We start from the raw sequence: 72,089 nt of genomic DNA on the forward strand, positions 1-72,089 counted from the left end.
GGTTGTAATCTAGAGGGGCATCAACCAATTCCACATCTAGATTAACAATTTTGCCTTCAACCCTTATAGGTAAATCCTGTATAATGCCAAAAGGATGGAACCCACAGCCATCAAAAGCCTTTAGAATCATCGGGGATTGATTGAGTGTAGGAGAACCAAGCGATCTCCAACACTGAATCGACATAATACATGTAGAAGCTCCCTCACCAATTACACTCCTAAAGCAAGGTCTGTTTTGACTAACACTGGAATCTGGAAAGCCATTTGATGAGGTACGCGAGGTGTACTATTTTCTAAATCAAAAATTATAAGGTTCGAATCCTGAATATGAACAGCTCCTATAGCCGACAATAGCAATTTACGTTGTGTTGGACATGATTGCAGCACCTCCAAAGCCGACATTTCTAAAGGGGAAATAGCTAAGTCTTCAACAATGTTATAATTATGAGTAGCTCTTGCATGCAGATTGAAAGCTGACTTTCGAAGTATACCTTTAGCACGTAGTTTGATTACTAAGTCTAGGTTAGGTTTCTCGATCTGTAGCGGATCAGAACCAGGAGTTGAAGTTGATGGGTTTGAATTAGAAGATTCTGCTTCCTTACCACCAACAGGACTTTTACTTGCATAATCTTGCGATCGTGTCGCAATCCTAACATGGGACATCATCATTATGGGTTCTTCCGAGGCATTTGAGGAAGAACCTATCATCTTACTATCTTGACTAGGAAAAGGATCCTTCAAGATAGTAGATGTTTGAGAACCTTTGACAATTTTCACAACCTTAGCGCGATGAGGGCAGTCTCTTGTAAAATGCTCTTCATCACAAGTGAGACAAGGATAGCAAGGTTTACGTTTCTCGTCAGTAGATTCCATTTTATCTGATTTCTCTTTCGAATTTTGTTTATTTTTCTTCTTCCCCTTCTTTTTACTGCCAGATTTTGATTTGGCTATAGATGATTCTACGACATGAATATCGGCAGGAATTTCAGCGGAAGAGTCTCTTGTCGGGGAATCTGGTCAAGTTATGATAGGAGAAGAATTATTTGAAGATTTCTTCTTACTTTTGGTATTAATTAAACCAATCATACTGTCTACGGCATGAGACCCTCAGGGAGCTACAGTTATTTGATTTTGTTTAGGAAGTTCGGGGATTTTTTCGTATAAAGTACCCGACTGCGTATAAACGAGGTCAAGGTACTGAGCTTGAGAAATTACTTGCTCTTCAGTAACAACTCTCGCCTTAGCTACATCCTCAGTGATTTTACGTAATAACGATTTGACAAACCATTCTTATAAGATTTGATCCAGAATAAAGACTTTCACTAAACGTCGTCGACATTGCCATTCATGAATGTGATCTGAAATATAAGTGGACGTTGATTGTTTTAATGAAGTTAATAATTCTGTGCCATTGTCATATCTGACAGGCAACTGAAAATGAGTTAAGAATGAAGTATCTAGCTGACTAAAGTTATAAAAAGAGGCCCGCGGTAACTCAATGTACCACTTGGCCATAAGACCAATCAAAGTGCGTTGAAAAAGATGTAAACGAACTGAATCATATATAATGGAGTTAGATGCACACCAGAGGTGATAATTCAAAACATGGTTTGACGGATCCTCTCCTGATTTACCTTCAAACTTTGGGATATCACTGCGAAACTTATTCGGCATTGGCGGCCAAAACGGAAGATAATTAATCGGATCGTTCGTAAGGCGCGACAAATCAGGCAAGTCCAAAGTTGCATGAATGGTAACTGACGGTTAGGGTCTCGAAAACCCTAGGTCATGAGACCAGCCCCAGGAGGAGGATATCCAGGATAACTCGGAATTGGAATTGCATTTGGGATATTATATCCTCCTGGAAAATGAGGATTAACTGGACCGTACTGGGGTTGTTGAGGTTGTTGATAAGGATATGCAGGGTACGGTTGATACTGTAAACTGGGTTATGCACAACAGGACCGAATTGGTACTATCCCTAGTACAGTTGAGAAGTAAATTGAGGTTGACTTGTGACAACCGTACTTGGACTAGGTTGTCCTAAAAGCATCTGAACCGAAGTCTGAATTGTAGGTCTAGACTGAGGTAAAGATGCTTGAGGAGTTGATGCAGGAACAGTAGGAACCAGAGCTACCGATACTCCAGAAATAGGCGGGGTAGATTGAACAGATGTTGCAGTAGTTGCAGCAGTCATTTGAGGCAGAGTTCGAGGTGAACTAGGCCCAGACTAACGAGCTACACCAGGTGCAGAAGTTTGAATAGTAAGCTAGACAGGTTGCTGGGTTGAACCAGAAACCAAAGGTTTTCCAGATTGAGATGACAATTGCACATTAGGTTGCAAGATCTGTTGAGATTGAGATGGATCCCACATCATGTTCATTCCGGGGTATAGACCCATAGAAGGTTGAGGGTAGGATTGATAATTCAAAGGTACATTTCCAGCTCCTTGGACAAATGATTGACCTAAAGGTGGTTGGAAACCTTGTTTTGGGTACTGACCTTGAGGTTGATAACCTTGGGGCACATACTGAAACTGGGGTTGACCTTGAGGTATATATTGATACTGGGGTTGACCTTGAGGTACGTACTGAGTCTGGGGTTGACCTTGAGGAATGTACTATCCCGAAGGTATGTACTATCCTTGAGGTTTCCCCCAGGCGGTAACTGGGTACCTTGAGGTTGCCCCCTAGGTGATAATAGAGTACCTTGAGGTTGCCCCCTAGGCAGTAACTGACTACCTTGAGGTTGCAGATTTGGAATTGTACTAGACATCATAAGAATTTCTTCTACACTGACCAATTTAGTTCCGTTATTACCAGTTGATAACTCATGTTCAATGGGTTGAGGAGATGCTCTTGAAAAAGTACCAGTGAGTGACTAATACCTAGAAGGAATAGAAGGACTGCCATACAAAAATGTTTCCAGTGATTTGGAAAACATGGATGACTGTCTCGACATATTCAAAGGAGGATAATAAACTCTAGGTGTTGGATGGAAAGGAACTTGAGGTGGTGAAAAACTGAGACCCAGATTTTCTAAGAAGTTGGTCAATGAAAGGTACCAAGCGTCCCTCCGAGGTGGACTGTAGAAAATTGATTCACACTCCCTAAGTTCTAAACTTGGTTGATTTTCAGGGATAGCTATACCTTCTTCCGGATTAACAAGTTCCTCAATAGCAATGAGTCCTGAAGGAATATTTTGGGTAATGATCCTTCCTACCCTGGGTGAACCAAGACCACTGGAAGTTGGAGAAGCAAATCCTGATGATGGAGTAGCAGAAATTTCAAGCTCAGAAATTTCAGGTTCTTCAGCTAATTAACTAGTAGAAGAAAAACTACCAGTAACTTCAGAAAATGAAATTGGTTCAGAAATATAATCTGTTGCTTGAACTTGATAATCAGGATGAACAACTAAAGAAGATTCTCTTTCTTCCGGTGGCCCAACTCTACTATCACTAGGAGTTACAAGAGCTTGTAGCCCTTCAAGCTAGCTTGGTGAATACTCGGGAGGTTACCCCCGAAGTCTACAGGATTGTCTCAGTAATTCAGCCACGATTAAATATTTTAATTACTTCACACGCAAACAAAGAAAAATCTCAATAAAACCACCTAAAGTCTCTAAAGAACCAAACAATTTGAATCACACGCCTAAAAATCTAGGAGTTCAAACCACACACAAACAGTAATTTTTCGTACCGAAAACACTAGTTGGTGATGAAATCCAACGTCGCCGAATTCAATACAGAAAGGGCGATTGGAACAGTTACCCCGACAACCTGCTTAATGAAACAGACTAGCACAAGTTTCTTCACTAAACCGTCTTGAGTGAAGAGAACCCCCCAGAGAGTCCAAGTGAGTCTTGTCGATGTTTGCTCCAGGTACAGTGGAATCCTCCCTCCACCATCACCTTAGGAAAGAATCCTATAGATTATGGTCACTGTGGTTACCACAGAAACAAATATACCTGGGGGAACAGTCTGTGATCTGATACACACGCAAGGGCAGAGTAACAAAGCTCAATCCCCTTGAAGGCTCCTCAACATAATCCAAGGTTTACCAACAAGTTACCCTAGGCTCCTCAACAATGGTCAATCCGAGGTTTACCGTTTTCAATACGTGTATATCTTCTATCGTTCCCAATGAGGAAGGATTGATTACCCCACTAGTTCAGATATGATCTTGTGCTTCACTCCTTTAAGAGGAGCTTCCCAGAGCATAGATGTAACAATTGGAATTTATCTCTTACCGCAAGATATAGCTACTTGTTTGTTTTAACTATCTTGGAGAGTTAATTACTCCCTACTCCAAGATTCTAGCCTAAACTATGTTGGTGATAAAGAGCCCTAGAAATAAAAATATTGCTAGATAAATTTTACTTTAAGCGTTATTTTTATGGTTGTTTCTTAAGTCAAAAGGTATGGAGATGAAACTTTATGGTGTGAAGACTCGACTCCAAAGCACTAAAAATGCACCTAAGATGATAAACAATCATTTTTCTTCAATGAATTTCTAGCTAAAGAAAGAGTTGAGAATGCAATTGCTTGAAAAGCAAATCTTTCCTTAACAAATAAATGAAAAGAAAAACTTTTTTGTCTTTTTCAATAACTCAAAAACGGGAATACTAATTATGCTCACAAAAAATATCCCTTTCTTTTCAACACTCAAAAACTACAAAAAACAATTTCTTTTCAAAATAGATTTTAAAATTTCTAGAAAACACTCAAAACTATAAAAAACTATGCTTGAGATCTAAAAATTTCTAAAAACCTAGTTGAAGTAAAAGCTTACAAAATTTCTTTTCGAGGATGTTTTACTTAGTTATTCAACAAACTAAGGACTAATTCATTCATAATAACAAATTATTCAAAAAACACCCAGCTATATTTCCTTTTTAAAACAAGTTCTTTCAAAGCTTTCCAAAGAGAAAACGAGATCTATTTCTCACGAAAGGTAGATTTTACAAATCGGTCCGACTCATCAAGAAGACCTAAAAAACTAGGGTAAACTGAGGTTTCTTAGGCTTATAATCTTTGAGTTACTACAAAGACCAAACGAAAATCAAACCAGGCATGCAAAACTTCTAGAAAATTAGCTAAAACCAAAATGTCAATGGAACTTGCTCACAAGAAGTTTTTGACAAGACACATGCAGATCTGGGCAAAGGCTAAAAGACGTAAACAAATCCTAAGCTTAACTAGATGAATAGATTTTAGGTTTTTCAAAAATTTGACAGGGTTCGCAGGCTTCCGGTATAACCAGATGCGGTACCGCTCTGTGTAGTAAAGCAACAGTGCGGGGATGTCCGCACTGTGTTACAAAGAGAACGTGCGGTCCTCTTTCAAAAACGTGAAAAAACAAAAAATAATTCAGAACCTAAAAAACTACCCAATCCCACACACATCAAGCAAAAACCAGAAACAAGGACAAAGTTTCTCAAGTCAAAGTAAAAGTAAAGGCAAAAACCAAAATTCAAGTCCCCAGTGGAGTCGCCATTCATGTTAGCCAAATAAATCGTTCTTTTGGACAAGACCGATCTCCCTAGTATCTACAGATATCTAGTGACAAACAGAACAAGCAAATCTACCTTTCTCTAAATATTGCGATTTATAAATAAAAGCCAAGAGGTGTCTTTAGACCCTACCTTAAGCCCAATGCTAGTTTGTGGCAGCCACGCTTCGACTGTCCAAATGAGTTTCCTTTTAAGAACCTGCAAACACAAACAAGAACACATCAAATAACACCTGCATAGCCAATATAATAAATCATATTCATCATGGTGATCAAGGAATCCATGAAATATACCATAAGGGATAGCTTATTAAGAAAAATAAACTTGATTGTATTAACTTTAAACAAAGAAGAACTTTACAACATTGGTGCCTTGATGTTGTACAAGCTCCTCCCAGAGTCCAAGCAAGAATCTCCTCTACTTTGACAAGCTTCACACTCTTCCCAATGAGATCAAAAGGTATGTAATCTCTCCTCTCAAGCTCAATTAGGAAGTCTAAATTCCAACAGCATTTACCCTAAAAAATATTCAACTTTCAACCTCCTCAGTAACTAGCCCAATGCCTCATTTTATAGTGCAGAGGGAGGAAGTTACCAGTCCACCTATGAAGGGATAGACGCCTCCTTCAAAGGGATAAGCTCCTCACATCAAGGGGTTAGCTCCTTTAGTTATGGGATGCATGAACCACCAAGGAGCGAACTTGCCACCTCAAGATTCCGTCTAGAAGCTTCCAGAAATAACCCAAAGTGAGTTTTTAAGAATTTACTTGCGCCTTTTTTACTTTTACAGGGGTCTGCACCTTTTACACAGAAACAGAGTGGGCATGTCCACAGGGGACATGACTAAGGGGTGTGGGACCGCAGGTAATGCTAAGAGAAAGTGCGGAACTAGAGTTTTAGAGATTTTTAAGGGCTTTCTCTCATTTTTCAAGGCTTGACATGAAGAGTTGAGGTTTAAGACTTGCATAGGAGGAAAGTATGAGTGTTGATAGACTCAAACTGATTGCAGAATGTCATAGTGACAATATTTTGTGCAACAAGGGTAAATGTGAACGTGGCCGAATAAATTTTAAGACACGGGAATAGAACTTGACCTTTTCATCTTTAAAGAGTCGAGAAAAGGACAAAAAGATGACTCTAGTCGCCTTCGAATATTTAATGAGCCTAAAGTGACAAGTGCTTAGATGGACCTTTTCTTTTAGGGAATCCGAAAAGGAATGAAAGTGACTACTCTGGAGAACTAGGAAAAAGGTTTACCAGACAACTCGTAAAACTGCATATACACTTTGGCAGTCAGATGAAAACCAAGGACTTTCTGTACGGTAGTCAATCTTCCCGAATGTTGTGTTTGGTGCATTACAGTTTGTAAGGGGGTAGACACGGCTTCCTAGGGATAAAGGATGATAACCTAGTGGGGTCTCCCAACATATACTCGATGGTACATGGGAGCACAATTCCGTGCTAGACCACTATTGAGTCACAGAAGGAGGAATCACCCAACCTTGAGTGGAAACAGAAGTGACTAGGTTTAACGATGCTGGAGCACGTCTCTAGCCTAGACCTCTAAATAGTGTGCTTTATGTTCCAATGCGTTGTTAGATTTATTCTGTTCATTTTAGAGTTGATCTTGGATTATGTTTCAGTTTTGAGGCGTTACTGTATGTATACAACAACTCCTAGGATGCAATTAGAATGAATGGAAAATCCTTTTTCTTCAATGAACATCTACCTATGGGAGGGTAGAGAGATTATTCACAAACCAAGGAAACCAAGACAACAAAGGAAGTCACTCAATGCATAGAGACATCAATTCCTAAAGTGCGCAGATACTACTAATGAGAGACTTAAACATTCACTTTCCAATATGGAAACTTGAAATGCAAATTCACTTTCACTTTCATACACTAAATGAATGCAATCCTTTTGATTTTGATGTCTTTAAATCTAGAAGAAACACATAAGCAACAAGCAAGTGTGGAAAAACCTGGTTGACCCAAAAAATTGTGATCTATGTTCGGTAGTGAAAAGAAATCGAATCAATGCCAGAGATTGGTTCAATTAGAGTCACTAAACAATCAACCAACAACAAAAAAAGGGGAAAGCTCAATCAAACCAACCACAAGCTGCAAACGAACCTTGGGCAAACAAGAAACCAAGCCAATAGATTCAAGGAACTTGAAATAATGAACTAGGTCACATAAGCAAAAAAGCAAGATTCATTCAAAAAAGCTCACAAGAGAGTGCCTTAACCATAAACAGTGAGAAACAAGCTACTAAGCAGGTGAGAAAAGCAAGGGACCAATGGGACTAACGGACTCAAGAGGAAAAATTGAGAAAATCAATTCTATAGCAATCAGCGTGGGTAATACACAAGCAACAAGTGCTAATAAAGCACTAGCCGCAATGACAGAGCGATGTCAGCACGAAAGTACACAACTTTTCTGTAATGGTTGGATTTTCAGAACCGTCGTGACTGTGAGGCATAATTATGTGATGCACAAGATATTAAAAAAGGGTGAGCGCGATGAAAGCATGACTGTTAAATTTAAATCCGTGATGACTTTCAAAACAATGACAGGCAAACCAAAACTCCAAAATCAAAAGTATTGAACCCTTCAATCAAATAGAGGTACTTTCCAGATCAAGCCAGGAAACTCAAAAGACTGATAACTAACCCCCAAACTTCAAAAGAGACCAAATCAAAAACCAAGACAAGAGTAAACAAGAAAATAACAATGGCCAAATCTCCCCAGCGGAGTCACCAATTTGTGATGCAGGAAAGTGTTCCCTCTGTGGATAGAGGCAACCCCTCTAGCCCTAGAGTGGGTCTAGTCACAAACAAGGATAGATCAACAATAGCTTTGTTTAAACAATCATAGTTGGAGGCCTACCTCAACCAGTGGTCGATGGAGTTCCGTTGCGCTGCTCCATCTTCTGCTTCCTTCTCCTAATGAGTGATCAACCTGAAATAATGCAAAGGCAATACAACAAAGCACATAACCGAAAACAACAATGATCTGTTTACTCACAAAGTCAAGAAGTCATGAGCTATCAAGTAAATTACATACAAGACATAGGAAAACATCATTTATTGTATTAATAATGAAATAAGAGTAAGATTACAACCAAAGTGTTGACGTCACAAGCCTTCTTAGATGGATCTAGCTAGCATGTTCCTCAAACATTCACTCTTTGAAGATGGATCTCCCAACATGCAAGATCTCTCTCACTCATAAGTTTTACACAAGATTAAGGGCACTTTACAACCTTCCACAATATATCAACAATCCCACACTTGTCACGCTCACATCAGCTATCTAGCAAACTCACAAACACTAATAGCACTGCTCAACTAGCCAACTATCAAAAACTATCCAAAACTAGCAATGCATAGCAGTGGTGAGAGTTTAAATAGGATAAGGAGTCTCCATGAAAGGTGGAAGAATTATCTTATCTCCAAGGAAGGTAGCACAAATGATGGAATAGCCACGCCAGAGAAAGCAGGGCGATACAAACTATGCCAACAACCAGGTCTAGAGTCGTCTGGAAGGCTAACTGTTGGAACAAACTCGCCCAATCTAGACCATCGTGGGGACATAACTGAGCTATAGCACTTACATCACTAGTTAGTAACATAGCTAGTTAGATCATCGCTAAAGATTATAAGTAACCTTGTGCTGGAACATGAAATCAGACCATCGTGGGAATCAGATGCACTTCCGCATTGGCAGCGCATTTGGACTATTCACGAGTGCCCTTCAGCGCATATATTTAGTCCACAAACATGATCAGGCAAATAACTTAGGAAAAATGGGTCTTTTGGCAACACAAGAGAGCATGTGTTCAATTTGAGCATGTTTGACTTTGACACATGACACAGTAGAAGGACTGGAGTGAAGACAATGACAAATTATTATGTAACATTTTATAATGAGGATCCTAGGTTTTTTGAAATGGAAGGTGACCTATAATAAGATACAATACAATACATTGTCTTCACAATATTTTCATGATCTAGCTGAGGCGACATTCCCATGCTCAAATTTATAAATTCATATTCATGTAAATAAGATAGACAATCTTCTGTGTGGCAGACTGATGATTCTGGTAGAGCCATCATCCTTTAGTTTGGATGATTATTTGTGCAGCTGTGATGTACATTTGATGTCTTCATTTTTCTAAATATATCACAGCCCGGATGGATGAAACTAGATATAGGGTCTTCAAACTCGTTCAATCTTCGCCCGAAGTACAAGTCAATCCATGTGGAAAGATGTTCTGATGTCGAACATGGAAAGACATCGCCTGATTACCATCCAATGATGTAAGCTGTTAACAGGTGCGAGAGGAATCACCGATAATGATGATGACCCTCAAGGTACTACAATACAATTCACATGGTGTGAATACATGAGTTGATGTTGAACACCACATAAAATCTTTCGGTCGAAGCCCATTGATGTAAACCTATCGCCTGAAGTGAGAAACTTGCCATTGAGGCATGCAAGCTTCAAAGTACTGAAAGGGTTGTTCCTAATTCAACTTCTTGGATAATGAGCTGATGTTAACAAGAAGTGACCCATCCTAGGAGGACCTTAATAAATCCCACATCTATGACACGGAACAAAGAAAATGATTTTGTGGAGGTGAAAACGATCTGATGATACAAGGTTCAGGGTGGCAGTCATCAAAAATGGAGAGTGAAGGTATTGTAGCAGATAAGATGTTAGCTAGGTTAGTGAATTCTCTGAGTGACTTCTCTTGAACATACCAGTGACACTAAAATGGATTGGTAGCGTTAACCCCAAGGTGGATGGTACAGTGGACCAATGGTGATATGACCGGTGAACGAAATAACCCAACCCGACTCAATCATGGTGACGGAGTGAAAGTGTCATGTTCAAGAGCGACCTACTACCAATGAAGCTATTCAAGTTTTCTTCCCTTTTTCCCCAGTCATTGCTGACCAGTACCTCTTTATTTCTTTCATGCTTGAGGAGGATAACATATGCTTGTTCTATAATTTTCCCTTTGGGCAAACCCGTCACTATGTTTTAACGAGCCTAGTGACAGTGAAACTCGCTCTTATCTACATGGACAAGTTTTTCGCTATTGTTTTAACGAGTTTAACGACAAAGATAACTTGGTCCTTTTCAAATTTTAGAGAGTCTAAAAAGGGACAGAACGGCAACTCCAGTGGTCCTTTTTCATAATGTAATCCCTTAAGTCCGAAAAGGTGTAAAATAATAGGAAACGGATGACTTTTCGATAGTTTTAACGAGCTGAACAAGACAAGTGTTTGATCTTTTTGTGTAATAATCCCTCAAGTCCAAAAAGATTAAAATCTAAAGGAGGTATGGCACTTTTGATCGTTTTAACGAGCTGGAGAGGCTAATTGCTCGGCAACCTTTTCATATTTTATGAGTCAGATGAAAAGAGCTTAAAGGAGACTTTTTTTTTTAGTAACGAATGATGTTCTTGGATAGCAACTGGTTCCAGGTAAGGTTTGGAACTTTTCAATCACAGCAGTGTAAAGAAGGTGGCCAATAGAATCATTCGTCGCAGTTATTCCTCAAAAGGGTAAACAATCAAATGGAGGCATATGATTGGCTAAAAAAGAGTGGAGGTGATGGTAAGAACACGATCAAGGTTCAAAAGCTGATAATTAAGCGATTGCAATGTTTATTTACCAAAGGTGGGGTTCATTTTTTAATGAGTTTAAACTCTATGGGAACACTTGCTCATTTTTAGCTTTATTTTTTAGTGAGTTTGAGCTTTGCGTAAAACTTCTCATGGCGAGGTTTATTTTTTAATGAGCTTGAACTTTGCGTAAAACTATTTGTGCCAGTCGTATAATAAGGATGTCTCATCAGTAGGTTCATGTTTTAGGGAGCTTGCCCCATACGCAACTTTGCTCCTAGATCCTTTCGCTATGCAAGCTAGGAATGAGCAACCTACACGTTTAAAGGGTTAAGAGTTTAGAAACTATGAAAATAAATGGTCACTTTTCACTTGCATGCCAAAAGGTTTACATGCCCCCAGACATAAAGTAGAGTTTCCAGGTCACCATAAGGAAGTTCTTGCATTAGCAAGGTTGTTCCATCCACGTCACAGAAAAAACACTTCCTTGGTGATGTCCATCGAAATGGAAAAAGGTGATTGTTGTCAGTGCCAATCACATAACCTTTGACGGGGGAATCCTTTTCCAATCTGATCCATTTTCCTAGATGGATAGGATTGTCAAACTAGTCATATTCCCATGTGGAAACCTACTTTATATCCGAGGTTTTTCTGCCAAAGCAGACCAGGGTGCATGCCTCCTAGGTTTCAGTCAAAATCACCGAATCACTCGCGATCATCAGGTGGACAGAATAGAGATTGATTAGACATTCCTTGTGCAAAAAGACCAGTTAGGGATGGAATTTGACTAATAGTTGTGTTTTAACTAGGGAATGAAAGCTGGTCTACAAGCTGGACCACTTTGCCTTCTTGTGGAAAATACATCACTCAAAAGAGTGAGGAAACAATAGCTCCCATGCTATAAATGTCATCATGCCCAAGAAGCATATTGTAATCTAGAGGTCCTTGGACTACCATCACGTTTAGATGAATGGTTTTCCTTCTCAAAGTTAGAGTTAAATTTGGAAGGATCCCTAACAGTCGATTGGTTCCTTTGTTGAAGCCTGTCAGATTTCGAATCTCAGGCAGAAGCGATGGCAAACCAACTGCTTTCCAAGCAGTTGAGGAAAGGATACTCACAGAAGCCCCTTCATCTATAATAGTACCAACCATGATCATTGTATAAGCTTGTACTATGATTCAGAATGGTACATTAGATGGTAGGCAGGGTCTGCCTAGTAGACTCTAATTGAAGGAAATGACTAGGTTGTTTAGAGGTGGGACCGAATAACAGTTGGATAAATCTTTGACGAACTTCCTTCCTTCGGTAAAAGAATGGGTAGATTGCCCCCATGTTCATCGGAGATTGTGTTTACGAAGAGAATTTGAACGGTGTCGTTCTCATTCTCCTTAGTGACAGTATCATCTGGATGTGGACCTTCTAAAGACAAGATCAGGTCGACTGCTATCTCGACCTGTTGACTTTGGTCCGGTGTGGACTCAAAGGGTTTATCTTCAATGATAGGTGCTTCAACTAAGAACAAAAGTGTGTCAGTCAAATTTTCAACTAGAGATGGACTCGGCAACAGTTTTTTGTATTCAGGAGGAAGTCACTGCGGTGAAGTAGGACGATTATCCAAGACTCTCTTAGCTTCATCTAGGAAGGGACAATGGTGGAGGGCATGGTTGCCTTCACACAATCTACAAGGAAATTTGGATCTTCCTTTTTGTCCATTGACATCGTTTTCACTAGTTAATGGTGTGCTCTCAATATGATCGTCAGCGGTTGAAGACACTGGATTGTGCAAGCGGGGAGACCAGTCCCTCAAGATCCATGGGATGCAAGGAAAATCTCGATGATAGTGGTCTCCCTTACAAATGACACATGGCGATTTAGGTTTGGAAGGTGTAGTGTGTGGATTTTCGCCAGATGATGCATGGTTGCCCTCTTTTATTGTTGGATTCTTCTTCTTTCTCCTTCCCTTTCTTCTTCTTCTCAGTTACTTGGTCTTTAGCATTACTAGATTCACCAAGTGAAGAGGAAGAAGGATAGGGAGAAATAAATGAAGTAGAAGGTTGGGGAGAAACTTCATCTGGTTGTTGATTGGATTACTGAGGAATTGCAGTGTTTTGAACAACAGAGGCCAAGAAAAGCCATACTGGTAGGCCAATTGTGAGTCTTGGAAGAGACAAAGTAGCCATATGTGGAGCAACAACATCCCGCCAAGAGGAGAAGGGACCAGGATTCCCCCCAAGGGGAAATCCTTGATCGATGGACTCCATTTTCTCAACCTAAAACCAATGACGTAACAATGATGTTATTCTGATTAAAATAAATTTTATGATGCTTTGACACAACTTTCTTTTTTAATTTTTAAGAGTTGAGAAAAAGCTAAATATGACTCTAGTCGCCTTCAATTTTTAATGAGCCTGATGTGACAAGTGCTTAGATGGACCTTTACTTTTAAGGAGTCTGAAAAGGAACAAAAGTGACTACTCTGGAAATCTAGACAAAGGGATTACCAAACCAATCACAAAACTACAAAATACTCTTTATGGTACGGAAGTCAATCTTCCCAAATGTTGTGTTCAGTGCATTGTGATCGATAGGGCAGCAGACATGGCTTCTTAAGGATAAAGGATGTAGCCTATTGTTGTCTCCCAATATATACTCAATGGTACATGGGAGCACAAGTCCGTACTAGCGCTTGTCATCTCAAAGAGGAGGAATTTCCCAACCTACGATGAAAGCGATAGTTACCAAGCTTTACGACGCCGAAATACATCTCTAGCTTAGACTTCTAAATGTTGTGCATTAGGTTCCAAAGTGTTTTTATGTTCATTGAAGTTTATTTTACAGTTGATATTTCTTAAGAAGTTTTCCTTTAAGGTTCACCGCACGATGTAGATATATAATTCCTAAATATGAAATCTAAGATGATAAATAGTCGTTTAATTTCTTTTTACAATGAAAATCCTAGCTACTAAGGAAAGAGAGATGAAATTCTTTCAACATAGAGCAGAGAGCACACACTAGATGCACTTTTCCTAAATCAACTTCAGCATGCAGTCTTAATGCAAATGTGCATGCATGTATTGTTTTTCAGTTTCCTTAATGTGAGAATGACAAAAAGAAAACTAAGTATAGATCTGAATTATTTTCTTTCAAAATGACAGTACTAACAATTTTTCTCTTCAAAAAATGAAAGTAGGGTCAAGTTGAGACTTTGCGATTTTGAATTTAAAACTACTTTCGACACTTTAAATATTAATGATTCAAATCAAATACAATGGAAAAAGTGTAATCAACTATCTAAAAGAGGAATTCTTTATGACACTCTTTTTCTTGACTGAAAATGGCACTTGCGACACTTCCAAATCAAAGGACGACGGTTCGATTAAGCTACTATTTGCAAAGGAGAACTGCAAATGATGAAAAATACATAAAAAAAAAACATTAACAATTCCTTCTAATGGAGGCTGAATAATGCAAAGGAAGATGGTTTCAACAGAGATATACTGATCATAGACAGCAGAACCACTCAATAAAGCTGAAGACAATGAAGAAAACACCAAAAATTGGAGGCAGAAACAGTCTCATTCAATCATCGCACCTGTAACATAGGGAAACAGGGATGCATCTCACCTGAAACACACAGGAGAAGTGATGCATCTAGGTTTCCAAGAGGAGAAAATGCGATGGACCAGGGACGAGACTGAGCTTGGTTTTCACTCACAGTTTGCAGCTAAGTTCAGGGATTTAGGGTGAGCTAATGATTGTCAGTAAACACAAAGTAGAGGGAATGATCTAATGAGGTTATTTGAGCTACCACCAGGGCACGTAGGATGTTTGCAAGCTAGATGTTCGGTTCATAAACCAACCCAAAGATTGACTAAAGCAGGATTGATCTACTTTGCAGTTGCATAGCAAAAGCAGTTCGAAGGCTAGCTGGCTTAACTTCAGGCTTCGTTTGTGGTTTATAAAGAAAACAACAGTAACAAAAAAAACAAAATATTCGCTCCCCAGTGGAGTTGCCATTTTTTTATCGGGAAAATGAGTGTCCATTTAGAGCTGCTATTCCCACTAATAAGGGTAGCTATCTTAGAAACAAACAAACTAAAGTCACTTGTGTTTTCCTTTATGAAAGATAGATGAGATACAAGCAAAGATTACCAACCTTAGTCTTTCGCTAGTCTCCTTGATTGTTTCCTCTCTCCCTTGATAGAGCTTTCCCCACTCATTTCTCACTTGTCCCGCTTCAAAGAACACCTGTAGATTCAAGGCAGAAAAATACCATCAAAGCATAGAGATCTATAACCATAAACAATGTAGAATCAGATGTACATTAACCATATAAATGCATATACAAATACAAGATTCAGAGATATAAAAGCATATGGAGGAAAGCTCAAATAGCTTTATTGATAGAAGTAGTAGAAGAGAGGATTACAACTAGGCTATCTGATCCAGCATCATCCTCCCAGCATGGAAGCCCTCTTCACCTCATACAAAGCAAGATCACCCAACAATGTCTTCAAAGAGAAACCAACAGCACTTGCAAATTACAAAATTTCAGCCTCTGGATCTCTAGGATGAGGGATCCATATATAGATGTTTACAAGATAGTGAGTTAGCTTCTTGGATTTTTATTAGTGTCATTTTACTGATAGTTCTTGGTTCCACTTGGATATTTCAGATCTCTTACTCATCCCTAGGCAAATTTAGAGAGGCAAGTGTCAAATGAGCATTTTCTAGAAGATTCTCTGGGTTTCCACCTAGAAAACTGCTTTTGCCATTTGTCTACTCTTGCTTATCGTACCATACATAAGGGCTTTCCAGTATGCATCTGACCCCCTGTGTGTAATAGGTGAGATGCATCACACCCTATGCATGGAGCAGTCTGTATGATCTAGTTTTGACCAGTTCTGAGTAGTTTTTTAGGGAGAACTTCTGGGAGATGATGTAATCAATTTACCTTGTTCCTTTAGGGTATGAAACAACACTTTTAGGGGTTTAGAAGTCCTTGGTTTATGGACATATGTAATTGGGGTTGCAGTCCCCAAATATGTCTGTAACACTAGCAGAAGACATATTACCCAAGAGCATACTATTAAGACTAAATCTAATACTCGAAATTGGTATATACTTTAATAAAAAGAGAAATATTAGCATAGAATAATCCTTTTTTTAAACAAATTGGACATTTCAGAGTTGAAATTAATGGATAAAGTTTTTTTCACGGTTCTATATGTGTCTTAGTTTAGACTTAGTTCCTATTTTCTAGGACATAGTTTAGATATCACTAATTTGAATGTAAACTTACTTATTTTTTATTTTATGATCAATGGAAGAGATATGTATTGCTTGGGTAGTCTCCAAGTCTAGCTTGGCTCACCTATGAGCTGCTACTTTTAGTTTGCATGTTTCATTCTAATTTGTCTTTCCATTTTTTTTTCATGGTATCATAGCAGAGAGAAGGACCTCTATGTGAGGTGGGTATTTGGTGTGTTGAGCGGTTAAGAGCCCTGATGGATGAGATTGGAGAGCAAGTAAGCCTCCTTTTCTAGTGATTGTAAGTGATTCTATTGTTGTAAGTGACAAAGGATCCCAAGAGGAATTTCTCAGGGAGAGGTATGTTGGTACAATTGTTTTTGTGAATAAATATGATCAGCACACCCCCAACAAAGAGAGGTTGTGTTGATCATCACTAGAAATACACAAGGAAAGAATGTTGATCAATGTTGATGGTCAGTGCTACTCCTACGCTGATGCCAAAAATTTAAGGAAATTTTCCTCAGAGTGACCTTCAACAAGGTGCACTAGTGCTAGTGTTTTTTTCATGTTAGAGGTGCCCCAAGACCAGATATACCTTTTTTGGTGGTCTAGTCCAATGCCTTTTTTTTGTATATTGAAGGGTATCTGTTTGGAGTTGGATCCATAACAATGGGATCTGGAGCTATTCGAGGATATCGAGGTCGATCCATAGATTGACTGTTGGAGGATCTCTTGGTAGATCCGCAAACCGACTGTTGGAGGATTTGGTGGTACATCCGTAGACCCACTGTTGGAGGATATGGAGGTAGATCTGTACATTTGTTGTTAAAGTATCTGGTGGTAGATCCATAAATTGACTATTGGAGGCACCGGAGGTCGATCTGTAGATCTACTGTTGGAGGATCTGGGGTTAGATCCATAGCTCGATTGTTGGAGAATATGGTTTTGGATTTGTATATCGGTTGCTAGATTGTTGAGTCTATAGATTGGACAAGTGGATCTGTTATTGGAGTCATAGATCTATTGATCAGACAAGCTATTGGTGGTGCTCATGAATTAAAAAGCAGGTCACTATTGAAACTATGTTGCCACAATGAATTTTCACATTGCAGAAACATACCTTAATGAGAGAAATAAGCTCAATGGGTCAAATTACGCCAACTGGAAGTTCAAGTTGCAAACATTGTTCGAGGGTTTTAGTTCGTGGACAATGGAAAATGGAGATGAAGCAAAGTTGATTGCAGTTGGTGGTTCCACAACCACATCAATTCAAGAGTGGGAAAAGAAGGAAACTAAAGCGAAGGTGTTGTTGAAGATGTCGGAAAAGAAAACCTAACCCCTCATATCCAAGAATGAAAAATCACTAATCATATTTGGGCAACACTCAAGGATTTGTATGAAATGAAAAATACAAATTATGTGTTGTTTCTGAAGAGTAATATTGTCTCCATTAGAATGGGAAATAATGAATTTTTTAATGCATTCATCTCACGGATTAAAGAATTAAGAGACAAGTTAGGCGACATAAGGGAGAAAGTATCCAACATTGATTTCACCACAATTACCTTAAATATCATGATAGAGGATTATCAAATGTTCATTGCAGGGCTTGCATCAAGGGAGAAATATCCCACCTTTGAAGATTTGACAGGGATTTTGATGTAGGAAGAAGAGAGACATAAGAATCTGAAGCCTTAGAATGTAGATCTACAATTGGGGACAAAGAAAAGGTTCTTCAAAGGGAAACCAGGAGGAGGACATAAAAGCGGTGGTCCATCTCAGACAAATCCATTTCAAGGTATGTCATCACCTAAAAATGATTAAGGAATTAAGTGTTTTTACTGTGGAAGAAACAGTCATATTGCTAGAAACTGTTATGAAAATAAGAGTGATGAAAATAGAAATAGACACAAGAGGCATACAGGGAATTTTACTGGTGAAGATATGAATCATGATCTTAAATTATTTGTGTTTGATGATTCTCTTTCTGCTGAGACCGATGAGGCTGAAACTTGGTTTGTGATTTCTAGAGCATCCACTCATATGACATGTAATAAACATCGGTATGAAAGTTTTGAAGAGACCATCAATGGTGCTAACATCTGCCTAGGAGATGACAGAGCATATCAAATTAAAGGGTATGGAGATATTCTTGTGATATTTCCTAATGGTAATATTGTGAGCATCTATAATGTCATGTACGTGCCCGATATTAAAAAGAGTTTGATCTCTGTCTCCATGATGGAAAATCGGAATTTAAAGGTAGAATTATTGAAAACTTATTGTGTTGTAAAGGATTTTCTAGATCATCAAAAGTCAGTTGCATCAGGAGTAAGAGTAGGAGGATTGTATAAGCTGAATGTTACAAGAATGTCACATCAAGCTTTAACTTCAATGACTATGAGAACAAAGAATATTTGGCATCAAAGGTTTGGTCACATCAACCTTCATGACTTATTGTTGTTGTAGAAACAAGTTATGGTTAATGGACTTCCTATTTTAAGAAATGAACATATTGATTGTGAAGGATGTGCAGTTGGAAAAATGCATAGGGATGAATTTCCCTCTAGCTTAAATTGGAGAACGAAAGATATACTTGAACTTGTGCATATTAATATTCATGGACCTAAGCGGACAAGGTATTTAGGTGGATCTTGTTATTTCTTGTTATTTATTGATGACTGCACAAGGAATACCTGGGTATACTTTCTTAGAAGGAAAAGTGATGCTTTCTAGTACTTTAAAGACTTTATAAATATGGTTGAAAATAAGACAGGGAAAGTCATTAAAATTTTCCACTCAGATCAAGGAGGAGAATATACTCATGGGGACTTCATCAAATATTGTAGATAACATGGAATAGCACAAAATTTTACTCTACCCCCACAATCCACAACAAAATGGGGTTGCAGAAAGAAAGAACAAAACTCTGGTGGAGTGTGCATGTAGCATGACGAAAGGTAATAACCTATCCAATAGCTTTTGGGCAGAAGCAATTAGTACTAAAGTTTACTTAAAGAACAGATGTCCAACCAGGTGTCTTGATCTCAAGACTCCATTTGAGGCTTTGTGTGGTTTTAAACTTGCAGTCCATCACTTGAGAGTATTTATCTCTAAAGATTTTGCACACATTCCTAAGGAAGATAGGAAGAAATTGGATGCTAAAGCTATAAATGCATATTTGTAGCTTATTGTTTTGATTTCAAAACATATGATATGTTTAATCCATCTACTCACAAGGTATTTGAGAGTAGAGATGTTATCTTCCATGAACAAGTTGATGAAGGGAATAATGATAGAATTTATGAGGAGTGGCACATGCCTTGAGTGATTGATGACATAAATGATGAAGCCAAAGGTATTCATTTACAGTAGTAGCAGCAGAAAGAGGAATCTAGTGATGTGGACACATTCAGAAGTCAAAGTCCATTTAGAGGTGAGAAAGAAATCACACATGAAAGAATTGAGGCATATCTGGTACCAAGGAGATAAGGACGACAGAATTACTTACCTGGAAGGTACAAAGGTTATGCTCTTATGACTAGTATTTTAAATGTTGTTGACCCCATGAATTATAATGAAGCAAATTAGTATGATGAATGCAGACCAACTATGAAAGAAGAGTGTGAGTCCATCATTAAAAATAAAACATTGGAATTAGTTGAACTTCCAAAATAAAAAGAGCCCATAGGTTGTAAATGTATATATAAACCTAAGTTCAAAGTATATGGTAGTGTAAAAAAGTATAAATCTAGGTTGGTTGCCAAAGGGTACTCACAAAAATAATGGATTGATTATGAGGAGACTTTTTCTCTTGTAGCTAGGTGAAATACTATTAGGATGTTAATAGCCCTAGCTACAAAGTATCATTAGAGCTAACACTAGCTAGATGCAAAATCTACTTTTCTAAATGGGGAATTGAAGGAAGAAGCATATTTAACACAGCCAGAAGGGTTCATTAAAAATGGGCAGGAACACTTGGTCTGTAAATTAAAGAAGGAATTGTATTGGTTGAAACAGGCTCTCAGATATTGGTATGAGAAAATAGACTCTTTCTTCTTATAGTATGGTTATAATAGAAGTGAAAATGGTTCAAATATGTATACCACATTATATCCAAAGGGGGAGATTGTGTTGATTTTATTATATGTTGATGATTTAATTGTTATTGGAAATTATGATGAATTGGTTGAAAAAATTAGAGTAAAGATATCATAGGTATTTGAAATGAAGGACCTCAAAGAACTAGATTATTGTTTGGGTCTTCAAGTCTCAAGGAATTCTGTCTAGAATTTTGTTACTCAAGGAAATTATTGCAGGGAATTTTTGAAGAAATTCAGAATGGATCAGTGTAAAGCTTCTTTAGTACCTATACAATAGAATGTTAAATTTCAAACTGATGAGAATTATAAGGAGGTGGATGCTACATTGTATAGACAACTTATTGGAAGTTTGATTTATTTTAGTATAACTAGACCTGACTTAGCATATTAATTCAATGTGTTGAGTCAGTTTATGAAAAAACCTCTTGCAAATCATTGGGTGGCAGCAAAATGTGTTCTAAGGTATCTTAACGGAACCATAAATTTTGGCATTAAATATATTCATTCTTTTCATGTTAAATTGACAAGCTATTCACATTCAGATTGGGCTAGAAATCTGGATGATAGAAGATCTCTAATTGGGTATGTTTTCAATATTAGGTCCCGGATCATTTCTTGGAGCAGTAGAAAGTAGATTATTGTATCTTTACCATCAGCAGAAGCAAAGTATAGTGTTGTATGTCTAGCCACTTGTGGAGAAATTTGGTTCAGAAGAATTCTTCATGATGTAGGATTAGAAAAAAAAAGGATGTTACAATGATTAAATGCAACAACCGAAGTTCAATCAAGTTGGAAAATATTCCTATTTTTCATAAAAATATAGAACATATCGATACTCAATTTCATTTTTTCAAAGAAAAGGTTTAGTCCAAAGAGTTTTTTCTTGAATATTGTAACACCGATGAAAATTCATTTGATATCTTCACCAAACCTCTTAGGAAGATCAAATATGAATTGCTTATGGAGATGATATGTGTGCAAGTGAATCCTTTCTCCATTAATGGGGACAATTGAAATTAATAGAGAAAGTTTGTTTCACAATTGCTTGTGTCTTATTTTAGACTTAGTTCTTATTTTCTAGGAGATAGTTTTGATCTCTCTAAATTGAATGTAGACTTATTTATTTATGATTTTATGATCAATGGAAGAGAGCAATGCTACTTGGAGAGTCTCTAGGTGTATCTTGGCTCAACTGTGATCTACTAGTTTCAATTTGCATGTTTCATTCTAATTTGTCTTTCCATTTTTAATCATATAATAAGGCTCTTAAGAAGTGAATTTCACTCAAAACTCGTAAAAGTTGATTATCATTCAGATATAGTAGTAAATATATTTCCTAACAACAAAAACGAAATCCCACCATTAAATAGGGTATTGATCATACCTTTGCTATAGTAGCACAATTGTTTTAAACGTTAATAGTTTGTTTCAAAGGATATTTCTACCAAGACAAATTTTCAATCAAAAATCTCTTATTTGAGTAGTTATTAAACCATCTTTCTCTTAAAGGTTAAAAATAATAGGGCTTCATTGACCTGAAATTTGACATCTCCTAACCATGGCTATTGTTCCATGGAAATTTCATGCAAAGTGTTTAGCCACAGTTGTGTTATATCCTTAAGAAGACCGAGATAAATTTTAACCACCCAACGTTATGAAACAATGTTGAATAATCTGTGTAAACCTCTGATATTTTAGGCCTCAAGGGTTGGATTCTCACCATAAAAACACTATTAACTTCACAAAGGGCCAGATTTAGCCATAAACACAATAGGAGCATGAAAACATAGAAGGTAACTCAGACATAAACATATCAAACCCTAGAATTTGAAAGTCCTAAGTCATACTAATGGCAATATACTCTAAACTTAAACTTATCTTTCTAGACTTTCATGAATATTCAAGTTTAATTGATATGATAGAGAAAGACATTCTTCATTATTTTGTAGTTCAAGTGTTGTTGACATAATCTGATACGTAAATACTCTAGTTTCAAGTCACATTTCCACTCATAACAATCATTAAGATATTTTTATTGACAAGTGCATCACTCTACACCTGAGGTCACTCTAACACCTTTGCATGGCACGAATATAACATTTTGAATATTCATTTTGAAATGTTCAAAGCCATTCACATTATAATGTTAATTCATGAGTATTAAATGTTAATACCTTTCATGCACATATTTAGTTTAGTTTCCTTTTCATTATTTAGGTTTTGTAAGTCGTGTAGTTTAAGCATGTCAAAACTTTATATATGTGGATTAATGTTTAATCATTATGTCCCTCACATGATTTTTTGCTATGTTTTTGTTTTCCCCTTCAATTTTTTTTTCACGTATTTATAATATGCAATATATACCTATAAGGTTGTTTGATTTACTTATTTGGGTGGTTTTTTATATATATAAATGTACTTAATGTGGATACAAAATATGAAATATATATTATGTTATAAATAATATATAATTGCATATATATGTAGAATATACAATGAAGTTTTATAATGTATTACATAAGGTTAATTATATATATATATATATATTTTGAAGGGATGAGAATTATAAAAATTCCACATGGAAAGAAAGTGAAAACAACACTCATCAACAAGGTTATTCTTCCACAAGAGTCAAGCAGAAGAATGCTCAAAAAGGTAAACTAGAAGGAAGGAGCTCAAATAAAATCTTTGAGATCATTATCAATATTAATGTCAAAGTCAACCAAGTTTTATATGCAAAGGCTAAAGAGTGTCATGATCGGAATTAATATGAAAAATTTAGTGCAGACCATGTACCTAAAGAACACAACGCCAAGGATCATAATATAGATGTCTTAAGACATGAGAGGAGCAAGAAGTGTAAAATCCATATAATGAGGATATGAGAAACCATTTCCCAATCAAATGCAGTTGAAAGGGTGCATGTTTTCAAAATTTCTAATGGGGGGGCCTTTATTTCTGCCAAAATGTAGGGGAATTGTTGGTAGAGAAACATGGTACAAGGAATGCGAGGGGTATTTATTGGTTCACAAACCCAACCCTCAAAGAAAAATGCATTTATCTGGAAACGTATTATAGAAGGAATGTAAGTTAACAAAGACTCATATTGTCCATACATTGAAGTTCTCGATCCTGTATTACCTGACATATACCACAAAGAGTGTGTTGATTGCATCAACCTTTATACATTTGAAACATACAAAATTTAGAAAATTTGTAATGGAGTTTCCTACTGTAAGTCCTAAAATATGGTTGCTTGGCCCTACATCCCATGAGATATATCGGAAGATGTTAATAAAATCTTTAGAAAATAAGTTTGATGAATAAATTCTTATTGTGATAGTAGTTCAATATAATTGGGCTCGTTAATGGAATAAGCATAAGTTTTGAAGGAATATGTTGTAGCGGCTACAACCACCCTCCAAAATTTTTACTTAGATTCATTTTGGAGCCTCCCTACCGATCATCCTTAGCAGCATGTCTTTCATTGTCAAGCATCAACTTTAGTTGTTTCATAGAATCTTGTTAGCCTGTGCACACGAGTTTGTTCAACCCCCTTCACTGGCTACTTTCCAGACTTAGTGTCAGTTCTTGGTTGAGAAGCTCCCTCTGGGAATTGTGCAATTATGGAGGGGAGCCATCCTTCCCTCCAGAAATTGCGCAAACCCAGTTGGACACCCTGCTAGGATCAAAAATTGCGCAATGTAGTCAAAGAGGCTTCCTTGAGAAAATTGTGAGGTCTGACCTAGGACAACTACTCAACTCAGAAATTACACAATGTAGTTGGACAGACTTCCTTGAGAAAATTGCAAGGTCTAACCCAGGACAACTACTCAACTAAGAAATTGCGTAATCCTACGAGACAGACACTTTTTCCTCCCAGAAATTGCGCAACCCCTCTAAGACAACCAACTCTGCTCAACCCAGAAACTACATAGATTTTCATCCCAGGGTCACAGACCGATGCATGTGCCTTCATGTTGATTGGCTCCCTCTGGGACCAAGAAACCTCATTTCCATGCATGGGCTGCTTTTCCCAAGGAAACATGCAAATGCATCCCTTGATTCAGAGACCTATTTTTAGCACCTAGAGGTTACAAGCAAGGATAATTTCATAAACCTCCCACCGAGTGCTACTTTTCCCATATTTGTGGCATGCATGTCTGTTGGGCATGGAATCCCCCTACGACACGTTTTGGGGCTGAAAACCCAAGTTTTGGTCTAATATGGTTGTAAAGCTCAGCGAGTTGTGGGCGTGGAAGTATGTTAGAGTCATAGGGTTGTTCACCCTAATCTTGTAATATAATGTCAACCTACCCATGGTCCGCAGACCATCAGATTGTATAAATAGAGCGAGGCTCGAAGTGGTAAAGAGACATCTAAGGAAGCATGAGATAGAATAGTAGAAGCACAGAGCAAGTGTAAAGTGTGTCTTGGGTCATAAGGTAGGAGAAGGCTCTATAATTGAGAGTAGAGAGACTTAGTTGTCCGCAACTGAGTGTGCAGACCCCTGTAGCTAAGTATGCAAGGTGGAGTCGAGTCTGTAACTGAAGGAAGATAATAATAATGAGAAGTTTTATCTTAAATCCGTGTGTCTATTCTTGGGTTATTGTCTACTGATATGAATTTCAATTATACTTTTTATTTACTACGCACACTTGCATGAACGAATTATATTGCTAAGTATTCCTTACACCTTTACACATGAAAATAAGCTAAGTTAATCAGCTAACTGTGGAATACTAGTATGACATTGGGTAATAACAGCGTTCGGCCCCCAAGTAGGGTTGCATGAAGGCATCATCTCAGGCCGCAAGGTACGGGTAAGTGTGCGTAGCGACTTATGCGCAAGGTCAAACCTCAGACCACTTGAACTCATCAGACATCTCGAGGGTGTAGAAACCTAGTTCTAGCATCCTCCCATACTACTCCAGGTGGGACCTCAATCCGCGCTCCATGGACTACTGCCGAAAGGGCCAATAGTACTGGGATTTGTTTGGCTAAATCAACTCCGAACCTGGGTCAAGCCCCAACAAGCCAAAAAATGGTTATCAAAACTAACCAAATGGAAGTTCCATAGCTCTTTCCTCATGATGAACTTGTAGCTCTCACGTCCCACATCGCATATAGGAGTCTTCGGCACATTCGACTTAGCTGTTTCGGGGTAAGCCCGATTTTCATGTCTTACTGTTATAGGTCAATTTGGGCACATCAAACCTGACTTTTGAATCAGTACCATTAGGGTTTATCCATCTCTAATTCAGTTTTTTCATTCCCTAATGAGGTCAACCCACATCATGCTTGCCTCCCAACAGTTTCCATGACACAATTCATCCAAAAATTTCCCCTAAGGAGATCAGCGCAGGCAACCTTCTATCAAGCTGCATTATAATGCAAGAACTGCACTGACTAGGTGCACTGCAGTGCACCTAGCCTTTATTTCACATGCACTGAGAAAGTTTTCAACTAATTTTTTAAATGAATCCATTGGATTCCTTATCCAATGGATACTTCTAGAAGTTTCCAAGTTGGTTGAGCTCGCATTCTAGATGAGAATTAGGATTAATGAACCTCAATCCATTATCCCTTCCTCCATGCAACCACCTCCCAAATTTGGCAGAGCATTCATGAGGGCCATTAATGGCTTAACCTCCTCCATTCAGCTATAAATTGATCAAGCATTCATAGGCTGGTCTAGTTTCGAATTTCTTGAGCTAAGGAGATGCTGTTTGAATAAGATTAGTGAGAGTATTGTAATGATGCCGAATTGTTGCTTCATGACAGGAGAAGGGATTGAACTGGAAGGAAGACACTCAATCAAGCATGAACATTCATGGGTTGTAATCTTTCCTTTTATCAATAAAGAATTCAAATCTTTTTCCATTACATGTTCTTATATGTATATCGTATTCTGGGTTTTATGATATGTTTAATTAACAGATCTATATTGTATGTTTTGATTGGTTTATGTCTCGGCTTGTGTGCAGGTACTTTCTAAGCGAGTTAAGTATGAAAAGGATCAATAGAATCAGTCTAAGGAGAGAGGGAGCAAGATAAAGCTACAGGCTGGTTTTTCTTCCTGCTTCTCTTATCTGTTGATTATAGAAAAGGTCGTGAATTACTTTGTCTATTGTTTGTAGACTAGCTACTAAGTCTAGAGGGTTAGACGTTTGTAAAAAACACTAAATTTGCCCATAACAAATTTTTGGCTCTGCTAGGGAAATGATTAACCCTTTTAGTAGCTTATCTATCTTCTTAAAGCATTTTGACATATTGTACTTCCTATCATTTATTGAATTTAAGTCTAAATTCACTGAAAATTGAATCAAATTTAAGCATAAAATCGCCTTCAGAATGGCTTTCTATAATCAACGCACTTCTGTGACTGAAATAGTGTGCTGCAGTGCACTTCCTGCATAGATATAGTGAGATTCAACTCACTCTCTCTAACTGCTGCCTACACTGATCCCTTTAGGGTCAGTTTTAACATCTAGGAACTAGAAAGTTTTGTCAATTTTCATCAGTTTGAATTGCTTGTTGAATGTAAATGATGTCTTATCTCTAAAAATAGTTTTTCATCTCCTTAATCCAACCCTACTTTGATTGGATTGATTAATGTTTCTTTAATGTTTTCTTTGTCGTTATCAGTCTATAGTCAAAGTTAGAATATAGTTGATTGATCTTTGTTGAAGGAAAGTGTCATAAAATCGTCTTTTCTTTTGAAAGTTGAATTGTCGTAAAGTCTTCATTCATTAAAGATCGATTGATTTATGTGGGCATTAGTTTTTCTTATTACATCATTCAGATTAAGAGAAACTGAAAAGAAATACATGCAATTTTCATTTTGTAGTTTGTGAATGCTTGAAAGGAATAGTTTAGGGAATTGCATTAGTTTGTGCTCTTTGTTGCTTGTTCAAAAAGTACTTGTATGCTCTATCCCTCATAGCTAGGATTTTCATTGCTGAAATTAAATGAAAGAGTGCTTCTCATTCTAGTTGCATTCTTAGGAATTTTGAAAAACACCTCATGGTGAACCTTCAAAAGGCAAAGTTTAAGCAAGATTAACCTAAAATTTACATCAACTAATCTAATAATGCATTGGAAATTAACGAAAACATCTATAGGTCTAGGCTAGAGATGTGTTTTGGCATCTTTAAACCTAGTGGCTGTCATTTTCACTGAGGTTGGGTGATTCCTCCTCTATAACTCGATAAGTGCTAGTAAGGACTTGTGTTCCTTGTACCATCAAGTATATGGTGGGAGACCCCAATAGGTTGAAATCCTTTATCCCTAGGAAGCTGAGTCTATCGCCTTACCAATTGTAACGCACCAAACATAGCATTCGGGATGATTGACTGCCATACATAAAGTCCTTGGTCATTTTTTTTCATTTATCACCAAGGTGTATATTGCAATTTTGCGATTTGTTTGGTAAACCCTCTTGTCTAGAATCTCCAGTGTAGTCACTTTCATTCCTTTTTGACTCTTTAAAAGTAAAAGGATCATTTGAGAAATTGTCCTTTCAGGCTCATTAAACATCGAAGGTGGCTAAATTCATCTTTTCTCTTTTCTCAACTCTTTAAAAATGAAAAAGCAAAGTTGTGTTCCAGTGTCATAAAAATTAATTAGCCGCAGATAACATCCTCCATGCTCACTCCTTAGTTGATCTTAGGTTGACAAATCCGGAGTCCACCAGTCAAGGAATTCCTTTTGATGGGAATCCTAGTCATTTTCCTTCTTTCAGAAATATTAGTGCTCCTTATATGGCTACATTGTCCCTTTCGGGATTTACCATTGGCTTGCCAATATGGTTGTTTTCAACCTCCTTGGTTCGAAATGTCGTGATTTCTCCACAATCGAGTACACCTCCAACTAGAAAAAATCAACCTCTAGTTGATCCTAAAGTTGACCCTTTGCCTTCTTCCTCGGTTGTTTCTTCCTCCCCTTCTTCCTCTTCGCCTGGTGAAAGTATTGGTACTAGTCACTAGGTGGATAAGAAGAAGAATAAAGGGAAGAAGAAGAAGAAGAAGCAAGTTCAACAGAGGGGCAACAAAGCAACCATTGTTTTGAATGCAACATCTATTGAGAAGCCATCCATCAAGCCTCACAAAGTTCGATATCCATGCAAACTTTGTGAAAGAGACCATATTCTTTGAAATTGTCCTGATATTCCTCAGATCTTAGAAGAATAGTCCTCCTGTTCACATCATCCTATGTTATCAACTTCTAGAGATCATGTTCATGACACACCATCAACTAGTGGCAGTAAAGATCATGGAAATAAGGACAAAGTTAAGTCTCCATGTAGCTTATGTGAAGGGAATCACCACATTCACCTTTGTCCCTATCTGGATGAAGCTAAGAAAGTGTTGGATAACTGTCCTGCTTCACCATAGCGACTTCCATTTGATTACATGAAAATCTCCCTTAATCCTTCACTAGTTGATGAATTAACTGACCAAAATCAACCATCGATCGAAACCACTCTCTCTGAAATTGAATCCTATGAGTCTATATCCAACCCAAATCAACAGGTCGAGGTAACATCTGACCCGATTTCACCTTCAGCTAATTGTACCTTTCCCGAAGAGAGTGAATATGATACCACTCATGTTCATTTCATTTCTTCATATTCAAATGAGCTTGGGGGAAATCCTCCTATGTTGGCATTATGACATAGGTTTGGCGCTATGGCACAGGTGTTGTCCTTGATGGAAACTCACTCTGGTGACAGATCTTAGTTCAAGCTCTTAGAATGAAGGAAAAATATCTATACGCAGGTTCATCATGACCAAGCCGCGTATACATGCGGGTTGGACGCTCCAAAGACACGTATGCGTATACATGCACTTTCACGCAAGGAAAAGCGTGTACATGAGGGAAAATTTATGTTTGGTCCATGTTATTTAGTCCGACATATTTGAACCTATGGTTTTGGTCCTTGGTATTGCATCCAAAGTGTTGATAAAGACCTTAAGGCTTGAATAGTAGCATCACTGTATGGTTTTTGATCTGTTGTATTTGATGCATGAGTAAATCTATAAATCTGATAAACTGGGTATAATTGATGTCTGAATACTTGAAAAGAGAAAATTGTTTGTTATAGATCTGTATGCAGGTTCACACATCAAAGGCACTTATACACGCAGGTTCAGTGAAATAAGATAGTGTATACGCTAGTTGGAATTGATACATTTGCGTATGTACGCAGGTTTATGCTTAGTGAAGTAGCGTATATTTCATGAAATATGCTTTCTAAGCTGCTTCTATTTATTGTTGCAATGTTCTGGGTTCAGATTTGGTGTCTAGGTACTATTACTGTTTTCTGGTTACAACATTCTGAGAAGTGTTTTCGTTGATCCTATATTGGGTTCTACAAAGGAGATTGATTTTTGTAGATATACTTGATGTATGATTGATGTTATTGGATCCAATCTGAAAATTTATGAAACATGATCCCTAGAAGAAAGAGAAGGTTGAAGCCTTCTGCAGGTAGCAGCCTGTGTACTAGTACATCAGCTAGTACAAGAACTAAGGGGGTTGTAGCTCCCTTCCAGGTGAAGCTGGAGAACGAGAGAAGGTTGGAGCCTTCTATAGGTAGCAGCCTGCTTACTGGTATAAGACTGCACTAGTACAGAAAAATTGTAAAAAGAAGTCTCTAATTAAAAGAAGATAGAGAGGAATTGCAGCAGGTGGTTTTCACCCACATTCGGTTTCCACCTTATATCTTGTGTTCTTTTGTGTGACTGTCTGCACTATTTTTCTATTCCTGGTTGATGTCTATATGGTTCTGACACACAAATTTAAGATTAACATCTGAAGAATAACTAAATTACAAGTCTGTGAGTTATACATTGTTTTCCTTATCTGAAGTTGTGTATATATGCTGGTTTCTCTAACTAAGGTAGCGTATACAGATCTGTGGTTGAATTGAAAAATAATTAACTTGATAATACTGATTCACCCCCCTCTTATTACTATTTCCAACAATTTGTATCAGAGCAGGTCCTTTAGGAGAAGCTTGACAGCTTGAAGAAAGATATATCATCATGAGGAACTATGAGAGAGAGGCATCCATCAGGCCACCAATTTTTGATGGGAGAAACTTTGTCTATTGGAAGGTAAGAATCACAACCTATCTCCGGTCTCTTGGTACAGAAGTTTTGGATATTGTGGAAACAGGATATACATTTCCATCAGCAACTCCTACAGATCTTGCTGGTAAGAAACAATATGAAACAAATGCAAAGGCTGTCAATACTATATTAGGGAGTCTATCTCAACCAGAATTCATCAAGGTTATGCAGCTTAAAACCGCAAAAGAAATATGGGACAAGATCGTTCTGAGCTATGAAGGAGATGAACAGGTAGAACGAGAAAAACTACAAACTCTTAGAATTCAATATGAAAGTCTCAGAATGCACAATGATGAAATCGTGGCTAACTATTTCCTATGTATAGATGAGATCGTAAAATGTATGGAAAACTTGGGTGAAGAAATAAAAGAAGTTGTTTTGGTTGAAAAGGTACTAAGATCTTTGTCTCCTAAGTTTTATTCAAAAGTTTCTGCCATAGAAGAAAAATGGAATCTACAGAGTCTTACCATGTCACAGCTGCACGGAATTCTAACTGCTTACGAGATGAGGAAAGGGGGACCATTAGATAGGAGAGAAGCTGCATTCAAGGCCTCAGGAAAAGGAGATTACTATGAGACAGGACATATGTCAGAAGAAGAGGAAGAATCAAATTTTGTCAAGAACCTTCAACGGGGAACTGGAAGATTCAAAGGTAAGTTGCCTTTCAAATGCTTTGCTTGTAGAAGAGTCGGTCACTATGCTGCAAAGTGTCCTCATAAAGATAGACTAGACAAAGGAAAGGAACCTCTTAGATGGAACAGAAAACAAAATGTAAGTAAGAAGAGCTATTATACACATGAAGACAGTGATGGATTTTCAAATAGTGATGCAGATGAACAAAGTAATGATAATAGACTTTTGATAGCCTTTGAAGATGATGACTTCATGGATGCTATTAATGAAGAAGATCTTTGTGAAGAAATTTCTAAACTCAAAATTTGTTTAGAAGAAAAGAACATGATTATAGACACTTTGACATTCCAACTTGCTGAAAGAGATAAACGCAATGAATAGTTAGAATGTGAAATTATGGGACTTAGAAAAGAAATTGAGAAAACAAAAGCTCTTAATCTTAGATTTTCTAAAGGATCTGAAACTTTAGATGAGATTATCAAAGTACATCATTCTCCTCTAATCAAGACAAGTCTCAGATATTATGAAGAAACGGCTCACACACAGAAGCCGTCCACCTCCAAAATTTATCTTGATGCAACAAGGAGAAGTGAACAAGTTGACAATAGATAGCAAAAGCATAATGCAGACTACCAGGTAAATAAGGGACCATTGGCTTCACGAATGAACAAAGATTACCTAGTAAGTCGGGGGCAATCTACTTCAAGGATGAACAGAAGCTTCAATCAACCACAGGTAAATCATTCTCAATTTGGCTCAAGAATGTATGTCAATAGAAAATACAATCAATTGGTTGGTAGGGTTGATAATCACATGAATTTCTTCACTGGCAAATGTTTTTCTTGTCATAACTTTGGTCATAAAGTTGCTCAATGTGTTCCCTACAAGGCCATCATGACTAGGGAAACTCAAAAACAAAGGAGTATGACTGGGAACATGAAAAGGACCTACAATAACTTGAATGCTCTTGAAAATGAAATAGAATGTTCTATTTACAACAGCTTCGGTCATGTAGAGTCTGAATGCAGGAGCAGGTTCCGGCAAACAACTCAGAACGAGCAAGCTTCATTGAACCCCAAAACATGGAGAAAGAAAGAACCACAACCAGAAAGTTGTGGGATAGCCTTATATGCAAAGGGATAGGAAAATCAATGGTACATCAACAGTGGATGTTCGAAACATATGACAGGTTATAAAGAAAAAATTCAATCATATAGTGCCTTAGAAAAGGAAAAGAAGGTCTCATTTGGAAATGACACCCCTACGTTCATAAAAGGTAAAGGTTCTGTTCAGTTGAAAGAAAAGGTCAAAGCTGGAAATGTTATGTATGTTGATGGCTTAAAACATAATCTATTGAGTGTCAGTCAGATTTGTGATCAAGGAACTGAGATAATATTTCGATCAAATGGATGTAGTGTTCGTGATCTTGATATAGGAAAAACAGTGATCAAAGGCATAAGAACTCCAAATAATTTATACATATTCAAAGAAGGACAACATCAATGCTATCTAAGGAAGAATGATGAAGACTAGCTATGGAAAAGAAGGTTGGGGCATCTTAGCTTCTCTGAGATAAGGAAAGCATGCAAATATCAGGCGGTTTGTGATCTTCCTAACATCAGAATTCTAGACAATACAATATGCAAATCATATCAGTTTGGTAAGAAAACTAGAGCTAATTTCCCTGAGAAGGAAGGATCAGCTATTAGGCCACTTGAACTTATCCATACTGATATATGTGGTCCAACTAGGAAGAGGTCACCTCGAGGTGAAGAGTACTTCATATTGTTCATTGACGACTTTTCAAGGATGTGTTGGATAGGACTCATGAAGTATAAAGATGAAGCTTTCAAAAAGTTCAAATCATTCAAAGCCTTAGCTGAAAACGAATCAGATTGCCGAATCAAATGCCTCAGATCTGATCGAGGAGGAGAATTTACCTCAGATGAATTTTTCAATTTTTGTGAAGAACATGGCATAAGAAGGGAATTTTCTGCTGCAAGGACACCTCAAAAAAATGGAGTAGTGGAAAGGATGAACATAACGATTCAACAAATGGCTCGTGCTATGCTCGATGAATCTAGAACTCCCACAACCTTCTAGGGTGAAGCCACATTTTCTGTAGTAACTATTCTTAGCAAGACAAATGTTCGGGTAAACATCACTCAGACTCCTCATTAACATTGGTATGGTAAGACTCCCATGCTAAAATACTTCAAAATTTTTGGAAGCAAATGCTACATTAAAAGGACTGATGAAAATCTTGGCAAGTTTGAACCTAGCGTAGATGAAGGCATTCTCCTTGGTTACTCTCCCCACAACAAAGCATATAAGTGTTACAATAAAAGACTTGGAAAAATTATTGAAAGTATTGATGTAGTGATTGATGAAGAAGAAAATACCCCTAGGCAGGAAAGATCTGAAGTCTTCAAAGATGATGAGGAATACCCGCAACGTCAAATCAGATTCATGAGGAAGAAGAAACCCATGAGGCACCAGAAGAACAAATAAGAATAGAAGAAAAGAATCCATCCAGATACGTTCAGAAGAATCATCCAGAATCTCAAATTTTGGGGCAGAAAGAGGCAGGTGTACGAACAAGGAGAACCATTTCAGAAGCTTCAAGCTATCTAGCATTGCTCTCCTCCATTGAACCACAAAATTTAAAACAGGCATGCAAAGATGAATGTTGGGTCAAGGCCATGGAGGAAGAACTTGAATAGATTGAAAGGAATAACACTTGGGAGTTGGTTCCTAGACCAAAAGATAAGAATCTCATAGGGACAAAGTGGATTTTCAAAAATAAACTGAATGAAAATGGATATGTGGTTAGAAACAAGGCAAGACTTGTTTGTAAAGGATATGCGCAACAAGAAGGCATAGACTTTGAAGAAACCTTTGCACCAGTTGCTAGACTTGAGGCTATAAGAATGTTCCTTGCTCTCTCTAGCTTTCAGAAGTTCAAAGTATTTCAGATGGACGTAAAATCTGCCTTTCTGAATGGAGACTTGAATGAAGAAGTGTACATTGAGAAACCAAATGGTTTCATCCTTGGAAATGATCCAAATCTTGTATGCAGACTCAAAAAGGCTCTCTATGGCCTTAAACAGGCTCCAAGGGCTTGGTATTTTCAGTTGGATGAGTACCTTCATCAACAAGGTTTTGCAAAAGGATCAACAGACAACAATCTATATATAAAAATTGACAATGATAAGTTGCTAATACTTGTTGTATATGTTGATGATATCATCTTTGGCAGCAATGAAGAAGCCATGAGTCAAAACTTTGCTTTGGTGATGCAGAAATAATTTGAAATGTCCCTACTTCGTGAGCTCACATATTTTCTTGGTTTACAAGTTCAACAAAACAAAGACGATATCTTTCTATCACAAACCAAGTATCTCAAGCAGATCTTGAAGAAGTATGGGATGGACGACTCAAAACCAGTTTCTACTCCTATGGTAACAAGATGCAGTCTTAGCACAAATGATGAATCGACAGCTGTACATAAACCTACCTATAGATCCATGGTTGGTAGTCTACTCTATCTAACAGGTACCCGACCAGACATTATGCATGTAGTAGGGATAGTTGGAAGGTTTCAGGCAAATCTAAAGGAAACTCATCTTCAGGCAGTCAAGAGAATTTTCAAGTACCTTCAAGGGACTCAAAACTATGGTTTATGGTATCCTAGATATATAGATATCACATTTCATGCATATACAGATGCAGATTGGGCAGGTAGCATGGATGATAGGAAAAGCACTAGTGGTGGTGCATTCTTCATGGGTCCTAGATTAGTATCATGGTTCAACAAGAAACAAAGTTCCATTGCATTGTCTACGGCTAAAGCAGAATATGTACCTACTACATCTGGCTGCACACAACTCCTTTGGATGATGCAAACATTGCAGTATCTTCAAATCACTTGTACTCCACCCATTTCCATTTTTTGTGACAATACAAGTGCAATCAACATTTCAAAGAATCCTATCATGCATTCAAAGACTAAGCACATACCGATCAAGTATCATTTTCTCCGGGAACAAGTTCTTGAACAAAAGGTTAAGTTGGAGTATGTTCCCTCTAAGGAACAAGTTACTGATATACTCACCAAACCACTGCCCAGGGAAACATTTTAATACCTCAGATAGAAGCTGGAAGTAGTTGATGCATCATCTTGTTGTTGAAACTTGTTTGTTTCAGAGAAATGTGGTTGTACATGAGTTGCATGAGGAGGATCCATGTACATATGCCGATTTATGCAGATACAGTCGCGTATATGGTTGTTTGAAGGAAATCAGTGGGGACAGACTCTGGTTGAAGAGATTCTGATATGGGTCTGACAGAGACCATCTGGCACAGGTTCAGGGGGAGCAGATAAACTTCTAATAATGCATTTTTGGCATTACATTAGAAGCTCTTGGTTCAAGTACACAAGCTATTTTGGGTTCAGGTCGATCAGCTACAGATGGAGAACATAAGGAGAGCATAGTTGCTGATATGAATAGTGTTGCTGATATTATTTATTGGTGACTTTCATAGTCTTGCTCTAGATATTTTGCCTCTATGTCATGTATATCTTTTATTATTATCAAGGTCATGTAACAGCCTATTTTGGTTTCCCCACTATGCCTGGGATGAATGATATAATGTACTTGGTTATCATATGTAAGTTTCTGATGTATCCCCACTCGGTTGGGTGATAGATGTATGTATAGAGTCTTTGATGATAGGAAGGTCAGTTATGATGTATGAGTCATGGTTCTTCTTGAAGAACATATTTTTGCAGATCTTGCCTACATTCAGGGGGAGCATGGCTAGCACAGCAGAGCATAGATTTCAGCATGTACTTAGGGGGAGCATAACCCTTTGCCCTTGATGACAAAGGGGGAGAATGACTTTGAGGATCTTAGGGTTTCCATCAAGTCCAAAGGGGGAGATTGTTGGCATTATGACACAGGTTTGGCGCTATGGCATAGGTGTTGTCCTTGATGGAAACTCACTCTGGTGACAGATCTCAGTTTAGGCTCTCAGAATAAAGGAAAAATATATATACGCGGGTTCATCGCGACCAAGCCGCGTATACACACAGGTTAGATGCTCCAAAGATGTGTATGAGTATACACACACTTCCACGCAAGGAAAAGCACATACATGAGGGAAAATTTATGTTTGGTCCATGGTATTTAGTCTGACATATTTGAACCTATGGTTTTGGTCCTTGGTATTGCATCCAAAGTGTTGAACCCAGGTATTGAGTCCCTAGTATTGGTTATCAATGGTTTTGGACCATGGTTTGTGGAAGCCTAAGACTATAAAAAGGGAAGGAGATCATTTGGCAAGGTATGAATTTAAGCATTGAATATCTTAGGAGGAGCACAATCTAGAACACTGGTGATTGATTTATGGTGCATTGCTGAATCTGATCCAAGGAGGAACCTGAGCGGCAAAAGATGGATAAGTTCTATTGATCAAGACCTTAAGGCTTGAATAGTAGTATCACTGTATGGTTTTTGATCTTTTGTATTTGGCGCATGAGTAGATCTATAGATCTGATAAAGTGGGTATAATTGATGTCTGAATACATGAAAAGAGAAAATTGTTTGTTATAGATCTGTATGTAGGTTCCACACATCAGAGGCCCGTATACACGTAGGTTCAGTGAAATAAGATAGCGTATACGTTGGTTGGCATTGATACATCTGCGTATGTACACAGGTTTATGCTTAGTGAAGTAGCGTACATTTCATGAAATATGCTTTAGCTGCTTCTGTTTATTGCTGCAGTGTTCTGGGTTCAGATTTGGTGTCTGGTTACTGTTACTATTTTCTGGTTACAACATTCTAAGAAGTGTTTTGGTTGATCCTATATTGGGTTGTACAAAGGAGATTGATTTTTGCAAACATACTTGATGTATGATTGATGTTATTGGATCCAGTCTAAAAATTTATGAAACGTGGTCCCTGGAAGAAAGAGAAGGTTGAAGCCTTTTGCAGGTAGCAGCCTATGTACTAGTACATCAGCTAGTACAAGAACTAAGGGGGTTGTAGCTCCCTTCCAGGTGAAGCTGGAGAATGAGAGAAGGTTGGAGCCTTCTGCAGGTAGTAGCCTGCGTACTGGTATAAGACTGAACTAGTGCAGAAACATTCTAAAAATAAGTTTCTAATTAAAAGAAGATAGAGACGAATTGCAGTAGGTGGTTTTCACCCACATTGGGTTTCCATCTTATATCTTGTGTTCCTGTGTGTGACTGTATACACTATTTTTCTATTCTTGGTTGATGTCTATATGGTTCTGACACACAAATTTAAGATTAACATCTGAAGAATAACGAAATTATAAGTCTGTGAGTTATACATTGTTCTCCTTATCTGAAGTTGTGTATATACGCCAATTTCTCTAACTAAAGTAGCATATACAGATCTATGGTTGAATTGAAAAATAATTGACTTGATAATACTGATTCACCCCCCCCTCTCAGTATTATTTCCAACATCCTGTTCCATCAAGACAGGATGAAAATCCTCCCATTCTCGTAACTCAAGGGGTTAATCCTCCCGTTTCTATGGTACCCCCTCCAAGTAGTCTAGTCACTTCCTTTGATTGGAATCAACTGGCAAGATTTCGTCTTCCTTCTTATGTGCCCTTCCAGATCACAGTACAAGTTTGTAATATGATTGTACCTGGAACTATTATAAATGAAGGTGCATCAGTGAGTATCATTTCCTCAACTGCTTGGCAAGCACTCGGTTTGCTGCCACTTGTGTCAGTTACCCAGAATCTGTTGGCTTTTAACAGAGGAACCAGTAAACCATTAGGGATCATTCCATACTTACCTATTACTTTGGGAGGAAAAATCGTTTATCCAAACGTGATGGTAGTCCCAGGCCCTTTAGATTACAATTTACTTCTTGGGCGCGACTATGTTTATGACATGGGAGGTATTGTTTCAACACTCTTTCGAGTGATTTGTCTCCTGCATGAAGGTAGAATTGTCACCATTGACCAGCTTTCATTTCCCTGTCCAAATATGGCTCCTAGTCAACCATCTTCCCTAAATGGTCCTTTTGTACCAATGGTATCATCCCTGCCATGGGTTAATTATGTGGCAACTAGTTCCATGCCTACACCAACTGATGATCAATTTAGTGATGTTGTACATCATGTATTAGGGGCATTGGAACCAGATCTCTCCTTCATGAAGACTTATGAGTTGTGATTGAATCCAAGGATATTTCGTTGTCTTGTGTCAACCTCATTAAAAAATGAAACAAGGGTCTATGAGGATAGTTCTTTTACTGTATCAGCCTCGTTAAAAAATGAATTAGGTCCATGAGGATAGTTCCTTTTGTGTCAACCTCATTAAAAAATGAAATTGCTCCCATGAGGATAGTTCTTGGTCTTGTGTCAACCTCGTTAAAAATGAAATAAGGAGTATGAGCATAGTTCCTTGTCTTGTGTCAAGCTCGTTAAAAAATGAAACAAGTATTTTGAGCAGAGTTTCTTGTCTTGTGTCAAGCTCTTTAAAAAATGAAACAAGGTCCCCTGGAGCAAAGATCCAAGTCAAGTATTTGATTACATCTTGTAAAATCACAGTTGAGTCTTTCACTCGATCTCGTAAATGAACTTTCATTCCATCCACTTGATAGCCATGAGTAGTCTACTTAGGTGAATGTAATGAAGCTTGAGGGGCATGTACCTAGTGGTAAAGTTAAGTTTCCTTGTAGGTTATGTGAAGGGAATCACCCCATTCACCCTTTTCCCTATCTGGACGAAGCCAAAAAGGTGTTGGATAACCGTCCTGCTTCACTGCAGTGACTTCCATCTGGTTACAGGGGACTCTTCCTTTCATCATGCTGGGGGCATGTAAACCAATCTCAAGCATAGTTCTTCATTTCAAGCTCGTGTAAAAAGGAAACTAAATTCAAGCATAGTTTGTCATTTCAAGTTTGTGTAAACATGAAACTGAATCCAAGCATAATTCCCTATGGTTCAAGCTCATCTAAAAATAAACCCTTTAACCCTAGTGATGCCATTTTATCAGCCTCTTTTGTCAAATGAGCCTTGGTCGTTTTCATCCCATTGCCACCATCCCTTTGGCCGATCATATGCTTTCACTTGGTTGTTTTACCTTTCTTGAGGAATAGTTGCAATGAGTGGTCCTATTCGCCAGCCTCTTCTCATAAAGCAACATGTTTTGAGAATTTCCAACATCACCGGAACCAGTTTCTACCCTAGACACCACTCGTTCCTCAAAATGGATTCCTCTTTAAGCTCTTTTCAGACTCTCTAAACATGAAAAGATTGTTGAGCGCTTGTCGTTTCTAGCTCGTTAACGGATTATAATCGATATATACTCTGTATAGTTTTACCCCTTCTTCGGGCTGAGATAGATTAACTACGAAAAAGGTACTCATTCGTTGAACATGGTAAATAGGTTCTCTCTTGTATTATTTTATGCTTTTTCAGACTTGAGAGACAAATTTACGAAAAATAACTTGTGGAGTTTCCTTCTAGTCCCTTTTCAGAATCTCTAAAATGTGAAAAGGACTGAGTTATCTTTGTCTTTAACTTGTTAAAAAAAAAAATAGCGACAAACTTGTCCATCTAGACAAGACCAAGTTTCACCTTCGCTAGACTCATTAAAACATCAAATAGCAATGGATTCACCCGAAGGGTGGAATTATACAACAAGCATATGTTATCCTCCTCAAGCTTGATAAAAAATAAAGAGATACTAGTCAGAAATGACTGGGGAAAATGGAAAAAGCCGAGAAAAATTTATGGTAGCAGGTAGCTCTTGAACATGACACATTTCACCTCATCACCGTGACTATGTGGGTTGGGTCATTCAGCTTGATGGTTATCACGCCATTGGTCTATCATACCATCCATTACTTTTTTTTGGGTCAATGCTACCAATTCACTTCAGTGTCACCGATATGCTGAAGAAAAGTCATTCAGTTCAAAACTTCACCCTTTGTAATACGATAAACCTTCATTTTAATGCCCACCATTCCTAAACCTTGTATCGTCAGTCGATGTTTCATCTCCAAAATCATTTACCTCGTTTCGTGTCGTTGATGTGGGATACATCAAGGCCCTCCTGCGACGAGTCACTTCTTGTTGACATCAGCACATCATCCAAGAAGTTGACTTAGAAACATCCCTTCAGTACCTTGAGGCTTGCATACATCATTGGTAGGTTTCTTGCTTTCGGCAATAGGTTGACATCACTGCCCTTCGACCGAAAGACTTTGTGTGGTGTTCCACATCAAATAATTTATTCACACCATGCGAAATGTACTGCAATACCTTGAGGGTCATTATCATTATAGATGATTCCTCTCACCTCTGTTAGCGGCTCAGATGATGTCTCTCCATGTTCGACTTCAGATTATCTATTCACATGGCTAGACTTGTACATTGAATGAAGATTGAATGAAATTGAAGACCTCGGGTCTAGTTTCATACATTCGGGCTACGATATATTTTGAGGAGTACTATATCAAATGTACAAATGGCCTTACATTCATGGCCATCCATTCATGGGTCTATATTTGTAGATGACTATATTTGTACATGTAATGAAAGTTTATAAGATGACCATGGATTGCCTTCCCTCAGCTAGTTCATGAGAAAAAATCAAATTATCATGATATTTGTATAGTAACTGATGCAAGTCACCTTCCACTTCGACCTTCTCTCCAAATGGTAAAGCATTTGACTCTACATGTTTATTTTCGACTTAATCCTTTAGGGGGCAACTGTTATAGGTCAATTTGGGCACATCAAACCTGACTTCTGAATCAGTACTATTAGGGTTTATCCATCCCTAATTCAGTTGCTGAGGTCAACCCACATCATGCTTGCCTCCCAAGAGTTTCCATGACACATTCATCCAAAAAGTGCCCGTAAGGAGATCAGCATAGGTAGCCTTCTATCAGGCTGTATTGCAATGAAAGAACTGCACTGACTAGGTGCACTGCAGTGCACCTAGCCTTTGTTTCACATGCACTGAGCGATTTTTCAACTAATTTTTTAAATGAATCCATTGGATTCCTCATCCAATGGATACTTCTGGAAGTTTCCAAGTTGGTTGAGCTTGCATTTTGGATGATAATGAGAATTAATGAACCTCGATCCATTATCCCTTCCTCCATGGAACCACTTCCAAAATTTGGCAGAGCATTCACGAGGGCCATTAATGGCTTAATGTCCTCCATTCAGCTATAAATTAATCAAGCATTCAAAGGCTGGTCTAGGTTGGAATTTCTTGAGCTAGGGAGATGTTGTTTGGATGAGATTAGTGAGAGTATTGTAATGATGTAGAATTGTTGCTTCATGAGGAGAGAAGGGATTGAACTGTAAGGAAGACACTGAATCAAGCATGAAAATTCATGGGTTGTAATCTTTCCTTTTATCAATAAAGAATTCAAAGCTTTTTCCATACATGTTCTTATATGTATATCGTATTCTAGATTCTATGATATGTTTAATTAACATATCTATATTGTATGCTTTGATTGGTTTCTGTCTCGTCTTTTGTGCAGGTACTTTCTAAGCGGATTAAGCACGGAAAGGAGCACAAAATTGGTCAAAGGGGAGAGGGAGAAAGTGAAAGCTACAGGTTGATTTCTCTTCCTGCTTCTCTTATCTGTTGATTATAGAAAAGGTAGCGAATTACTTTGTCTATTGTTTCTAGACTAGCTACTAAGTCTAGAGGGTTAGGCATTTGTAAAAAACACTAAATTTGCCCAAAACACTTACGCTGTGTTTCTTGTCGCTTTTTGTGTTTCGCTTCATGTGAGTTTTTTTTTGCTTTATTTCAGTGAGCTCTGGTTTTCATTTTGATGTATGTTAGCTTGTATAAGCATCGTTTCAGTTTTCGTTGACATCTCACTGTTGTCGTATGCATGACACTGTTTTTGCACGAACGATCGTCGTTGCAACGATTTTCTTCACACACATGCATGCTTTCCCATTTCCTGAATTCTGCACTTTATCTTTTCATCCTTGACCATTCACTCTTGTTTGCGCTCATCTCATCATGCATTCAGACTTCTCATGTTTTCGGTCACTTGTCAAGCGGTCTAGGCTGTCCTGGCCAAGACCGTGTCTTTCCTAGTTGGTACTACGCATTTCTAGAAGTGAAGGCTTTTCCTTCCCTCAAGAAATTGCGCAAGACTAGCCCAACACTCACCTCCAATCTCACATTGTTTAATTCCTTTAGGCAGTGTCCTGCTAGCCCTAGAAATTGTGCAATGCATTTTTCTAGTTGCATGTCATTGCTGACTGAAATTGTAGATTGCGTTGTTTCAGTCCTCATCATGCTAGGCTGGATTATGCATTACATAGTTTTAGGAGTCATTCAAGCTCCTAGAAGGCTGAATTGTGTCATCTGCAGTCTTGGCAAACAGTCTCTTGACCTCATAGCGTAAATTGTGCAAGCTTCACGATCAATCACACAAGTATGTTGCACGTCAGCCCGCAAGATTGTTTTGGTTTTCAACTGACAGATTTACTTCCATGAGTGTTTCTATGTCTCCAGGTATCATAGGTGTCATTCTCCTCCCAGCAGCAAAGGTACAATCACTTGTAGGAGAGCAGAGTTAAAGAAACCGTTAAGAGTGCAACTGGGGATGCAGTCAATCAAGTGTTTATGAACATGCCTATCCACGACGACATCAAGTTTTTCATGGACAAGGCTATCAAGATGCATGGAAACAACATCACAGTAAGAAATTCCATCAACAGTAGCAGAGGGTAGCACACCTACACACGAAAAATGCAAGAGGAAGGTTGTTGATAGCGTAGAGGCGAAGCAAAGTTGCAAGCTCAAAGTATATCCACTCATGAAGAAGGTAGCTTTGGAGATTGAGGTTGTGAGATGACGGCATGACAAGACTATCACGTGAGGCTAGAGAAAGTAATAGAGAAGGATTTGGAGGTGATGAAGTGGCATCTCAAGGGAGAACAAGATTTGTACAAACGAGAGAGGAGTTGCAGCAAGAATAGGTCCAACAGGGGGTGCACATGCACAAACTGGTGAAACTGTGCCAATACAAGTTATAGATCCATCCCAACAGCTTGCACTTTGTAGACAAGTTGAGTAGTGATTTTGATCGCATGCAACATAATTCAGCAGCATGCATATCACTGTGCACACACATGCGATCCCACCCATTTGGCACACTCACTGAGGAACATACAAGGAGCAAGTCTAACTCGATATGAACATGTATTCCAAGAAGTTGATGTGAATTACCACCAATGCATGCTTAGAGATCAACAGAGACACTATGCATTAGTATGTTGCTGGTCTAGCCACACACAAGATGGAGCAAGTCTAATGAGTTGGATAGAGGAGCCATATTAGTGTACCGAGATGCAATGAAGGCAAGATTTTGCTTTTAGCAAGATGTCACCATTGAGCACAGGGACATCATCATTGATGACCAAGCTCAACATTAGTTTTGTTAGAAAATTATATATTATGGAGCAATGGAACACATAAAATATTGCAGAAATATAAACACTGAAAACACACAAAACAAGAGAGACACAGATATACATGGTTCACCCAGTTTGGGCTACGTCCACCCCGAACAACCAGTCCTTCCTTTCTATTATCCAGCAAAATGAAGAGACACAACCTACAGCAAATCCACTGTAATATCCTCTGTTTTCTCTCACAGTCTCAGCTCTCTGTTTCTCGCTCATAGAATACACATCTATATCTCATCCTCAAATACAATGCCCTCATACAAAGAGACGGGGTTTCCTTCTAGGGAAAAAAACCATAAACTAAACATAAGTTCTACCGTCAGATCATCTGCCTAATGAACGACCCATATTGAATAGAAATTACTATACGTTTACAAGGCAATTTTACATTTGTTTTTAGCTTCGGGGGCACTGCCCCTGAGCCCCCGCCGGGGAACCGCTGGGCCCCGCATCCCCCAGCCGGGGGGGATCGGCCCCCTTCACCCCTGCGGGGGGGACAAGTCCCCCCCACACCCCCCCGCGTGGAGGGGTGTACAAACTTCCTGGGGTATACATTCGGCTGAAACAAAGACCTCTGAACAATCATGCTCCACACACAACAATCTCCCACTTGGAGAATGATTGTAGAAACTCCACCGTTGCTTCATTTGCTGGAAAATGACTCCTCTTTGGACCTGGCTATTTCTCATCTTCATCGTCATCCTTGAAGACCAATTGAAACTAAGCATATTCTCAGTTTCTCCCTGGTTACAACTTTTGTTAGCATATCTGCAGGATTCTGGCTAGTGTGTATCTTTTCTAGCTTCAACTCTCCATCTTCCAACACTGATTGTATGAAATGGTACTTGAGTTGTATGTGTTTAGTCCTGGAATGAAATGCTGAGTTCTTTACAAGATGAATGGCACTTTGGCTATCACTGTATAACGTGCCCTTATCATGCTCCTTACCCAATTCACCCATAAACCTTTGTAACCAAATCATTTCTTTACTAGCCTCTGTAGCAGCAACATACTCTGCTTCTATTGTTAAAAGTGCAACAACACTTTGGATTTTTGAAACCCAACTGACAGCTATTCCTCCAACAGTAAATACATATCCTGTAGTGCCCCTCCTGTTATCTCTGTCACCTGCCATATCTGCATCAATGTATCCCTGTAGAGAAATGTTTGCACCACCAAAGCATAATGCTTGATTTGTGGTACCTTTCAAATATCTGAGAATCCATTTCACTGCCATCCAATGTTCCTTTCCTGGATTATTCATGTACCTGCTTACAACTCCCACTGCATGTGCAATATCAGGCCTTGTGCAGACCATTGCATACATTAAGCTTCCAACTGCTAATGCATATGGAACTTTAGACATATAATCCATGTCTTCTTGGGTCTTTGGGCACATTTCCTTGCTAAGTTTGAAATGGCTAGAAAAAGTTGTACAAACTGGTTTGCATTTTGCATAATAAATCTTTTCAACACCTTTTGTATGTACTCATTCTGAGACAATGTTAATTTGCGATTTTTCCTGTCTCTAGTTATTCTCATACCAAGGATTTGTTTTGCAACTCCCAAATCCTTCATTGCAAATGAATTTGCCAATTTTCTTTTGAGTACATTTATTTCCTGCATGTTAGATCCTGCAACAAGCATGTCATCCACATACAATAACAATATAATATAGCTGCCATCATTTTGCTTTTTCAGATAAACACAATGATCAGAGTGACATCTAGTATAACCTTGTTCAGACATAAACTTGTCAAATTTTAGATACCACTGCCTTGGAGCCTGTTTTAAGCCATGCAAGCTCTTCTTCAACCTGCACACTAGTTTCTCCTTCCCTTTCACCTCATATCCTTGTGGCTGCTGCATATATATCTCTTCCTCCAAATCCCCATGGAGAAAGGTTGTATTTACATCTAACTGTTCAAGATGCAAATGTTCAGCTGCTACAAGACTTAAAATAGTTCTGATTGAAGTCATTTTAACAACAGGAGAAAATATTTCATCAAAATCAATACCTTTCTTCTGTGTAAACCCCTTCACCACAAGTCTAGCTTTGTACCTCTGTTTTCCTCCATCTTCTTCCTTCAGCCTGTAAATCCATTTATTCTTCAGTGTAGTTTTTCCTGCAAGCAACCTGACTAAATTCCAAGTCTGGTTATGCATTAAGGAGTCCATCTCTTCTTCCATGGCTACCTCCCACTTCTTCCTGCTTTCAACCTGCATTGCTTCTTCATAACATTCGGGTTCACCAGAATCAGTCAAGAATAAATAATATAATGAAGGAGAGTATCATTCAGGGGGTCTACTGATCCTGGTAGATCTTCTAACACCATTTTTAGGTTTTTGGGGTGCCTGTTGCTGTTGTGGTGGTTTCTATTGTTGATTATTATTATTTTCAGGCACCTTTACCTTTTCAGTGATGTCATCAAGAACTGCATATTCCTTGTTTTCGTTTTCTTTCTTCTTTTCCTGCAACTGATTCTTATACAAGACCTTTTCATTGAATATTACATCTCTGCTCCTAATGATTTTGTGATTTTCATAATCATATAAGCGATAACCAAAATCATTAACACCATATCCAATAAAGGTACATTTCTTTGACTTTGCCTCAAGCTTTGTTCTATTTTCTTTATCAATATCGACAAAGGCCTCACAACCAAAAGGCTTTAAAAAAGAGTAGTTTACCTTTTTACCTGTCCATGCTTCCTCCTGAACACCACCATCCAAGGAACTTGAAGGCCCTCTGTTTATTAGATAAACAGCAATATCTACAGCATCTCCCCAAAACTATAAAGGCTATCCTGCATGCAATCTCATGCACCTTGCACGCTCCATGATTGTTCTGTTCATCCTTTCTGACACACCATTTTCTTGTGGTGTTCTTGGAACTGTCTTCTCTCTGTGAATTCCATGTTCTGAACAGTACCTATCAAACTCTTTGCTGCAATATTCACCTCCATTGTCTGATCTAAGAAACTTCAATTTCTTTCATGTCTTAATCTCAACCAAAGCTTTCCATTTCTTGAAATTATCAAATACATCAGATTTATTCTTAATACAATAAATCCAAGTTATTCTAGTTGCATCATCAATAAAAGTAACATAATAACGAGAGCCACCGAGAGATGATACCTGAGCAGGTCCCCATACATCTGTATGCACAAGCTCTAATTTTTCGCTCTTCTTTTCTTTCCCAACTCTGAGAAATCTGACTCTCTTATGTTTTCCATAAATGCAATTCTCACAGAAATCCAAATCAACATTATTCAAACTCGACAAAAAATTCCTTGAGTGAAGAATCTTCATCCCCTTTTCACTCATGTGTCCGAGCCTATGATGCCATAATGTTGCATCTACTCCTTTGGAAGTTAAAGCATTAACAAAGTTAGAAATACCATTGCATAAATACAATGTACCAACCTTTTTGCCTTTTGCTATTACCAGGGCTCCTTTGGTGACCTTCCAAGCTTTATCTGTGAAAGTTGTCACACAACCTTCAACGCCTAACTGCCTTGTTGAAATCAGATTTTTCTTTAGATCTGGAACATGCCTTACCTCCTTTAATAGCCATTGGTTTCCATTCCGCTGTTTTACAAGAACCTTACCCATTCCAACGATGTTACAGGGTTTATCATCACCCAGACGAACTTGTCCAAAATCTCCTTGAACATAGTCATGAAAGTATTTCTTATCAGGTGTGGCATGGAATGAAGCCCCTAAATCTACCACCCAGGAATCAGTAATATTTTCGAAAGAAAGAATCAAAGCATCTTGTAACACCTCACCTGTCACATTTGCTTCATGATTGTTTTCTTGTTGTGCATCTCCTTCTTTTCCCTTCCGAGATCTATAGTCTTTCTTTAGGTGTCCTTTCTTTCCACATTTCCAGCACACTGTCCCTGATCTGGACTTGGATCTTCCTTTCCTTGATTTACTGCGATATCCTGAGCTCTTTCCTCTTTCCATTTTTCTTCCTGTAGACTCTGAACTCAAAGCATTTCCCGATGTATCACCGGAGCTTTTCCGTCGCATTTCGTTGCTAAGGATAGCACCGACAACATCATCAAACTTTAAAGTACTAGATCCAGAAACAGAGTTACTAATGGCCATTACCAAACCATTCCAAATTTCTGGTAATGAGCAGAAGAATAACAGAGCTCTAACTTCATCATCAAAGTTTACCCCTATAGAACTTAACTGACTTGTAACTATATTAAAATCATTTAAATGGTTTGCAACAGATCCACCTTCCGACATATTCATATTAAATAACCGTTTCATAAGAAATACCTTGTTTGAGGCCGAGGGTTTTTCATATAGTTTCGACAACGTCTGCATCAAACCCTCTGTCATGGTTTCCTTCGAAATGTTGAAGGCGACTAATATAGCAAGGCACAACCGTATTGTTCCGAGTGCCTTTCTATCGAGAAGGTTCCATTCTTCGTCTTTCATACCCGTCGACATCTTTGTTTTTCCACCCAATGGTAGGTATAGATCTTTCTGATATAGATAATCTTCCATCTGCATCTTCCACATCGAGAAGTTTTGGCCGTTAAATTTCTCGACCCTAAACTTACCATCTTCCGTCATTTCTCCCACTCAAACCAAGAACCCTTCTTTCCTACGAGTTTATCAGCCAAATAGACCTTCGGCTCTGATACCAGTTGTTAGAAAATTATATATTACGGAGCAATGGAACACATAAAGTATCGCAGAAATATAAACACAGAAAAAGCACAAAACAAGAGAGACACAGATATACGTGGTTCACCCAGTTTGGGCTACGTCCACCTCGAACAACCAGTCCTTCCTTTCTATTATCCAGTAAAATGAAGAGACACAACCTACAGCAAATCCGCTGTAATATCCTCTGTTTTCTCTCACAGCCTCACCTCTCTGTTTCTCGCTCACAGAATACACATCTATATCTCAGCCTCAAATACAATTCCCTCATACAAAGAGAGGGGGTTTCCTTCTAGGGAAAAAAACCCTAAACTAAACATAAGTTCTACCGTCAGATCATCTGCCTAATGAACTGCCCAAATTGACTAGAAATTACTATACTTTTACAAGGCAATTTTACATTTGTTTTTAGCTTCGGGGGCGCTGCCCCCGAGCCCCCGCTGGCCCCCGGACCCCCCAGCCGGGGGGGATCGGCTCCCCCGCACCCCCGCGGGGGGGACAAGTTCCCCCTGCACCGCCCCCCCCGCATGGAGGGGTGTACAAACTTCCTGGGGTATACATCCGGTTGAAACAAAGACCTCTGAACAATCATGCTCCACACACAACAAGTTTGCCACTGTCGATCATCATGAGGATGTTGAAGAGTTGTTCTCACCACAACAGTACAAGTGTTAGTGATGTCTTGCATGGTTTCATCAAGCCATTTTGTCTCACATGGGTACATGTGTATATTGTATGTAACATCTTGTCAAGTGGAATTTCAAGTGTCAATAGTTGAATGTAACAATCATGTAGTAGGTGAAGAGTGATGAGGGTATGTTATGAAACAAACTCACAAAAAGATATACAAGATAGATCAATGACTTAGAAATCAGCCTCTTCGAGGGGGAAACCTCCTTTACATTATAAAAATGAACAACTCTTGGATTATACAAATGAAAAATCCTCCTTTATATATATAGGAGTCTAAGGTGTCACAATATAACCAAATCCAACCTAACAATAATAATATAAGGGCACAAAAATAACAGCAGTGTGCTTCTATGGGGCACAATAATAACAATATGGGGACAGAATGAGAATAGTAATGGGGGAATCACTTGTATTATAGGAACCTAACATGCCCCTCTACTTTGAAAAAGTATTGTCCTAAATGATTGAGTAGTTATGGATGCTTCTATATAAAATTCTCATCCTCCCATCTGGAATGTTCAACAGGTAAGTTCTTCCACTTTATTATATACTCTGAAATTGATTGATTTTGTAGCTATTGAGTTCTTGTTTCTTTGACTGCTTCATGTTCCAATATGATTTTTCCTTCCTCATCAAGTTCTACCAATATTTTTTGAACTGGGAGCTTGTCACCTATAACCTTCTTTAAGCATGAAACATGGAAAACTGGGTGAACTCGGGAAGTTGCAAGAAGATCCAATTTGTATGCCATAGTACTTATCTTTTGCAACACCTTGTATGGACCATAATACTTTGGTGATAAGTTATTATCCTTCCTAGCTTGCTTTAGGGAATTTGGTGTATATGGTTGTAGCCACACGAATACCCAATCACCTATATCAAAACTTCTTTCACAACGATTTTGATCTACCTACTATTTCATTCTATTTTGTGCCAAGGTGAGGTTTTCCTTTAATAGATGGAGAACTTGTTGTTGATGCTCAATGTGATCTTCCACTACTTGAACCTTAGAATTTTCCTTAAATATGATGTGATGGATGGTGAATGATATCCATAAAGTGCCATAAATGGGGTCATTTTTGTTGCAGTATGGAAGGAAGTGTTATACCACCATTCAACTAGAGGCAACCATTTGACCCATTGTGTTTGTTTATCATATAAAAAGCAAAAAATATATCCTTCAAAACATGTGTTTACTATCTTAGTTTTCCCATCAGATTGAGGATGATAAGGCGAGCTATGAGCTAAATGAGTACCATGACAAGAAAATAATTCTTTCCAAAAATTTCCAGTGAAATGGGATCTTTGTTGCTTATAATAATCTTTGGGTTTCCATGTAGCTTTTGAATTGTTTCGATAAATGTACTAGAAAGTGTACTCTCTTTAAATGGATGAGATAATGCGCAAAATTGTGCATACTTGGTAAGTGTTATAGACATTTTTGTGCCTTACAGCATTGAGCATGAAATGTCCATAATCTAAGGGATCCAAAGTCCCTAAACATGTTGTTCCTACCCCTAGAGGAACAAGGCTAACAAACCACAGAAATTCACAGAAGTTCTCCACCAGAAACTGCTCAAAAACAAGTCAATTCAGGATCAATTCAATGGCTCCACTAGCTGTCTGCGTTGAATGTCAAAGCCAACACTAGCTACCTGCACTGCAACGCAGGTAGAAGCACTACCAGGGTGTATTGAACGAGAATTGCCAAATGGAAAGTTCATTCCAAGAGGTGTCAAGACCCAGGAAGCTTCCAAAATCTTCCTCAATGACACTTGCCTCAGTGAATTCGACTGGTGATGAGTAAGAGGTTCCTAATCTCCAAGTGTAAGCAAGAACCTCCAAGTGGAATCAAGAACTGACAGAGGGAGAGGACACTAGTCAGATCTCAAGCTGACTCATCCTCTCTCCAAACATCTATATATGGATCTCTCCTCCATGAGATCTAGAGGTTGGAATTTTGTTATTGCAAAGAATTGTTGTTGGTTTGAGACTGGAACTATTGGGTGCTTAATGCTTTGAAGGGGGTGAAGATAGGAATTCCATTTTCTGGGAAGGAGATGCTGGATTGGAGCCCTCTGGGTTGTATCTCTTCCTGAACCTTGTTATTCATCAATAAAGCTATCTTGGTTTCTCCTATATACTGATGTATCTTTGATGTATGATTGCATTACTATGTTTAGTTTATTTCTAATCCTGAACTAGTTATGAATATGAATCTATGTCTTGTGTAGTGTTCTCCTCTTGTGATCTTGCAGAAACCTCTTGAAGCTGGGCGAGCGAGAAGGCAAGTAGCTGGGAACCCTCAAAGAGAAGAGAGACCGGATCGAGGGACAAATGGAAGACACTGGTTAGTCCATCTATCTCTCTTCATTCTTAATTCATAATGGAATAATACTAGAATAGCTGTCTCTGTTTGTTGCTAAGGCACTGTCACACCTTAGGTGGATAGGATCGTCCTGCATAGGCATTTTTCCCCACAACAAATTGGCGACTCCGCTGGGGAGATATGTTTAGTCATTTTATTTGTGTTTCTATCATTGTTTGTTTCATAGACTCAACAGCAACAATCGAACTGCATCTGCTATTCTCAGATGCAAAGTAGACAGTTGATGCTTTGATCTAATCACTGGATTTGTCTATGATCTGAACAATGAACTCACAAATGATTTGATGATCCTTTGTGATAGATCTTAGTACTCCCTCGAAGCATCCCTTTGATTGTACCTTGCTTGTTGCTTTGATTTGGCCTGAAACTGTAGATTAATCAGCAATCTGTGACCCAGAACCCAGTGAGAAACTCTCGTTTCTCCTTCAGCGTGACCCCTGTGAAGAGGTTCTGCATTTCAACGCAGGTCCCGTGAAGGCTACCTGCGCTGAATGTCAAAACCCCTGTGTTGAGGTTGTGCTGATCCAGTTAGGCCTTGTGCAGCTGGGGTTCTCTGCTCTGTTTTGCCTTGTTTTGATCTCTGATTTTTGCAGTCTGTAACCAGCATAGGTACCAGTCTGATAACTCCTTTTCTCTGCTTAAATTCCGCCTCCTTTTGTACAAAAAGACTGTGAGTGTTTTTATGTGTTTGTGGCGTCATTCGCAGTTTTCCTTTGCATGAGTGAAATAATCATCCTGTAGCCCTTGATTCATATCTATTGATTGTGATCTTAGGAGAGAGTTCATTGGTTGTTTACAGTTGATTATATATTTGCTTTTGCTTATTGGTTTGAGTTTGTCTCTTTTAAGTGTCGAAACAAGTGTTCATTTCGGAAATCGTTAAGTGTTGTAATCTCTTCTACCCTTTCTGATTTCGAAAAAGTAAACTTGTTTGTATTTGTCATTTAAAAGCAAATTCAAAGTTGTACAAAAAGCTTTCTTTGTAGGCATCAATACTAAGAAAGCGGAAAACAAACACCTGCATTGTGCATTTTCATCTTGATAGTTTGCATGTTTGATTTAGGAAAAGTGCATTAGAGTGTGCTGATTGCTCTTTGAGAAAAGATGGTGTCTTTCTTTTACCTTTGTAGCTAGGATTTTCAAAAGTTGAAAAGATATAAAGCTTGCTTATCATCTTTAGACTGCATTTAGGAATTGTATCATACATCTCGTGGTGAACCTCAAAAGGCAAACATCTAAAAATATCAACCTAAAATAAATTGAATGAACTTAACAACGCTTTGCAACATAACGCACAACATAGAGGTCTAGGCTAGAGACGTGTTTCGACGTCGTAAAGCCTGGTGACTGTCGATCTCGTTGATGGTGGGTGATTCCTCCTGAGGGACGATAGCGCCAGTACGGATTGTGCTCCCACGTACCGTCGTGTATATATTGGGAGACCCCTATAGGCATAAAACCTTTATCCTTAGGAAGCCGTGTCGGCCGCCCTACTGATCGCAATGCCCTGAACACAACATTCAGGAAGATCGACCGCCCGTACCCTAAAAAGTATTCTGCGGTTTTGCGAAATGTTTGGCACACCCTCTACCTAGAACTCCAGAGCAGTTCCTTTTGGCCTTTTTCAGACTCTATAACGGAAAAAGTCCATCCGAGCATTTGTCACTTCGGGCTCGTTAAAACATCGAAGGAGACTAGAGTCATCTTTAGCTTTTTCTCGACTCTTTAAAAGTGAAAAAGCAAGTTGTGTCTAAGCGTCGTTAAAAATTTATTTTAAACGGAACAATCACCCTTTATTCCTGCATTGATCTTTAGGTTGAAAAAATGGAGCCCACCAACCAAGGAATTCCCCTTGGTGGAAATCCTAGTCCCTTCTCCTCTTGGGGAGATGTTGGTGCGCCCCATATGGCCACATTGTCGCTTCCAGGACTGACAATTGGCTTGCCGGTCTGGCTCTTTTCAACCAATGTCGTTCAGAACACCACTATTCCTGAACAGTCGAATCAACAGTTAGACCAGACCAGAGTTACCCACCAGCCTTCTACTTCATCTAATTCTCCCTCTCCTCCTTCTTCTTCGCTTGACGGAACTGGTAAAACAAAAAACCAAGTTCCTAAGGAGAAGAAAGAAAAGAAGAAGAAAGAGAAGAAGAAGAAGGAGCCAAAAGCGACTGGGGGCAAACAAGTGGCGTCTGACAAAAATCCACACACAGCACTGACTAGGCCTAAATCGCCATGTGTCATATGCAAGGGAGACCACTTCCACAGAGATTGTCCCTGCATCCCTCGGATATTAAGGGACTGGTCTCCCCATTTGCACAATTCGGTGGCGTCAACCTCTGATAGCCATGTTGACAGCTCACCGTCAACTAGTGAAAGTGAAGTCACAGGACAGAGAAGGAAAGCTAGATTTCCCTGCAAACTGTGTGAAGGCGACCATGCCATCCACCATTGTCCCTTCTTAGACGAGGCTAAAAGAGTTTTGAAAGATCGCCCGATTTTACGAGCACAACTTCCTCCTGAATATCAAAAACTCCTGCCAAGTCCTTCACTAGTTGAGAACCCGGCTGGCCCGCTCAGGTGGTCAGCCGAAGCACCTATCATTTAGGATGAATTGTCTGAATCCATACCTGACGAAAGTCAAAAGGTTGAGGCGGCAGTTGACCCGGTTTTGCCTTCAGAGGCTCTATCCTCGAATGATACCATCACAGAGGAGAATAAAGACGACACTGTCCAAATTCTCTTCATCAACACAGACTCCGATGAATAAGTGGGCAATTTGCCCATTTCTTTATCGCAGGAAGGAACTTCGTCAGAGTCATATTCGGTTGTCTATTCGGTCCCACCGCCAAGCAACCTAGTTGTCTCGTTCGACTGGAACCAACTAGGCAGACCCTGTTTGCCAGCAGGCATACCATTCAGAATTATCGTTCAAATATACAGAATGGTAATGGTTAGCACTATCATTGATGAGGGGGCATCTGTGAGTATCCTTTCCTCTATTGCTTGGAAAGCGCTTGGTTCGCCAGCACTTTTGCCTGAAATGAGAAATATATCAGGCTTCGATAAAGGAACCAGTCGACCTTTAGGGATCCTCCCCAATGTGCCCATAACACTGAAAGGGAAGACCGCTCAAATGAATGTGATGGTCATTCAAGGACCCTTCGATTATAACCTACTCCTTGGACAAGACTATATATATTTCATGGGAGCCATCGTCTCCTCACTCTTTAGAGTAATGTGTTTTCCACACGAAGGAAGAGTGGTCAAGCTCGTGGATCAGCTTTCATTTCCCGGATCATGCATCGCAAATAGTCATATACCATCCCTAAATGGTCTCTTCACGCAAGAAATGTCTCAACCCACAGTCCGTCCTCCTGATGAGCGCGAGTAATCCGGGAGGATATGACTGGAACCCAGGGGGCATGCGTCCTGGTCTGCTTCGGCAGGAAAACTTTGGTTATAGAGTAGATTTCCATGGGAGAATATGACTAGTCTGTACCCCGTTCGTCTAGGAAGAGGGGTTATTCTAGAATAAGATTCTTTTGTCAAAGTTATGTGAGTTGGCAGGCTTCGTCGCTCACCTTTGTCTATTTTGGTAGACATTGCCGAGGAAGTGTTTTGTTTGAAAGATTAACGAGACAATCTTTGGGTAACCTGAAAGAGGTAGGCCTCTCTCGGTGAAACAAATGTTTTGGCGAAAAGGAAGTAGGGGTAACCTTGAAATCGTACTTTATACCTGGGGGCATGCAAACCTTTTGGAGTGCAAGCAAGGGGCGGCTATTTAGTTTTTAAATTTTTAGGTCCTTCCCTTTAAACCTGTAGGTCTAACCCTTTAAACTCGTAGGATTAGTCGTTTCCGAACTTGCATAATGAAAGGATCCGGAGCAAAGCTTAGTGAGATGAAGCTCCATAAAAAATAGAATCTTGAGGAGACACTCTTATCATATGACTGGGTAATCGAGCAGTTTTAGCACACAGTTCATGCTCGTTAAAAAATAAATGCAAGATCCGAGCAGTTTTAGCGCATAGTTCATGCTCGTTAAAAAATAAACATAAGATCGAGCAAATCTTTCCACCCGCGTTTAAGCTCGTTAAAAAATGAACTATCCCGGTAAATAACCACTGTGAATGTAATATCATCAGCCATTAAAGCCTTGGTCGTGTTTGCACCGTCACCTCCACTTTTCATTGGCCGATCATTCACCTCCATATGTTTGTTTACCCATTTTGAGGAACAGCTGCGAAGAGTGATTTCACTAGCCATCCTTGTGACACTCCCGTGATTGGAAAATTCCAACCTGTACCTGGAATCAGCTGCTAACCCGTTCTATCACTCGTTCCTCAAAAGACGAGTCTTATTTAAGCTCTTTTCATCTAACTTGTAAAATATGAAAATATTGCCGAGTCCTTGGCCTTCCAGCTTGTTAAAGGGACATGAAGTGCTATCCCTCCTCTAGATTTTAATCTTTTTGGACCTGAGGGATTATTGCACAAAACGATCGAGCGCTTGTTTTATTCGACTCGTTAAAACTATCGAAAACTCATCCCTTCTGTATTGTTTTATACCTTTTCGGACCTAAGGGATTAGATGACGAAAAAGGAATTTTGGAGTTAACTTTATGTACCTTTTCAGACTCTCTAAAAATGAAAAGGACCGAGTTATCTTTGTCATTAGACTCGTTAAAATCATTAAATAGCGACAAACTTGTCTTTAGACGAGAACAAGTTTCACTATCGCTAGGCTCGTTAAAATATAGCGATGGGATTGCCCGAAGGGCAGGTTATAGAACAAGCATATGTTATCCTCCTCAAGCTTGACAAAAATAAAGAGGTACTGGTCAGCAATGACTGGGGAAAAATTGGGAGAAACTAAAGAAAACTTTGATGGTAGCAAGTCGCTCTTGAACATGACACTTTTCCTCCGTACCACAATCGGGTTGGGTTGTTTCATTCACCGGTCACATCCATGGTCCCGCCATACCATCCATATTTGGGGTAATACTACCAATCCATAGCATCAGTGTCGCCATATGTTCAAGAGAAGTCGTTCAGAAAAGTCAACTGTGTCCCATCCACTGCCGTACATTATCCTTCATCCTTTCATGACCGCCACCCTGAATCATATGTCACAGATCGTTTTCACCTCCATCAAAATCATTAGCTCCGTTCCGTGTCATTGATGTGGGATTCATTAAGGCCCTCCTTTGATGGATCGCTTCTTGTCGACATCAGCTCATTATCCAAGAAGTTGATCTAGGAACAACCCCTTCAGTACTTTGAAGCTTGCATGCCTCAATGGCAAGTTTCTCACTTCCAGCGACAGGTATACATCGATGACCTTCGACCGAAATATTTTGCGTGGTGTTCGACGCCAAGTCCTTTATTCACACCACGTGAATTGTACTACAGTACCTTGAGGGTCATTATCATTATCGGTGATTCCTCTCGCGCTTGTTAACGGTTTACCTCATTGACCGGTAATCAAGCGATGTCTTTCCATGTTCGACTTCAGAACATTTCTCACATGGATCGACTTGTACTTAGAGTGAAGATCGAACGAGTTTGAAGACCCCAGATCTAGTTTCATCCATCCGGGATGCGATATATATTCAGGAAAGATAAAGACATTGACATTTACATCATTGCAGCAGATAATCATCCTACCCAAAGGATGATAATTTCATCAAAATTATCAGTCTACCACCAGACGATTGTCTGTTCTATGTACAGAAAAATGAATTTATAAAGCTTAGCATGGGAATGCCCGCCTCAGCTAGATCATGAAAGCAGTATGAAAAATAATGTATTGTATTGTACCTTATTACAGGTCTCCTCCCAGCATTGGATGAACTTCGGATCCCCCTGATAAAGCATTTCACCCGATAAACGACCTCATACTTTAGGGGGCAACTGTTATAGACATTTTTGTGCCTTACAACATTGAGCATGAAATGTCCATAATCTAAGGGATCCAAAGTCCCTAAACATGTTGTTCCTACCCCTAGAGGAACAAGGCTAACAAACCACAGCAATTCACAGAAGTTCTACACCAGAAACTGCTCAAAAACAAGTCAATTCAGGATCAATTCAGTGGCTCCACTAGCTGTCTGCGCTGAATGTCAAAGCCAACACTGGCTACCTGCACTGCAACGCAGGTAGAAGCACTACCAGGGTGCGTTGAGCGAGAATTGCCAAATGGCAAGTTCATTCCAAGAGGTGTCAAGACCCAGGAAGCTTCCAAAATCTTCCTCAATGGCACTTGCCTCAGTGAATTCGACTGGTGATGAGTAAGAGGTTCCTAATCTCCAAGTGGAAGCAAGAACCTCCATGTGGAATCAAGAACTGACAGAGGGAGAGGACACTAGTCAGATCTCAACCTGACTCATCCTCTCTCCAAACATCTATATATGGATCTCTCCTCCATGAGATCTAGAGGCTGGAATTTTGTTATTGCAAAGAATTGTTGTTGGTTTGAGACTGGAACTATTGGGTGCTTAATGCTTTGAAGGGGGTGAAGATAGGAATTCCATTTGCTGGGAAGGAGATGCTGGATTGGAGCCCTCTGGGTTGTATCTCTTCCTGAACCTTGTTATTCATCAATAAAGCTATCTTGGTTTCTCCTATATACTGATGTATCTTTGATGTATGATTGCATTACTATGTTTAGTTTATTTCTAATCCTGAACTAGTTATGAATATGAATCTATGTCTTGTGTAGTGTTCTCCTCTTGTGATCTTGCAGAAACCTCTTGAAGCTGGGCGAGCGAGAAGGCAAGTAGCTGGGAACCCTCAAAGAGAAGAGAGACCGGATCGAGGGACAAACGGAAGACACCGGTTAGTCCATCTATCTCTCTTCATTCTTAATTCATAAAGGAAGAATACTAGAATAGCTGTCTCTGTTTGTTGCTAAGTCACTGTCACACCTTAGGTGGATAGGATCGTCCTGCATAGGCATTTTTCCCCACAACAGTAAGTTTGTCAATTACCACCATGATAACACTCTTTCCTTTAGAATTGGGTAAACATGTGATAAAATCCATTGAAACCTCCTCCCATCATTGGCTTGGAATGGATAGAGGTTGTAATAGACCTGGGATCTTAATTGTTTCAACTTTATTTTTTTTGAAAACCACACATTGCACCACAAAATTTTGAATACCTGATTTAAGGCCATCCCAAAAATATTCCTTCTTAACCCTCTGGTATGCTTTTATAAATCTTGAGTGCCCTCCTAAGGGAGATGTGTGCAACTCCCTAAGAATATTTTGTTTGAGTTAGGAATTCATACATAGGTATAACCAATATTTGTAACATAATGAATCATTTTTCCAGCTATATGTATCAGATGTACTGGGATCTTGTTTTAAATTTTGAATGAGTGCCCACACTTCTTCTTCTTCTTCCATTCATCCCTTGCTTCGTTTATCTAATCTGGTTGGATAATAGAAATGGCACAAATAAATGCTTCCACATCCTCATCCTTTCTTGAGAGTGCATCTGCCACAGAATTTTTCTTCCCTTTCTTGTAGATGATTTCAAAGTCATAACCCAACATCTTTGCAACCCTTTGTTGCTACTCCTCTTCAGATAATCTTTGTTCTAAAAAGTATTTAATACTATCATGATTTGTTTTTATCTTGAAGTGTCTTCCCATTAGGTAGGGTCATCATTTCTTAAGTACATGTAATATTGCCAACATTTCCTTCTCATAAAGAGCTTTGTGTAAATACTTTCCTTTGATTGGACGACTTTTGAAAGCAATGAGTATTTCTTCTTGCATTAAAACAACACGAATTCCATTTCTTGAGGCATCACATTCCACAATAAAGGTTTTTGTGAAGTCCATTGTAGCTAAGACCGGTGCTTGGCACATTGCCTCTTTAAGATGTTCAAAGGCCTTCATTGCTTCTGGAGTCCATGAAAAGGAATCTTTATTGAATAATGTTGTTAGAGTTGCTACTATTGTCCCATAATTCTTAACAAACTTGTGATAATACCCTGTCAACCTGAGAAATCCTTGCATATTCTTTATGGGTGTAGGGATTTTCCATTCCTTAATGGATTTAATTTTTCTAGGGTCTACCTTAACACCTTCATGAGATAAAATATGACTGAGATATTCCACCTCTTGTACTCCAAAAAAACATTTTGATCCTTTTGTTGATAATTGTTTCTCCTCAAATAGTTTGAGCACCCTGTCAACATGTTGAACATGATCCTTCCAAGACTTGTTGTAGATTAGTAATTCATCAAAAGATACTAACACAAATATTCTAAGGAAGGGTTTGAAAATGGAATTCATCAAACCTTGAAATGTAGAAGGTGCATTAGTAAGGCCAAAAGGCATGATCAAAAATTAATAAGGACCCTCTTGAGTTCTAAATGATGTCTTTGGAATGTCTTTAGCCTTCATTCTGATTTGATGATATCTTGAATGAAGATCCAACTTGGTGAATTAAATTGATCCATGCAATTCATCCAATAATTCACCAATGACAGGAATGGGAAATTTATCTTTAATAGTGAGCTTGTTGAGCTTCCTATCATCTGGACACATATGCCATGATCCATCCTTCTTATGAACCAATATTACTAGAGCAGAGAAAAAACTTTGACTAGGTTGAATTATACTAACCTCTAGCATTTCTGCAACCATACATTCAATTTCACTCTTTTGGGCATAGGGATTTCTTTAAGGCCTGATGTTTGGAGGAACACTTACTGGAATCAAATGAACAGCATGATCATGATCATGAATAGGTGGGAGGCCTTTGGGAGTCTTAAATACCTTGGAATGATTGTCCAAGGCTTTTTGGAGATCTAGAGAAATAGATTATTTCGATGTGGGAACCTGTCGTGAACATAATTGTGCAATTATGCCTCATTGTTCTTCCTTTAGAAGCATTGTGATTTCGTTAGAGCTGATTATCTTTCTTGGTTTCCCTGTGATACCCCTTAATTCAACTTCCTTTCCTTTTGAAGAAAATTTCATGAAAAGTTCTTGAAAATTAAAATCTATTGTACCCAAGGATTATAGCCATTGGAATCCTAGTACGACATTAGCACCACCCATTGGAATGGAAAGAATTGGGTTATTCAATACATATTCTCCCATGGATAGCTTGATATTATGGAACTTTCATGAGAAATTTATGGTTCCTCCACTTACAACCATCACTTGACACTTTGGTGCAGGATATAGGAAGCAATTGAATTCCTTGGATATCTTACAATGAATAAAATTATGGGTACTACCCGAATCAATCAACACTATTACCTTTTTTTTCTTGATATGCCTTTCTATCTTTATAGTTTGAGTGGTAATTCCAGCCAATGCATAACAAGATATGGTCAGATTCATTTCTTCTTTCTCTAGGGTTTGTTCCTAGTGTATATCCTCTTCTTTTGACGTTTCTTATTCCTTTTCTTCCTCCTCTTCACAATCTATGTAAAATAATTTCTTCTTAGAACACTCATGACCTTTAGTGTATTTTATATATCACAACTGTAACAAAGCCCTTTTTCCCCTTTTTCTTGCAATTTCTATGGTGTTGACCTTGTAGGTTGTGGATGGCTATGCGAAACAACACTTCTATCTTTATGATTGTGAGTGGTAGGCATCCTTATTGCCATAATTTTTCTTTCCATTTTTCTTGCCAACCTGAATGCCTTCTCCAATGAATCAAGTCCCCAAAGCTGACCTCATGTTGGATGTTATCCTTTAAAGTCCCTATGAACACATCAATCCTATGCTCCTGTAGTGTATCTTTTACTCTTATATTCAATTTTTTGAAGTCCTCGATGTGCTCCATCATTGAACCCTTATGTTTGAGATTTATCGATTGGCTAAAAACAATATTCTTTTCGTATCCACATAACGTACTTTCATTTCATCCGTAAAAATAGCCCAAGTGACAATTTGTTTACGAGAGAAAAGACATTCATACCATACAAATTGATTTGGTTCCAAATATAAAGTTGCAATGAGTACCTTTTATGTGTTTTGAACATTATGGAGATTGAAAAATTGTTCCATCTGTAGTATCGATGTTACGGGATCCTTGGCATCAAACTTCCCCATATCGAAATTTGGAACATCGTGGATCTTCGATCCAATGCTAGAGTCTATGAAATCATGATTAACAATTATTTTGTTCTCATCATGAGTTTCCTTTACTACCCTTTCACCATTAGTAAGCATTTCTTGTAGAAGCTTTGTCAAACCTATCTTCAAATCTTCCATCTTAGCTTCCACACCAACCATCTTAGCTTCCACGCCATCCATGTTAGCTTCCACATCATTCATCTTAGCTTCTACACCTCTCTTTAAACCATCCTTCTTAGCTTCCACGCCATACATATTAGATTCTACATCTTTCTTTAAACCATCCATCTTAGCTTCTATTACTTTTTGTACGAGTGAATTTTGTTGTACTTGGTCTCATAATTTTGATATATCATGTTGCACTTCTTCCTCTTCTTCATGAGTCATGTTAGAGCTTTAAGGTTGCTTACTAGGTGTTTCCATTTTATTTCTTAGGGGCATCAATTAATGGTAATAATGCTTCACTATGCCATTGGAATTCCTTCAAACTAATTTTTCAAAGCAAACTTATGAAAAAAATTTAAAAAAACTATACACCTTTTTTCACTTTGTAGGAGCTCGATAATGAATCTGTTGTATCTCTGTAATTTTGTATCTCCAAGGTGTGAAATTTCTTCCTGCAATAACCCTCTTTGGACTCTTTCTAACCCCATAAGTCTGATCAATATTAGATTCTCCAATGAAGATTTATGCCAAATCTCCTATGATGGAGTGATTATGGACTAGTTCAGTACAGTGAGCTTGTACGAAGTGCCACATGTCACTGCTTTGACCTTAGGACCTGAAACAGATACATAGAAAATTATAGGCCATCATATTTCTATAACTCCTTATGAAATTTCAATCTCATGCTCAGAACAAACATTATGACGATTTTCCCCATGTCACATGTTTGAGATATAATTCGGGATCCTGCAAAAACCTTAACTTCCTTGGATCATATATCCAAAAATATAGCTAGAAAATATCTTAAATTTAGACCCAAGCTTCAGAGTGATTTCAGTGCAAATGGGTTTTTTAGTTTAGCTTTTGAAACGTCGCAGAAAACAATTATAGCAAAAATTCCACAATGACCTGTTTGGAATAGTGAACCCCTAGAATCCAAGATCTAACACCAAATGTTATGAAACCAGCTCACAAAAAGATAGAAAAGATAGATCAGTGACCTAGAAATCAGCCCCTTCAAGGGGGAAACCTCCTTTAAATTACAAAATGAAAAAATCTTGGATGATACAGATGAAAAAACCTCCTTTCTATATATAGGAGTCTAAGGGGTCACAATATAACCAAAGCCGACTATTGGCTACTTGAATTGTTTATTGATTAAATAGTCGAGTACCACATTAATTTGTCAACCTAGGAAGGTCCTTTTATTTCAAAGGTGACCTCATACTGTATGTACTTAATTATAAAAGCATTAAAAGCTATATTATACACAATTCTATCTTCTGTCAAACTCCTTACTCTATGTTATAGCAGTTAAAATATATTGCAGAGATGAAATGTAAGCAGTTAACTAAGAATACAATTCTGCAAAGAAAAATAATGGTTGCTCTGTTAGCAGAGGATCAGAACCCTATCCTCAGGGTAAGGATGTTCAGCACCTGCCCCTGTAACCAAATTGCCAACACACACTGCAATTTCTAATCACCGGTGAAGTATTAACAAAACATAGTATCAGCAAAAGGAAATTATCAGAGGTAATGCTACAGAATCCAAATAGATTATCAGCAAAAGGAAATTATCAGAGATAATGCTACAGAATTCAAACACACTCACACACTAACAGAAAATAAATGGGTGAATCTTGTGAAGAAGGTGGGCCCTGTCCCTCTCACAAGATTCCCCAGAACACAGCTGCCAAATTACATGCTCAGAACAACCTTTTATTCATCTGCCAAAATGTCTAGTTACAATGAAGATTTAGACTTGCTTTTGTTTTTCAAAATTTCCCTTACAACTTGTTCCCTTTCTCTCCCCCTTTCTAATGTAGATGTCTCCTCTTTATAGAGGAGACATCTATTACAATAGACCGCCATGGTTCATTCAGTTTAACCTTTTTGTCAAAAATAAGAAATCCATCCTTGTTACAGGATGCCGTTACAACAGTGTGACGGTGTATTCTTTCTTGGGTCTCTTACTGTTACACAGCTGGTAAACAAACCTCAACTGTCTTCTTGGAATCCTTGTACTATCCTCTGCCGCTTCACCATTGTTGCTGATTTAGTAAACTCATGCTGTTCCTGGTGTTTCAGCAACTGTAACTATGTTTTACCCTTTCTGGATAGTTGCTGATCATGCTGTGTCAGCATGGAACTCTGCCGATCTTCTGATAGTTGCTGTTTGTCATTTCCGGTATTCTAATTGTTGCAAAATAACGTTTTCCCTGCTTTAGATAGTTGTTTTTGCTAGTGTTGCAGCAATTGTGTAGTTGCTGTTTCTGGTGTTGCAGCAACTACGAACTATAATTTCTGCAAACTTTAGACAGTTCAACGGTTACTTAGCAACTTGATTAACTTCTCCAAAGATTAATTATAAAGATAACATGAATATGTAATGAATGACTAAACATATAGTAATGAGGAGAGTTTCTTCATACCTTGGAATGATTAGGTCATTATATAATCAAAAGCTTTCAACTTATGGACTGAAGAGGGTAATATTATAGCAAAAATACAAGGTCAAAAGTGGTCAATTTGGAGTCCTAACATCCCCCCCAACTGAAAGGGTTGCATGTCCTCATGCAATGCTTACTCTGAATCTGAGTCGGAGTACTGGGATGAACATTGTAAATTACTGATACAGTAGCTATGGAAAGTGTTATCAAACTTGTCTCTGAACCCACAGACACTCTCTAGTTACCTCCATGCTGCCACCGCTTCCTTTTTGGATGATCCAAACTGACCCTTGTATTGCTGACCAGATAACCATAAGAGGGGAAATTTAAATCTCTAGCAAATCCATTTTTCAGCACATTGTTCCATACATCTAACATAGTAAGGTACCCTTGAAATTGCTGCCTATAGATTAGGGGGATTGTAGGGATGATACTCCTGTCTTTCCTTAGGACAGTTTTCCCAGAATAGGTTGTTGGCTTTAATAGCCATAGGTGCCTTTGTTTTCACATAGTGTTGGCAATCTTGCAAGACTACTACTTGTAGTTGCCTAATGTGATCAGTCATTCCAGGTTCACTTAACATTCTTTGGTGCTGTGCAATGAAAGTAGCTGCATTTTGGGGTTCAACCCTAATCCAAAGGAGGCAGTTCTGTTCATTGTGTTGTGCTGAGATGAAGGGGTTTTGCCAAGTGAGTTGGTTGGCTAGAAAGGAAATGAAAGCTCTAAGTTGTATGTCACCAACAAGAGGGAGTATATTCATTTTTCTGTCTTTAGACATAGCTTCGTTGTGGAGATAAAGCTCACACAACAAATTCTGATCATTCTTGGGTGCTTCTGCAAAGGTTTCAATAAATTGTTCTGATGTAATCACCTGATGAGGTCTACCATCTCTAACTGCCTTTATCTATAAGAATATTAGTCATTCCCTCAAAAATGCTGCATAGTTGAAGGAAGGTTTTCTTGTAGCAAGTATTCTTTGAACCAAATCAAAGATTTGGGACAGTCTGGCTTTTAGTTCCTTAATTTCTTTGTACTGAGCTCTAGACTGCTAAAGTGCTTCCCAATTCTTATATGCTAATTGAACTAGATTCCCTTTTGTTGTTGGAATGCTTTCCCTTGTGACAGCTCATATTCTTTCTACCATATTCCCTTTAATTCCTGAAAACTAGCAATCTCTATGCATGCGTCACTGATAGAGGGAGATTTAGTTTGTGTAAAGGCATCAACAAGAATTTTCTGTTTTGTGATAATTGGAGTAGGCCGGGGTGATTCGATGTCTTCTTCTCCATTTCCTGCTGATTCCTGTGTAACAGCGAATGCTTCTTCTTCTTGTTCCATAACAGTTAGGGTAGGCCGGGGTGATTTTATGTCTTCTTCTCTATTTCCTGTTGATTCTTGTGTAACAGCAAGTTCTTCTCTTTCTTGTTCTGTAATTTTTGGGGAGCCTGCTGGTTCTTGTGTTACAGCAAGTTCTTCTACTTCTTTCTTTACACCTTTTGGAGATCTTGATGGTTCTTGTGTTACAGCAGGTTGCTCTGTTTCCACCTGCACTGTTTTTGGAGATCCTGCTGGTTCTTGTGTTGCAGCAGGTTGCTATGTTTCCTCCTGCACAGTTTTTGAAAAGCCTGTTGGTTCTTGTGTTGCAGCAGGTTGCTCTATATCAGCAAAGGGTTGTGGTGGTTCTGTTTTTGCTTCTACAATTTGTGTAACAGCAGGTTCTTTCATTTCAACTACAACAGCAGAAGGTTCTGGAATGACTCCAGTCACTGGTACTGCAACTATCTTGTATCTTGCTTGAGTGTATAGCTCACCACACTCGGCGCACATATATTCACTCTCTTTACTCTTCTCCGCTGCAGATGCTACCTGTGCTAAAATTTGCAGGTTCCGTTCATTTTGATAAGCTTCTTTGACCCTTATTATTTCCTCCTGATAATCCTGAATTTGGGATTTCAGAAATTCAATTTCTTCCTACAGGGCAGATATGGGAGGCTGAGCTTGTGGAATTGCAGGTTCCAGTGCAGGCAGAGGTTGTGTTTCAGCATTCATTTGAACATTTATACCCCCAACAGGTGGTTCTTGTGTGTCACCTGGTGGGGTAGTGGCTGTTTCTTGTGTTGCAGCCACCTGGCCAATATTACCTTGGGTGTCGGCAGCTGGTTCTTGTGTGACAGCTGCCTCAAAAGATAATGTCACGACACTGTGAACACTCTGCATCTCAGCCCCAGAGGGTGAGGAAGGGGAGTGTTCAGGGCTGGTGGGAGTACGGGTTCTTAAGATGATGGGTGGAGAGCTGGGGAGAGTGGGGCTAGGGGGTTCAGCTGTTACAGAGGACCGAGTCCTTTGCTTGGGTAGAGAAGCAGGGAATTCAGATATTTTTCTTTTACGGCTAACTTTCTTTAAAATAGGGGCAGTGGCGGAAATAGCAGCTGCCTTGACCGAAGCCCTAGTTCTTCCTCTTTTCGGTGGGGTTTCATTTTTCTGCTACTTCTTTCGTTTGAGAAGGGCAATAGGGATGTTATCATCAGAGTCGTCGGTAGAAATACCAAGTATGGAAGTGGATGGGTCGGTTTTATTGGGGGATGGGGTTGTTTGCATGGGTATTTCTACTGCTGATTGTACATTTTCAGCAACTTGTGGGGGAGTTTGCTGGGGAATTTCTTGGGGTATTTGCTCTGAAATATCGTCTGTTTGCTGAGGAATTTCTTTGGGTATTTTCTCTGAAATATCCTCTGTTTGCTGAGGGATTTCTTCATCCTGCTGAGGTATGTCCTCAACTTGGTGAGGAATTTCCTCTTCCTGATGAGGAATTTCCTGCTCTGGCTGAGGGATTTCTTCATCCTGCTGAGGTATGTCCTCAACTTGGTGAGGAATTTCCTCTTCCTGATGAGGAATTTCCTGCTCTGGATGAGGGATTTCTTCCTCTTGGTGGGGATTAATGAGGGGAGGGGGGTTATTTAAGGCAAGGCCTTTATTTATCAATAATTGAGCTAGACAGTGGTGTTTCAAGGAATGGAGCGGACGCTTTGCGTTGACAGTGTAACGTGACATATTTTTAAGACATCCCAATAGATAATATGGCATATTTATCAACTGACCCTGCCTCAAGTGATTCAACAAGACGAAATCGTGCTGGTAAATTACCTGGTACCGGCCTTCGCACGTCAGGTATTGCTTTACAAACTCAGCAACTTTCGGCCATGGTTGAGGCATTGATTGAAGTGTTACGCCTCTGCCCTTGGGTTCCACCTGCTCGCCTAGTTGAAGAAAATCCTGCTGTGCGTTGAGGATCAGATGCTTCCTATTGAACCAGCGCGTGCCATTAGCTAGTAGCCCAATAGCTTGGGCTATGACTTCCTCTGTGACTGGAATTTGTACTCCCTGAATGACGGAAAACCCCTCTATTAAATTGCATGCAAACTCAAGGACTTGCTGTGCGTCGAAATCTGGAAGTCTCCTAAAATAATCTAGCCATCCCGCTTGCAGGAAGATTTGGTAGGCCTCAGGATAGAGCTCAAGAAGTGTTGTTGTGCCAGGTTCGTATGTGATGAGATTTCCTCCCATAGTTGTTGTTTCAGTGAAAATTCTCAGTCCAGAGCCGAGTTTCCGAGTTCAGTCCAGAGTAAACCTTTGCAAATGGTAACATGACACGATGAGGTGACTTTTACATATTACCGGGAGAGTTAAGGGCGGCGGCAGTTGGCGTGCTATACAATTATGACAGTGCTTTGGTAATCCCCCCCCCAAAAGCTACGACTAAGTGATATGATTGGAAGTACAATTATTCGGTAGTCCTATCAACGTCTCCACATTAACTATTATTTAATATCCATGCATAATCATGCGTACCTTTATATTTTACCTTTTTAGTTGCTGTGTCGAAAAGTCTTATCTTGTCTTTTGCTCGGTGATTAAAGTGGGTCTAAAAGTATGAGAATACCGGCGGTTTTTATTACTGACGGGAAGTAATAGTGGAGGATTGTAATCATCATAGTGTATGGCTGGTTCTTTTGGTAGGAAATGGTATGTTTTATGCAAATAATAATTCATTTCTTGGGAACTGAAGTGGAGAAATTGTGCCTTTTTAGTATAAATGAGAGAAATACTGAAAAAGGCATTACAACATCGGTAAGTGGTGTTGCAGCAACAGGAGTTGGTGTTGCAGCAACGAGAGGTGGTGTTGCAGCAACGGGAGTTGGTGTTGGAGCAACGGGAGTTTGTGTTGCAGCAACGGGGAGTGGGTTGCAACCATAGGAAATGGTGTTGCAACAACAAGAGTGGTGTTTGCAACAATGGGAAATGGTGTCACAACAACAGGAAATGGTGTTGCAGCAACGGGGATTTGGTGTTGCAATAATAGGAAATGGCGTTGTAGCAACAAGAGTGGTGTTTGCAGCAACGAGAAATGGTGTCGCAACAATGGGAAATGGTGAAAGACTAATTTATGGTCCAAAGAAAACGTTCCCAAGTCCGCAAAGTGATTCTTTTGAAGTTTTTGTTCTCAGCCATTTTCCAAAACTAAGATCTGCAAAATAATGAATTGTAATATGGCAACCCTTGGCAGGGATTATTAGTTGAAAATAATATCTAATCTAAAAAAATAAAATAAATAAATGAACAGAAATTTAAGTGCCTTGAGGGACAGCAAGTTCCCCCAGGAAAGCATAGTGTATATCCGTCATGCAAGTAGCTTTAAAATCTTCTTTAGAAACAGGCCGTTGATACAAACGGAGTCGATACCCATTCACTAGTAGTGGTGTTCTGCTATCATCAATCGTTAAAAGTCTGACTGTCCCATTTGGAAAAACAACATCTACTTCATAAGGCCCTAACCACATTGTTCTTAACTTATCATGGAAATTCTCAAAATGGGAGTCATAGAGTAGAGCCCAGTTACCTTTCTGGAACTGCTTTTGCTTGATGGTTCTGTCATGCCACCTACTTCTTTGTTGTTGTATCATGGTTGTTTGATGGATGGCATCCAGTCTCTTCTCGTCCAATTCCTGAAGCTGCTGCAACCTGGCTGTTTGTGCATCAGTCAAGTCAAGGTTAACAGCTAAAGCAGTTCTTAAAGTTTTGATTTCAAACTCTACAGGGAAAACAACATTTTTTCCAAAAACTAATTGATAAGGTGAAAAGCTCGTAGTATTCCTCCACGTATTTCTATAGGCCCATAATTCCTCAGGCAACCTTTGAAACCAGTCCCTTCTATTCTCCTTTATTGTTTTTGTCAAGATGACTTCTATGACTTTATTGGTGCTTTCTACCTGCCCATTTTCCTGGGGGTGATAAGGTGTAGTCATTTTGTGCTTAATAGGATATTTCTGAAGTGTATCCTTGAAGCCATGAGAGTTGAAAGGAGGTCCTCCATCCGTGACTAGTTCTCTAGGCAATCCAAACCTAACAAAGATCTCTTCAAATAAAAATGTTAGTACTGATTCTTCATTAGCTTTAAGGAGTGCCTTAGCTTCTACCCATTTAGTCATATAATCTGTGCACAATAGTATGTACACTCTTTGATTGGATGGGGGATTAATGGGACCTATAAAATCTAATGCCCACCTCTCAAAAGGTTCGAGAATTACCTAGGGTTTGAGTGGCATTTCATCCCTGTGTTTAGGCTGGCCCATTCTTTGACAGCTATCACAGGCCTTCACATATTTCTTTGCATCTTTGAAGAGTGAGGGCCAATAATAACCCATTCTGAGTACCTTGTGTATTGATCTTTTATCTTCAAAATGCCCTCCACAAGGGCCATCGTGACAAGCTTTTAACACATCATAAATTTCATCTTCACCAATGCATCTACGGATTTCTTGATCGAGTCCTGTGTGGAAAAGACACCCGCTTATCCAGCTGTACCTAGCACTTTGCTGAATGATCTTTCTTTTTTCCCTGTGTGATAGGTGCGATGGTAATTTTCCTGCAACTAAATAGTTGGCAATGTCTGCATACCAAGGTGAGTGAGCAGATACTGCAAATAAATATTCATCAGGAAAAGAATCATCTACTGGGATATTTTCACCAGTTTTTAATCGAGAAAGGAAATCAGCAACTACATTTTCTTTTCCTAGCCCATCTACAATTGTGATGTCAAATTATTGTAATAATAGTAACCATCTGGTAACTCGAGCATTTGTAACTGATTTATTCATTAGATATTTAATGGCGAAGTGATCAGTATGCACAAAAGTAATGCAGCCAGTAATATAATGTCGAAACTTATTGATAGCATAAATGACTGCTAGGAATTCCTTCTCAGTGACTGTATAATACAGTTCAGCCGGTGTCATATTCTTACTGATAAAATAAATAGCATAGGGAAGACTATTTTCTTCTTGGCCCAAGACAGCTCCAATTGCAGTATCTGAAGCATCAGAGGATATATGAAAGGGTAGTGCCCAACCAGGTCCTCTCAAAATGGGAGTTGTAGACAACTGATGTTTAAGTTCATTAAATGATTTTTCACAATCATCAGTCCACTTAAATTCAACATTTTTTGTTAATAACACAAAAATAGGAGAAGCTATTTTGGAAAAATTCTTGATAAATCTTCTATAGTATCCAACATGTCCTAAAAAGCTTCTTACATCAGTTTGTGTTTTGGGGATAGGGAGGGTCTGAATTACCTGTATTTTTGCTGGATCGACTTGAATTCCTAGGAATGAGATGAAGTGACCCAATACAATACCTTGATTCATCATCATATGACATTTTTCAGTGCTTAAGGCAAGGTGTGCTTCTATACATCACTTAAGTACTTTTTCAAGGTTCTGCAGTGCATCCTCAAAAGTCACTCCATAAGGAGTAAAGTCATCCATAAATATTTCTAAGGAATCATTTAGCATATTAGAAAAAATCCCTATCACTACTCTTTGAAATGTTGCTGGAACATTACATAGCCCGAATGGAAGAACCCTGTAAGCAAAGGTCCCCCATGGGCTAGTAAACGTGGTCTTGTCCTGGTCTTGAGGTGTAATCTTAAACTGATTGTATCCACTAAATCCGTCCAAAAATGAAAAGAATTTCTTACCTGCCAAATTATCTAATACCTGATCAATGAATGGTAAAGGGAAATGGTCTTTCTGGGTGGCTTTATTTAGGGCTCTGTAATCCACACATACTCTCCATTTGCCATTTTTCTTGGTTACGATTACAAGTGGGGAAACCCACTCACTATCAGATATAGGATATATAAATCCTACATTCAACAGTTTTTGAAGTTCTTCTTTCACAATTTCCCTTAAATTGGGATTCATCCGTCGCTGGGGTTGACAGACTGGGCGGGATCCTTCTTTAATATAAATGCGATGGGTGCATAGCTCAGGAGAAACCCCCTTCATGTCTGTATAATCCCATGCAAATGCTTCTTTATTCTCCCGGAGTAACTTTATTAACTGCTGTTTTTCATTATTAGTTAAATTAGGATTTATATTTAATGTTTTGCCAGGCTCAATTTCTATTGTTGTACTTTTGGAGGAGCTGCCTGCTATTGTCTAAGATAAATTTTCAGTTTTCATGTTCTGCTGAGATTCAGATTCCAAGATTGCAGTGAAGTGATTATACGTTTCTGGGCTGACCGAAGAAGGTTCAGAAATGAAGCTACTGATTAATTCATCGTCGGTAGAACATTTGAAAGTTAAAGCTTGTCTGATAGTCAGGATAGGTTGGGTTTCTTCATCCTCATAATCTACCCATACAGAATTGTCATTATTAATCATGGGTGGAGCATGAGGATAAAGGGTAAGCTGTTTGGTTTCCTGCCCATTAGAGATGGTCATTGATCCTGATCTACAGCTGATGAAAGC

This window comes from Pinus tabuliformis, chromosome 3_2 (assembly GCF_031772625.1).
Source record: "Pinus tabuliformis cultivar Carrire ecotype Pingquan chromosome 3_2, CPIR1, whole genome shotgun sequence".
Lineage (NCBI taxonomy): Eukaryota > Viridiplantae > Streptophyta > Pinopsida > Pinales > Pinaceae > Pinus > Pinus tabuliformis.